The sequence below is a fragment of the Epinephelus fuscoguttatus genome, linkage group LG18, assembly GCF_011397635.1.
Source record: "Epinephelus fuscoguttatus linkage group LG18, E.fuscoguttatus.final_Chr_v1".
NCBI classification, from domain to species: Eukaryota; Metazoa; Chordata; class Actinopteri; order Perciformes; family Serranidae; genus Epinephelus; species Epinephelus fuscoguttatus.
In genome coordinates, this window is record NC_064769.1 from 34,207,190 (window position 1) to 34,272,359 (window position 65,170).

Here is a 65,170-nt window from a genome sequence, read left to right on the forward strand (position 1 = left end):
GGGGAGAAGTTTGCTGACGAGAACTTCACGTTGAAGCACAAAGGGAAGGGCACGCTGTCCATGGCTAACGCCGGGCCCAACACCAATGGGTCCCAGTTCTTCATCTGCACAGCTGACACTGACTGGTGAGTTCTTTGACCTGTGTGCTGCTGCATTCAGGTCCAATCAACAGTTTCAGCTCACTTCAGATGTTTGTCTCTCCTCTCCAGGCTGAACGGGAAGCACGTGGTGTTTGGCAAAGTTGTGGCGGGCAGTGACGTTGTTGACAAAATGGAGAAAGAAGGCACTCCAAACAGTGGCAAAACTAAACAAGATGTTGTCATTGCCGACTGTGGTCAACTATAATAGTGCAACAAAGCTCTGTTGGGTTTATACTTACTCAGCCACATTCGTTGTGTAATAATTTGTACGTTCTAAACTGTCCCTTAAGGACCACACTCAAAATCTGGATAAAATGATGTGGATGGTGTAAATAAAGCAACATGAAAGCTGACTTTGTATGTCTGCTCATTGAGTATCTGATTCTTCTGGGTAACACCTGATTTGTTGACGTGTTTTACCACTAGAGGTCACTAACTCAACTCTGGAAAAAGGGCTGTGGCTGTCATGTCTTTGTACTGTGGTGGAAAAAGCGACTACAAGTCAAAGTCCAGCATTGAAGAGTATTGATTGCACAGTAAACTGCTCCGTGCTGTCAGTGTTTCCTATTCTGATGTTTGTGGGTTAATATTACTGTTGCATTAATATGTATGTTGCATTTTCCTGCTGTAGGATGTGCTCATTTTAACTACCTTACATACTGTTGGCTAGTTTCATCTACAGCAATGCATTGTATTCTGTAAAGTGTGTTTGTAGCTTTGCTGTCATGAGAACTACATGTCTCTAAAAAGCCAACTTCTCATGGTGTCAGAAAAAAACAGCCTATTTTCAGCTTCGTGATGATGCATTTTCCAGCTGATCAAGAGTTTACTCAGCTTAAGTAGTCAAAAATATTGACTTATCAATTCTTCAGAGATGGTCTTCTGCACACCTTGGTTGGAACCAGTGGTTATTTGACTTCCTGTTGCCTTTCTACCATCTTGAACCAGTCTGGCCATTCTCCTCTGACCTCTGGCATCAACAAGGCATTTTGGCTCACTGGATATTTTCTCTTTGTCGGACCATCCTCTGTAAACCCTAGAGATGGTTGTGCTGAAAATCCCAGTAAAAACTCAGAGCAGCCCGTCTGGCACCAACAACCATGCCACGTTCAAAGTCACTTAAATCCCCTTTCTTTATTATTCTGATGCTCAGTTTGAACTTAAGCAGGTCATCTTCACCATGTCTACATGACTAAATGCATTGGGTTGCTGTCACGTGAACAGCTGATTAACTATTTGTGTTGAGCAGGTGAACAGATGTACCTAATAAAGTGGACGGTAAGTGTATATTTGGATGTATAAAACCTCTAAAAGCCCACTGGGTCGTCGGCTATACCTGCTTGAGCTAACATTAGAGTGCACAAACGAATAAATGTTTGTCAGTATGGATATGCTACACATTATTAGCTCAGTTAGATTCTCCACATTTGAATCTTCTAGTTCATTTAACTGAAACTATGTGCGCCATGCCTGAAAATTAAGATTTAATGCAAGCAGGTCTTCATCTCCAGAGATCACCATGTTGCACCGCCATGTTTCTACAGTAATCCAGAACAGACAAACCAAACACTGACCCTAGACAGGGCCACTCGTGTTTTTGTGCTGGCCACCGTGGTTAGCAGCCCCTTTGTAATGAGCGTCATTGGAGAAATACTGATTTTTAAATGTGAAACTGCTTTCAGTGTTTTTACCAGTTTAAATCACCTGGTCTGTTTGTTTTGGAGAGGAGGAGACCACCTGAACATCTTTAAGTTTCCTGAGAAAATAAGTGGGCATTCATTAGCAGGTGTTAGGTTGGCAGCCTGTGTTGGACATGCCAAACATCATCAAATTTGTAACTTGACACTACTTTATTCAGTGTTTTTACTGGTTTAAATCACCTGGTTTGTTTGTTTTGGAGAGGAGGAGACCTCTGTGGATAATTCAGCTCCTGGTGAAAAGCTCCTGAATGTCTGAAGATATTAGAAAATACATATGAGCAAACACTGGCAGGTGCCGAGTTGGTGGCTCGTTTCCAACATGCCAAACAGTGTGGGAGAAATATTGATTTGTGTGTGAAACTGCTTCACTCAGTGTTTTTGTTTTGGAGAGGAGGAGACCTCTGTGGATAATTCAGCTCCTGGCAAAAACTTCTTGAACATCTGGATCAGAAATAATCAAAGACTAAAGGTGAGAACACATTAGCAGGTGCTAGTTAGCAGCCTGTCTCTGACAAGCCAAACTGCATTGGAGAAACACTGATTTATAACGTGAACCTGCTCTATTCAGTGTTTTCACCAGTTTAAATATCCTTGTCTGTCTGTTTTTGTAGAGGAGGAGAAACTTCCTGAACATCTGAATCAGAAATGAGCTGAGCACACATTAAGTTATCAGAGAAAAAAGATGAGTGCACATAGCAGGCACTGGGCTAGCGGCGTGTCTGCAACTTGCTAAATGGTGTTGGAGAAATACTAAGTTACTGACATGAAACTGCTTTAAATCACTGCTTTTTGACTCCTGGTAAAAACTTCCTGAATGTCTGGAACTTAAGTTATTAAAGAAAAAAGGTGAGCACAAAGGTGAGCCTACTTGCCAAACGGTGTTGGAGAAACTGGAGAGGAAGAGACCTCTGTGGCTAATTCAGCTCCTGGTAAAAACCTCCTCAACAATGAAAACTGAGGGAATTCTAACCAGGAGAAGTTACAGATGGCTGCAATCTGCAATCCTCACCACTAGATGCCGCCAAATCCCCGCAAATCTAAGAGGATAATGCTGTCTGTCGGAGCTTGATCAAATGAATGTTTGGAAATTGATATGTTATTTGACAGTCTAATTTTTATACAAGTAATATTCATTTTGGTTTAAATGAACAATTTGATATTTCCTACTCTGCTGAACGGAATTAAAAGCCTGTCCAAACTTTAAAAAATCAGGGATATACGGTCAGGTCCATAATTATTTGGACAATGATACAGTTGTCATCATTTTGGCTCTGTACACCACCACAATGGGTTTTAAATGAAACAATGAATACCTGCTTAAAGTGCAGACTCTCAGCTTTCATTTAAGGCTTTTTTCAAAAATGTAGTATGAACCGTGTAGGAATTACAACCATTTCTTCACACAGTCCCCCAACTTTAAGGGCTCATAAGTATTTGGACAAACTAACATAATCATCAATTAAACAGTCAGTTTTAATACTTGGTTGCAAATCCTTTACAGTCAATGACTGCCTGAAGTGTTGGACACATAGGCATCATCAGATGCTGGGTTTCTTCCCTGGTGATGCTCTGCCAGCCCTTTACTGCAGCCGTCTGCACTTCCTGCTTGTGTTTTGGGTGTTTTGCCCTCAGTTTTGGCTTCAGCAAGAGAAACGCATGCTCAGTTGGATTCAGGTCAGATGATATGACTTGGCCATTGCAGAACATTCCACTTCTTTGCCTTAAAAATGTCTTTGGTTGCTTTTGCAGTATGTTTCAGGTCATTGTCAATCTGCACTGTGAAGCATCGTCCAATGAGTTATGAAGCATTTAGTTGAATCTGAGCAGATAATGTAGCCCCAAACACTTCAGCTTTCATCCTGCTGCTCTTGTAAGCAAGACAAGACTTCACTAGAATAAATACAGAGGGTTTATCACAAGATGCAAACCATTGGTTAGCCTTAAAAATGGAAGGCCAGATTAGAGTTTGTCAAAAACCATCTAAAAAGCCTGTACAGTTGTGGAACAGCATACTATGGACAGATAAAACAAAGATCAACTACCAGAATGATGGGAAGACAAGAGAAGGAAGAAGGGAAGGAACTGCTCATGATCCAAAGCACACCACCTCATCAGTGAAGCATGGTGGAGGTACTGTTATGTCATGGCCATGTATGGCTGCCAGTGGAACTGGTTCTCTTGTATTTATTGATGATGTGACTGCTGACAAGAGCAGCAGGATGAAAGCTGAAGTGTTTGGGGCTACATTATCTGCTCAGATTCAACTAAATGCTTCAAAACTCATTGGACGATGCTTCACAGTGCAGATGGACAATGACCTGAAGCATATGTGTGAAGAAATGGTTGTAATTCCTACACGGTTCATACTACATTTTTGAAAAAAAAAAGCCTTAAATGAAAGCTGAGCGTCTGCACTTTAAGCAGGTATTCATTGTTTCATTTAAAACCCATTGTGGTGGTGTACAGAGCCAAAATGATGACAACTGTATCATTGTCCAAATAATTATGGACCTGACTGTATCTTGAAGTTTTACAGTATTTATCTTGTAAAGAATATGTGATTTACCTCTGGGATGTAAGGGAGTAGATGTATAAATCTACTTTTATATAATACCAAATACAACACAACAGCTCTGAGAGAAGTTTTTCTTTATTTCTGATTAGTACAGAATTTATCAAAACAAAGTTATCAATCAATGCTCAGTGTAATTCACAATAAAAACATAGAAACAAAAGTCTAAAAACCACCTCGAAGTACACAGATTAAGGCATCAACATCTCCTTTGCCAGTTTCTCCGTCAGTGAACCTCAAAGAGAGTGATACAAAAATAAATCCAAAAGAATTCAAGTTTTCCTATAGAAAGGTCTCTGTAAGAAAACAAAGATATTACGAGAATATAAACAGGGAATCGAGACCAACGACCAATCACGGCACAGTAAAACCACAAAAACAAAACATACAGATCCAATACAGCAAAGGTAAAGATCGTAATGGGTTAGAGAGGCCCTGTCAAGAAAATATCCTTGGATAGTTCAATGATTTTATACGTGTTTCCTCTGTTTTAACTGAGTGGAAAGCCTCTGAGAAAAGGCAGATTCTGCTGCACCAGGACTTTGCGGTATTCAAAGGAAGTCTCTGTTTTCCTGACACAGAATGTAACATAAGAGGAGTTTTGACGCGCTGATTCTGGACTTGGGGAGTAACTTCATGCCGTCACAGCTCAATCCAAATATTATCCAAAAAGTGCCAATTTAAAACATCCAGGGTCCCATGAAAATATCTTTCATGCGACAGGGTTGTCGGGGTCAGATGTGGCCCCTCGGGTCATCTATTGGTCCCCAAGAAGCCAGCTGTGATGCAAACGGGTATCAGTTTAACACACAATGCAAACAAATTGTCCCTTAAACTGGCGATAGTGCATTCCAAGGCCGAGATACAAAACACTCTTTAAAGGAATAGTCTGACGTTTTGTTACATATTTGCATTGATGGAGAGAGTTAGACGAGAAGATCGATACCACTTGCATGTCTGTGCAGTAGATATGAAGGAGGTTAGCTTAGCTTAGCATAAATAGAAATGGGGAAGCAGTAAAGGGACATATACACAAAAAAATCGCTAACAATAATTAGAAATATATCACTTTAAAAATCATTCGTAACTCTAGTTGGTGGCAGAGTCCACACCACAACTATAACAACAACAGTGGTGAACAATGAGCAATTTGATGAACGATAGAAACACTGACAGCATGTACTCGGTGCCACTGTTGACGGAACGTTATCGTTCATCATTGTGGACGCTCACATCGGTGTCATTATAGTTATTGCTCTTGGTGTGAACGGCACTTGGTCCTCTCCAAAGTTAAAACTAGTGTTACCGCCTCTCGGTTGTATGCCTCATCTGTAGCCATGACGGTTGAGTGTGGACACTTCACACACATCTTCAGCCCGGCAGCACAGACAATCTATACAATCAGAACAGTTTCAAGATGGACACCCAAGATAAGGGTCACCAATTCAGTATCTGACCAAATGTCCCGAACGATCTGGTCCCGAATTGTGGCACTGAACAATGGCTAGCCTATCCTACTAGACATTTGTGTGAATTTTTGTCATAATTATCATATAAACTCTTGAGTTAGGGTCAAAGGTATGTTTTTTCGAGGTCACAGTTACCTTGACCCTTGACCACCAAAGTCTAAGTGTTCTTGAGATATTGCGTTCACAAGAACGAGACAGATGCATGGTCCCGGTTACTTTGACCTTTGACCGCCAAATTCTCATCAATTCATGCGTAAATCAAACTGGATGTTCGTGCCAATTTTGAGGAAATTCCCTCCAGGTATTCTTGAGGTATTGGGTTCATGACAATGGGACAAATGAGGTCACAGTGACCTTGGCTTTTCGTTTTGACCACCAAAGCCCATCCTTGACACAAAGTGGATGTTTGTGCCAAAATCCCATCGAAGCGTTCTTGAGATACTGTGTTCACAAGAATGGGACTGAAGGAAGGACTACCCAAAAACTTCCAGCTATTACCGGTGCGGAGGAATAACAAATGGTGGATCATCGACTGGCGCAGATGCTGCCTTTGTACTTGCAACTTTAGCCTCAGTCTTTTAGCCTGATATTACGCAGCCATCAGGTCCATATTTTAAACATTTTCAAAAGGTTTCTTGTATTAAACAAGTCTTAAGACAAATTTTCAGTACAGAGTTAACATTAATCATCTAGTTCAGCTAGGCCTATACGGTACCATTTGAAGCCAGTTCTGACCTGATTTTTGAGCCACACAACTCATATTAGAGTCGGACCAAATTTCAGCTTCATCAGTTGTCATTTGCTGTGTGGTGTACAGGGGGGAGTGAGGACAGATCAAGGCCTGAACAGCTGCTTTTGTCTGTCTGTCGGACATCCAGATGACTTTCTAACATGTCAGAAATTTCGGTTAGCCGTCCTAGGACTGTCGCAAAGTTAAAGCGGAGCCATGATTCGATTCCCCAAAGATCAGTGCCTTTTCTGTCACTGTGCCTGTGCCAAGTGGCAAAAAGAGCATCTTAAAGTGCCATGGTGACATGACGCGTCACGTGGATATAAAATATAAATATGGAGGCCAGGTTCATCCGGCTGTGGCAACAGCATGCACGCCTCCTCGATGTTTCCTCCTCGTATCAAAACTGATATGACTGTACACCGTACTGGTGTAACATTACAGACCTCTGCTCTGAACTCTGATCTGCCTTGGGGCTTTTGAACAAATCTTTATTGATAATTGTTGATAGTCAGAATGGTCTGCAGGGGCCGACAGGCTGTTGTATTTTCTATTTCACATATACTGTGTGAGTATTTGTCGTGGCTTGACGAGCAGACTGTGAAGTGTTTCCCCTTGCTTCCAGTCTTTATGCTAAAATAAGCTAATCCCCTCTAATCAGCTCCATACTTAGTGCACAGAGATGAGAGAGGTAACAACCTTTTCACCAAACTTTTGGCAGGACAGCAAATAAGCCAAAACATGTAACTATACCTTTAATTCTCCACAGACTGTACAAATCCACTGATCAGCTTTTTATTTACATTTTTCTGCATATGAGCCGAAAAAAGTCGCTCACCTCTTTTCCACTCCACCCGTACTTCATCATGGTGATGTTGAAACAGCACAGACGAAGACCACGAGTCACACAAAATGTGTTTGGTACTTGAGGTAATCATTATGAACACACACATGAGGGTATCTGAAAAGCTGGTTTGAATTTCAGCATTGGATCCTCTATTGTTTTTCATTAGCATGAGAACACAAGCCTCACTTAACGCCAAGACAAAAGAGCAGACTTTGCAAGACTCGGCACTGAACACTGTGCACTCTCCTGACATCCGGGCAGTTGGTAGCTTTTGCAATGGCACATTTGTGGTATTGTCTCCCACTGCATGTCTACTCTAAATGCTTCTTGTGCTGGCATATTACATCATCACTTCGAGTCTTACTCTGGACAGCTAACAGTCACTGTAAAATTGAAGTGATAAACCAGACTGGAAGTCATTTAAAAAGCCTTGTTAGAGTCTGAAGCACCATTCGGACTGGGTTTAGTTCTCTAGGGGAGGTGGGGTGAGTTTCTATTGAAATTCCACTGTCCTACAGTGAACTGATTGCTCCTCCTGTAATTTAAGTCCCAACTGGAGTAATATTTTTCTACTTAAAGTGGGTCTCGAAGTTTTTTTCACAGGAAAAGCTGCTTGTCCTTTTACTTTTCTATTATCCTTTTTTGTGAAAATGAAGTAGCTGAAATGTTTTTGCTAATTTGATAAATTGAAACAGGCTAACCTTAATACAGGCCAATATGGGGAACAATATTACAACCATATAAAGCCATCAGGAGAGCAAGACCAAGGTAGATACTGACATTTTCTTTAATGCTTATTATTGCATTTTTTAAGCCCATATTTGTTTACATCCTGGCAAATTGGCACCACTAAAGGTGAGCTGAATTAGCCATTAGCTGTTCCTATTAGCACCCATGAATGTGCAGAACACTGCCACTGAATGGCTTACTGATTAATTACTGAAGCGCTTTTTATGGACATTTCTGCTAAATGGACATCAGAGATAGTGATATCCTCGAGAGCTGTAAGGGCCATTTCATGGTCAACGCACGCAACGCGAGCAAGCGACGCGAGCAACGCACTTCCTTTCATAGTCAACACATTAAACGCAAGCGACACGGGCGACACTTGAAATGCAATACATCGCTCATGCAGTAGGGGGTAGCAGAGTCACCAGTACATTCCGGCTAGCTAGTACTGCTATTTGCAGAGCACTAGAACTGTCATATAAATGGCGGTGTGTCTGTGTGAGTTCACAAAGTTTTCCTCCTCCGCCATATTTCATACCTGCTTCTTCTGTGAATAACAAAAAGTGGTTAATTTCAAGGACGTCGCTTGCATTATCACCTCCGCTGGCAACGCATGGTATTAGACGCATCACTGTGTCGTGTATCAAAAAAATGGACAACACATTTTGAGTCATAAGCACGCATCATTTCGCGGCCAATGCGTCTTGATGCATCCCAATACGTTCACGTCTGCGTGCCTTTGCGTCAACTATGAAACGGTCCTAAGTCACACTGGATCTAATACAGAAATTTGGTTAAAAGGCCTCTGCAGCAGTGAGTCAAACTACTGGATTACTTTGAAACTGAAGAAAACTCAAAAACGTGATGATTCTCAGGCAAGTTCTGAAGCGCTTTTTTCCCTATGATTTCCAAGCAGATTTATGGACATTTATCTTGGATGGACATCAAAGATAATGATAAAGATATCCTCAGGAACTGTAAGTCACGCTGTATCTAAAAATGTGTGTTTCGTATCTGTGTGTTCAGATTTGACTGAGTTATGACTCCTAGAAAAGGTACGATTTTTGACTCAAATTCCCCTCACGCAGTATCTTTGCCTGGCTTCGTCCTGCTCAATGTCCATTTCTATTACAGACCATATCCTGTAATTTTCTGATAGTTTAAAGTGATGAGTTAAATTACAGAGGAGAACAGTAAATATTTCATTCCTCCACCTCCGCCTGTGATGTCGACCCCGTCCAAATGGGCTTAAGTCTCCTCTCTACTTGATGAATTTCAGATTATCACGCACAAGATATCCAATAAAAAAAAGAAGTCAAGAAGGACTGTGATACTTGAGATACATTGGATTGAAACAATACACTGAACTTGAAACAAAAATCATAGTATACTGTAATACTGCATGTTGCTATTCACAAACTCATCACAGATAACAATTGTGTACAGATTGTGTGACAACACTGTAATACAATAATCAACAGGCTACATAACTGTGCTGGTTTAGACCTGGGCTACAACTAGTGTGTGAGTTGTTCAGAGCACTTAATGACACTTGCTGAATGTAAAAAAGTAAGTCTAGGGAAGACCTGCAAAAGACTTAAACTACGGGGAAGAATCACTGAGCAGGAGTCTTCTTACAGAGGGCTGATATCACAGGTTTTACTCTCCATTTTGATTACAAAAGACAGTATAGCCCATGTGTGGACAGAACCAGGTGTGGTAACCTCTGGGGCCCACGCAACATCAAGTGTAGGGCTCCTTGAATCCCAGCCCTGAGCTCCAGGCTGGCTGATAGGAACACTGCAGATAATCTCTCTTAAATGAGACATCAATAGCACTCAGATGATTTTACTGGTAGCACTTGGGGCCAGTGGCGATGTTGTTCTCTCCATTTTAACCAGTTAGTTGGTCTGTTGTTAAATCCTGCACACTGCTGATCACTTGTACTCACTTTATCGATATCAGTCCTCAGACTTTTTTTAAATTAATTTACCTGACGAGCAAGAGCACAAGTTTGGTTTTAGAAATACGTTTTTTTAAACAAACATATAAATGTTTTGTTTTTTTTTCATTTATATGCATTTGTATAATTTTGCAAATAATACATTATGATTAATTGGTTATCACACTTTGCATAATGTAAGTATGTAAAAAAAAAAATCTGCACAAATCGCAACAGAAACCTGGTACTTTTTTTGATAAATATTATTTATTTTAAGGTCCAGTGTGTATGTTTTCTTTAGTGTATAATCATCCAAAAATAAGGACTGTTGTGTTTTTGTTACCTTAGAATGAGCCCTTTATATTTACACAAGGAGCAGGTTGACGTATATGGAGATCGCCATGTTGCACCTCCATGTTGCTACAGTAGCCCTGAATGGACAAACCAAACTGGCTCTAGATAGGGTAATTTACATTTTTGCGTCGGCCATCATAGTTAGCAGCCCCTCCGTGATGAGCAGCGTCAAGAAAACACTGATTTTTTTTTAACATGACACTGCTTTATTTTGTATTTTTACCAGTTTAAATCACCTGGTCCATTTGTTTTAGAGAGGAAGAGACATCTGCGGACAATTTGGCTCCCGCTACAAACCTCCTGTACATCTGGATCAGAAAAAGGTGAGCACACACTTTGCAAGCACTCTGTCTGCAACATGCCAAGCAGGGTAGGACAAACACTGATTTGTAACAAATTTGTATGAACATTGGCGTGCACTTCGCACAGAAAAGATCTATAAAAACAGACTTGATGGGAGAAACTTTGACCCATGCTTACGAACATTTTGGAGATGGTGAATTGGCGACGCAGATGGTGATTGTAAATATTGTTGAATTTCTTTTGTCGCATGCCATTTTTAGCTTTTGTTTGCTCATACATATCAAGTATGTATCCTGCGCACTAATTTTTGAATGAGACCCCTGGTCAGTTTGTTTTAGAGATGAAGGAAGAGGAAGGATGTCTGTGGATAATTCAGCTCAGTATGAACACTGAAGGAATTCAGCTAGTTGCAATCTGCAATCCTTACCGCTAGATTCCACTACACACTGGACATTTAAATCAAAATTAATATTCCCCATGTCAACTGTGAACCTTTAAACAAAGTAAATATTTTTTTTCATCTATCTTCACCATAAAGAGTTTGTTTTCACTGCATGATCTTTAACTGATAATCAGTTGAGTCTTTTTAGGAACATGATTTGTAAATAAAAACAGCTTAAGTATTTCAGGTGAGCACTTGGACATTTAGAACAGTACGAGGACACAGTTTGTGGTCTTTTAGTAAAAAACTGAAACTGTCAAAGTGAGAAGGACAAAAATAGGATTTTAAAAACTGAGACAGACATTTCCCCCCTTAGCGGAGGTGGAAATATCGCCCTTGCTTATGAGGATCGTTGAGTTTGACCTGCTGACTCAAATCATGTCAGTAAAGTGAGTTCATGCGACCAAAAGTTTGCAGGATCTTTTTTTGGTTGTTAAGACAAGTGAAAAAAGTCGACCAGTGAGATAAGATTATTTCATCTCGAATAATTCAACACATTTTAAGACCTTTGTGGAATCATTGACAGATTTCTAGAAATTTCCTGAAACGAGAGAAAATGCACCAGAGATGAGACTTCATGACTTGATAAAGGGTAACTTTGGTATTCTTCAACGTGAACCCCATGTTTTTGTGTTTATGTGACGAAAGGGAGAAACAGTTTTTGAAATGGGTCCAGTAGCCTGCACAGACTGCAGTGTAACCACTTGGAGCATTTGCACACCGCCATTTTACGTGCACTTTCAGTGTTTGTTTTTGCCACTAACAGGCTCAGATTGTTATTCTTAGTGTCTGACAACCTTATAAAAAGGATCCCTACAGAGATGGACTTGTTTGTTAAAGAATAAGATCCTTTTTAACCAGAAGCAGCACCAAAATCGTCGATCCCACCATACTCCATTTAAATAAACAGTGATTTTAGCATTGTTAAACACACTGCATTCAAAGTCGACAGAAGCAAAATAAAACTCACAAAAGCCATCTTGGTTCATCTTTCCACTGTTCCAACAGTCACCAGCTCTGGTTTAGTCGAAATGAACCCTTAATTCACGCAGTTAGATGTGAAAACATGCTGCCTCTATATGGGCTAAAATTACTGATTATTTAAATGGAGTCTGGTGTGCTTGCCGACAGCAACTTCGGGGCTGTTTCTGATTAAACAAAAAGGATCTTACTCTTTAACAAAAGGGTCTAACTCTGTAGGGATCCTTTCATAATGTTGTCAGGCACTTATGACAACAATCTGAGCCTGTCAGTGGCAAAAACAAACACTTAAAGTGGACGTACATCGACGGTGCGCAAATGCCCTGAGTGGTTACATAGCAGCCAGTTTCACTGCTGTTAGACTAATTTAAAAATGGCTGTTCCCATGAGTCACTCAGACACAAAAACATGGTAAAATAGGGTCCAGGTTGAAAAAAACTCAAAGTCGGCCTTTAAGGATTCCTGCAGTGTTTTGGTAACGATGGATACCATTAAGAGTTAAGCTTTAATTGTAAAGTGGTAATAAAATATCAAGTACAAGTCAAGTGGAATGGTCTGAAAGTTGATTAAAATTAGAAGTAGTAGACTACTCTTGAATAAGGAGAACCTTTTTGGCTTGTGATCATTTTTGCCAAATTATCGCCTCCTCGTCACCAATAATGTAACCAACAGAACTGACTAGACCTGACTTTAATGAGTTTGTCATTAATGGTGCTGAGAGTTCCTCTGGCGTTAAATAGGTGTCACGTCATAAGGAATGAGAGTTACACCATCCATGTTGTTTCAGAGGTTTAAACACAAACAACATGAAATTAATAATAAATAAATGAATGAATTGAGTCTGAAGATACTGCTATCAGTCAAATGCTGCTGCCACTCTGAGCCACAGTGTCAGAAACCCACCACTTGCTCCTAACTTGGTCCCCTTACCTCCCCCAATGTAACCAGTTCAGCTGCTACCTCAGGTTGTGTTCGTGTGTGTGTGTGTGTGTGTGTGTGTGTGTGTGTTGAGAGGACTTTCAGCTCTGCGGCGACGTCTTACGGCTCTCCCTTAGGATGCCGTCCAGGCCGTTGAGCTGGCGGAGGAAACCTCGGTTGGGGATGACGCCTCGGTGGTCCTTCACTGTTTTAATGGCCTCCACCAGCGTCAGGTTTTGTCTGATCATCAGGTAGGCCAGCACCAGAGTGGCAGAGCGACTCACTCCCACAGTGCAGTGGACCAGCACCTTACCTACACACACACCAACACACACACAATGTGAACTTGAAATTGTGTATTTCCATGTTGTCTGAGTATTATAAAGGTTGTACTTTGTGACTGTAAACGCCATCCACACACTCACACACACATTCACAGACTAACCTCCACTTGTGAGGGCTTTGTGGATGAACTCAGCAGCAGGATAGAAGTTGACACTCATGTCGAAGGTGGGCGAGTCGTGAGCCTCAATGCCGTGATAGGTGATGTTCATGCCGGCGTAATGCTCGGCTCCGCCACGCCACTTGCTCTGGGCACAGTTGAGGATGTGTGTGATGCCAAGTTTGGCCAGCTCACGCCGGTCTGATGCAATATCTCTGCAGAGAGGAGATTTTACAGCCCAGGATCAGTCCATTAAAAAGAGTTTCACATCTCTACATGTCAGTATGATTCCTGTGTTGAAGTTAAAACCACATGTACACAGGTAGCTGGGTCACGCAGCACCATGCAGATTTTTTTCTGTTTGACTGCCAGTTGTGTGTGTGTTTTTTTTGACTACACAACTCCATATTCCAACTAATTTAATGTAAATGAATATATGACAGTGGTGGAATACGATATAACAATGTAAAAATTCTCTGTTACAGGTAAAAGTCCTGCATTTAACATATTGTTCTCTTATCTTTTTTTTAAATGAAATATTGGACAATTTTTCCTCTGTGGGCTGCAGTTATTCAACCCATTCTTTGCTGACTCATGGGACACAATGTACAGTAATGTGACATTAAGGAAATATCATGGGCATAATAATGAACATTCTGTATTAACCGTGCAAACTTGCTCAGCATATTTATAAGTGATCCTACTATATATGTATACGCCTACAAGGAGACGCAAATCAACCGAAAAAGACACAAAATGACCACAGAGAGACACAAAATAATGACAACAAAGTGCAAAACATCCACAAAGAAACACAAAACAAAAGAGATGGAAGGGAACTGCAAAGAGACTCAAGACTTAAAAAAAACGGGCTAAACATCCACAGTAAGACATAACACATCTACGGCACTGTGTATCATATATATAAGCATACAATATATGTATATGCCTACAAAGTAACACAAAACAATCAAAAATGATACAAAATGACCAGAAAGAGATGCAAAGAAACTGCAAAGAGACACAAGATAACTATAAAAACAGGCGAAATATCCACAAAGAGACACAAAATGACCACAAAGAGACACAAAACAACCACAGAGAGACACAAAACGACTACTAAGAGACACAAAATGACCACAAAGAGACACAAAACAACTGCAGAGAGACACAAAACGACTACTAAGAGACACAAAACAACCACAGAGAGACACAAAATGACTACTAAGAGACACAAAATGACCACAAAGAGACACAAAACAACCACGGAGAGACACAAAACGACTACTAAGAGACACAAAATGACCACAAAGAGACACAAAACAACCACGGAGAGACACAAAACGACTACTAAGAGACACAAAATGACCACAAAGAGACACAAAACAACCACAAAGAGACACAAAATGACCACAAAGAGACACAAAATGACCACAAAGAGACACAAAACAACCACAGAGAGACACAAAACAACCGCAGAGAGACACAAAACAACCACAGAGAGACACAAAACGACTACTAAGAGACACAAAATGACCACAAAGAGACACAAAACAACCGCAGAGAGACACAAAACGACTACTAAGAGACACAAAATGACCTCAAAGAGACACAAAACAACCACAGAGAGACACAAAATGACTACTAAGAGACACAAAATGACTACTAAGAGACACAAAACAACCACAGAGACCAAAAACAGGCAAAACAACCACAAACAACACAAAACGGAAAAACAAGAAACAAACAAAAAAATGATCTCAAAGAGACACAAAGCAACCACAGGGAGACAAACAACAAACTACAAATAGACACAAAACCACAAAAAGATGCACAATGACTACAAAGGAATCCAAAACCACCACAAAGTCAGTCTGTATTGCTCCTGTGTCAGAGAGGTGGCGGGGCCTTTTGCACATCTGTGCCCCGGGGCCCCAGTGTCTCGTAACCTGCCCATGTATGTCTATTAGTTTTCAGTGTAAAGTTTGAATCTGAAAAGTCCCCACTAACTTAAACAAATAAATAAATGCAGTGCAGTAAAATGTGCAGTATTCTCCCCTGTGATGTCGTGGAGTGAAAATATCAAGTAGCCTAAAACTGAAACACTCAGACAAAGTAAAACTGAACATCTGTGCAGAGCTTGAGGAAACTGCCACTCCCTCCTGTGCTGCAGCATTTTCCCGCCATTTCCAGCACGTAGCCTTCCCCGCCCACTGAGTCACCTGCTTCCCAGTTTAGCCCAGTATAGCTGGAGGCTCACGTTCCCCACTCCTCTGTCAGACTGTTAAGTCAGCATCTGCACCAGCATTGTTCCTTCTGCCTGCCTGGACCTGCCTGCTGACAAACTGACTGAACTGTAGCTCTCTGTGTCTCTGTGTGTCGTCCTGTGCAACTCTCATGACACAGTGTTGAGGCACGTGAGCATTTGCCTTTCTGCAGCTTTGTCCTCTACATCTTAGAAGTTCATGTTGAACTTTTATGTCCAATGCATTTATTGCAAATTTTTTTCTAGTTATTGTTTTTACAGATACAGATTAAGAGTCCAGTGTTTGGGTGGGTATATTAGCATTTTACTGAATATGATGTAAGTATGTTTTCTTCAGTGTATAATCACCTGAAAATAAAAATTTTTGTGTTTTCATTACTTTAGAATGAGCCGTTCATATCTACATAGGGAGCAGGTCCTCGTCTATGGAGATCGCCATGTTGTACCACCATGTTTCTACAGTAGCCCAAAACGGACAAAACAAACAGAAGCTCTAGATAGGGCTGTTTGTGTTTTCGCATTGGCCGTCATGGTTAGCAAAACACTGAAACTGCTTTATTAAGTTTTTAATGGTCTGTTTGTTTTGAAGAGGAAGATACCTCTCTGAATAATTCAACCTCCTGAACATCTGGAACTTAAGTTCAGAAAAAAATGTGAGCAGACGTTAGCAGGTGCTAGGTTAGCGGCCCATGTCCGACATGCCAAACATCATTAAAGAAACACTAATTTGTAACTTGACCCTGCTTTATTCAGAGTTTTTACTGGTATAAATCACCTGGTCAGTTTGTTTTGTAGAGGAAGAGACCTCTGTGGATAATTCGGCTCCTGGTAAAAACCTCCTGAACATCTGGATCTTAACGCCCAATCCCATTTCTACTCCTTAAATCTTCCACTTGGTATTGAGTGCCCTCGTTTGCGAGATAACCCTTGATGAGGGAAGTGAGAAACATTAGGGTAGAGATCTTTCCCTAAGAAATGAGACACCACTTCATGCAAATCAGCGTGGCTGACATGCAGGCATATGTCACGCGTAGTAGCGACGCAAGATTCCGGTAGTCATTAAGGTTTGAAAATGACGGCTCCAGCGCTTGTGTTGTGGCGTGTGCTATGTTTATTCTTCTCCATCTGATGAATCAACAGAGAAGAAATGCTGAAAACAGGAGGCGCCTACGACATCTTCTAGTTCTGATCGATTTTGTTCGGGTAAGTCGATTTGTTTAAATATTTTGACGCTGTGTTCAACTGAGTTGCTGATGAGTTTACACTAGTCCTACCATCTGTTGTTTGTATGGCCTACATTCCAATCGTACAGCAACAAATTGTTTCCCAAATCTTGCCGACGTTGCTGACTTCGCAAGGTGTTTCATCTTCCACTTTGTTGAAAGTGTGGGTCGGGGCTCCCTTGGAATCGAGGGCGGGTTTTAAGTGTTGGAAACCACTTCCACTACGTCAATTCTGCGCACAACCAAGTGCAAGTGAGTTTTTCTCGGGGTGTGGGTATTGGGACAAGCCCTAAGTTATCAGAGAAAAAATATGAGCAAGCACTGGCAGGTGCTGAGTTGGTGGCTCATTCAGTGTTTTTACAGGTTTAAATTACCGCGTCTGTTTGTTTTGGAGAGGAAGAGACCTCTGCAGATAATTTGGCTCCTGGTAAAAACCTCCTGAACATCTGGATCTTAAATGATCAGAGAATGAAGGTAAGAACACATTAGCAGGTGGTAGTTATTAGCCTGTCTCCAACAAGGCAAACTGGAGAAACACAAATTTGTAACTTGACCCTGCTTTATTCAGTGTTTTCACCAGTTTAAATCACCTGGTCTGTTTGTTTTAGAAAGGACGACACCTCTGCGGATAATTCAGCTCCTGGTAAAAACTTCTAAATAACTGGATCTTAAGTTATCAGAGAAAATACAAGCAAACATTTGCAGGTGTCCATTAGCGGCCTGTGTCCAGTGAGCCAAACTGCATTGGAGAAACAGTCATTTGTATAGTAAAACTGCTTTATTCAGTGTTTTTACCTGTTTAAATCACCTGGTCTGTTTGTTTTGGAGAGGAGGAGACCTCTGTGGATAATTCGGCTCCCAGAAACCTCCCGAACAATGAACACTGAAGGATTTCTAACCAGGAGAAGTTTAAACTGGTTGCAATTTTGCAGTCCTCACCACTAGATGTCACTAAATCCCCCTAACTCTTACACACTGAACCTTTAACACACAATATAACTTATATTTAACAACAATTTTCTAATAAATTAAGATGTATTGTTGTAGATTAAGTTTACTAGCAGTATATAAAGTAAATAAAATAAGCTCCACCTTTACTAGCTGCAAGAGTAGGAATGCTTAATGCATACATAATCCAATAATATAAATTTATCATTCTGAAATTGGTATTCTCCGTAATTAGTGCTTTTAATTTTGGTGCTGATTTGAAATTGTCAATACTAATGTACATTTACTTTACATACACTTTAAACGCAGGACTTTTGCTTGTAACAGAGTGTTTCTGTGCAGTTTTGCTTCTTCCGCCACTGCTTATGATGAAATAAATACAGCTGACCGTGATGTAAACTCACTGATCTCCAATATAGAGTCGTGGCCACACTTCGTCTGCATGGTTGCATGCTGTTTTGCCCGTACACAGGAGCCTCTCCAGCTCGGACACGGTCAGGGTCGGGGACTGACGCTCAGAGTCCTTTCGGTTCGGAGACCTGGAGCTGCTCCGGGACCGGGAGAACCGGGACATGAACGCCATTTAATCTGAAAAACAAAAGAAAATAACAGATTTCTCTCTTTTAATGTTAAACCAAGGAACAATAAGAAAACATACAGAATAATAGAATAAAATAGAGTCGAATAAAGAGAGATATTTATTTATTTATTTATGATGTGAATATTATCATATTAGATTATACAACAAACATTAACCTGTAGCTTTGTTTTGGTGACTAATCAGCTGCATGTCTCCCTGTGGTTTACACTATAGGGACCCCTCTGATACGTGCAGTAAAGCATGCAGGCCCAGTGTCTCCCCATGAACCGTGCATGTTTATTTATTTACCTGTGTGTTGTTTTATTCGGTGTGTCGGTGGTGCTACAGGGCGAGCTGCTCCGCGGCCATGTTGACTCATTGATTTGCTGTGGGAGGATGGATGAGGGGATGAGAGCATCCACCACCAGACATCTTCAGCTCCGATTGCAGCTCCTCAGCAACATCTTCTTCTCACCAAGTCCTCACCGAGACACTTGACTCCACAAACATGGCTCCGGTGTTAAAGCCACATTTATGCTGTTTTCATGAAGATCCAAGCCGCTACAGGTGACGTGTGTGTTTCAGCTCTGCTGGAATTATCCTTATTTTTATATTTAATTGTTAATGAGGGTCCATGTGACGTAGTGCTGCAGTGTTTGGGTGGTGCTTGTCGCCATCTTCTGGTGAAATAAGGGAAGTCAGGAGGAAAAATGAAAACAATCCTACAGGTCCATTCAGCAGTGTTAAAGGAGATATTTACTCAAGTAAAAGTACTATACTACACTGAAAAAATACTCTGTTACAAGTAAGTTCTGCATTGAAAATGTTAACTATGTAGACAAAAATTATGTGACCATATTTAGGACAATAGGCTGCTTAACATTCTTAGGTTTTAATTTAATTTTGTGTCATTTTATTTAATTCCTTTCATAATATGTTTCAATCTATTTTTTTAATCTCTGTTTATTAGTGTTTTAACTAAATTGAATTGAACTCAATGAAACATTTTCAATTATTTTATTTTATTCTTATTTGATTTATTTTATTTCATTATTTTAGAATATATTTCATTTAATGTTTTTATTTCTGTTTATTTTATTTGTTTTATTTTTTGAAACTAAATTGAACTTAATTTAATGATTTTCAAAATGTAATTACATTTTTATTTTATTTTATTCATTTTGTTTTATAATGTTATATTTATTATAATGTTTCATTTAATGTTTTATTTGTATTGATTATATATTTTATTCTTTCTATATTTTTTATTTTATTTCTTAATTCAAAATGTTATTGTTTTTATTTGAATTACTTAATTTCGTTTTATTTTAATATTTTATACATTTATTTATTTATCAGCTAATAAACAAGTAAATTTGTTTATGTCATGCCATTTTAATTTGTATGCAAAAAAAAAAGAGGAAGAACAAGGAGCTTTATTTATTTGTTTTTATTTAAGGAGCTTTACTATATTTATTTATTTAATTTTTAATTTAATTTATTCAAACGTACTTTTTTATTTTATTTCATTTTTATTATTCAATTTTACTTTATTTTATCTTATTTCATTTTATTTTTAATTATTTTCAATTTAATTTTATTTTACTTTACTTTATTTCATTTTATTCTATTTTATTTTTATTCATTTTTATTTGTTTTACTTTATTTTATCTTATTTTTTATTATTTTATTTTATTTTATTTTGTTTTATTTCATTCATAGCTTTGGAGGAGGGACCTGGGGGCGTGACGTAAAAATCCTGCGACGCACGTGTGAGTGTAGTGCGGTGGAGAGATGGCTGCTGAAAGGCTTCAGTTTCATGAAATGGGCTTAGACGACCGTCTTTTAAAGGTAACAAACGTTTGACATTGTCAGTAAATGTTCAATAAACTGTTAGTGAAACGTTGAACGTCCATTTTGAGAGTAAAAACCGGAGAGAAGTGACGGAAACTCGACGTAAATAAAGGAGGAGTTCCTAACGACTGAGCTAACTTGTCTCGTGCATCGTGAACTATCACAGATGTGACGTGAATAAAAACGTTAAACCTACTGAAAATTAACAAACCGTATTTTTTATAGCTGTAGCAGAGGTCACATCATTTTCAGCGTGAGATAAACGTTTTGTTTTGTGGTTGAAACGCTTCCACTGATACATGTTTGACAGTTCAGAACAACATATTTAAAATTAACGCTTAAAAACCTATAAATGCGACTTCCGGTGTGACACCAAAGTGATGATTAGGGTTTTTTGCAGACGTTGTAATTATAGTTTATCACTTTATTTGATTTAATGTCACCAAAAAATGTTCCTCCACAGTATTTTGATTGGGGTACAGATTTTGAAAGCCGTGCACTGGCAACGTCAGATCTGAGATATACATGTACAGGGACATAAGCTGCCATCATTTGTTTACCCCTTCAATGAATCCTTGTTGTTATTATCTTGATGTAGGCGGTTGCAGATCTGGGTTGGTCCCAGCCCACTCTGATCCAGGAGAAGGCCATCCCTTTGGCTCTGGAGGGCAAAGACCTTCTGGCTCGAGCCCGCACTGGTTCTGGAAAGACTGCTGCCTATGCTGTGCCTGTCATCCAGCGCATCCTCGCCTCCAAACAGGTCAGATAAAACCAGACATGATGATTCACTGAAGTGACTTAGCTTTATTCTTATATCCAATGCAAAGACACAGGGCTGTCACTACTTCTTAAATCTTCCATAGAGATGTTTAAAGGTGTCAGCTCTGATAAATATGAATTACATACAAATAGATTTCACGGTTTCAGTTATTTGTATTAAAGACTGTGCTAGTTTCACACCTGCTCATGTGTTTGGGACAGAACGAGTCACATTTATACCTGAGGGGTGTTCCAGAAAGCGGGTTTAGTGAAAACTCAGAGTAAGTTAACCCTGAAATGAGGCAAACTCTGGGTTTTCAGTTCCAGAAAGAGAGATAAATCAAACTCTGAGTCAATCACCATGGCAACTGAGTGTGTGAACCTAACCTGCTCGCTGGCAGGTTTTCTTCAATAAACCCTGAGTTCTTCTCTGTCTCCTCCCTCTTACACGCTGTTTCATTTCCTCATTCATTCAGTCCGTGTCAAAGCTTGTATCGAAGCGCATTCAATAGCAGAGATTTACCGTCTGTCACAGTCTAAATCCTGCTGGATATTAGTTTGTTACTCAGGACTGTCTGAAGTTACTGAATTTATGCACATCAGTCATTTCTTTGGACATCGGTTTTTGTCTTTACATTCAAATATTACACAGCGAGAATTCACCCTCAGCTCAGAATCAAACCTCTGTCCTTTTATATTTATTATTTTTTATAACACTGTGCACAAGGATCAGACTGTCAGTCTGTTAGAGCAGCTCCCAAATGTTTATTGCACATAATGTGTAGGTCTAATTATTTAAATTTTAAAAATCAGTATGAAGCTTTAGACACGTAGTATCAATGACTAATGATCTCTATCACTGATGTCACTGGTCGCACTGATGGAACATAATTCCTATAGCCTAATATTGGGGATTATATGTTCATATTTCTGAGTGAGCAATGGTGCAGCATTTCAGTGTCTTTAAATTTACCACATTTGTAGCTGAAATAAAGTCACTGAATGCTGTTGAGTCAAGATACAAATAGATGTGCAACATTTTAAAATCTACTGTATTTTAACCTCAACGTCTTTTCAGGTGCAAACCACCAAACATATTATTACTGGGTCAGACTGTGAGTTTACAGTCATGTCTTTATGTCTTTGATCTATAGCCTAGCCTATATGTTTTAAGTCTATTTTTCAGTTGCTGCCTCCTGTGTTTTTCCCCATCAGATTAAATCTGAACAAATATATTATTGTATATAATTAATATAATGTAGCCTAATGTATCTACAGCCTGATACACAGTCAGATTCCACCACTTTATCTTCATTAAGGAAATATAAGTCTGATAAATGATGGATAAACGGACAACACTGAATAAAACTTTTTATTAATTTCATGGTTAACTCATTTACACTTTCCTCGCTCTGACTCAGGCTCTTCTTTTAAAGATAAACATGCACCGTCTGCTACACATGCATTAATATCTCTACATCCACTGGATTAAAATGGAGGCGCTGTCTTTTATTTACCTGTTGCCATGGTGAATCGTGGAGTGAACATACTCAGAGTTGACTGAACTAACTCAAATCAGCTGTTCTGGAACCGGATACTCAGAGTTTCCCATCTCAGGGTAAATCAACTCAGAGTTCAGGGTTAGACTCAGAGTTTGTTGAACCTCCTACCTGGAATACCCCTCAGGACAACTGGCTCAGTCTGACCCAAACCAACTTGTCTTGTGTTTTTGTTGTATGTTTGGATCATTTGCTCCAGTTGTCTTTGTAAATCTAATCTTATAATCTGTACGCCTCGTCTAAGATAAGTTGTGCAGTTTGTGCACAGCAAACGACCCCTCTGTCCTTAGACCCTTGATTCAGATCAGGAAAAACTCCCCAAAAATAAAACACAATCGACATTTGATTCAAACCTGAGATTTTCCCTGTGTGATACACACATCACCCAGCTGTTCCTCATCCTTTCCATCCTCCTCACCGCTCAGTCTGTGTTTGTTATCGTTCTCTTCAGAGCGTCCGTGAGCAGGACGTCAGAGCTCTGATCCTGGTCCCAACCAAAGAGCTGGGTCAGCAGGTTCAGACCATGATGAGACAGTTAACAGCGTACTGCTCGAGGGACGTCCGAGTGGCCGACATCACGGGGAAGGCTGACCTGTCGGCACAGAGGTCAGTCCATTTATAAACGCATTTGTGTGTTTCAGTGTATTCATTTTACTAGATCCATAATTCTGCAGTTATTAAAAACTGCACCACTCCACACTGTACTACATTTTTACCAGGAGTAGAACTGGTGCTCCTTACTGGGAATTGTAGAAGCACCAGCACATTTAGGAGCACTTCTTAAATCAAAATGCAGTGCAGCACATTCTTACATTCTCTGTCCCTTCTGTGTTACAAATAACTGCTTTGATAATAAATTAACAGTTTAGAGAAACAGCAGTGTGCGGATTTATATTAAAAGGAAAAAGTCACAGACTGGAAGCTACCGACCTCTGAAGTTAGTGGTGTTCACTGGGAACACAGGGAAACTTTCCAATGTTTACACCCCAACGATTTATACAATAATGTAGCTCTATCAAGGTGCACAAGTGTGGGACTTAAATTTTGCGATATTCAAAACTGATACAATAAAAGTGCCTGATTTTGAGTCAGACATGTTTTTAATTGAGCATTTATCACTGTCGAGGTTTTTCCAGCTGCCCAAAATTAAAAAATAAAGTAATTTTTACTTCCAATTTACTGAGATTTCTTGATTTATGTACGTATTTACCATAAAGGTCAGAATATGGGGGCAGTCAAATTTTGGCAGCAGGTGGCTGGACCAAGGATGTGTGAGTGAAGGCTGGCTTAATGCAGAAACACTGCCTCTGGACCGCTCGAGAAGTGCAGGAGGACAGGACTTGATCAAGCTTGGCTGGCAGAGAAACAGACTGCGGTCAAACTAGCCGTTACTTGCGTCTCCATGGTCAAAACAGCTGCCGTTAAAGTTGTAGACAGACACAGGCAGAGCAGAGCAAAGTCTCAGAGTAAAAACTCTCAAGATTATTCTCCTGTCTGAGGTGTAACTAGATATATAACTGTGTGGTTGATGTTGTGTGTTGTGTTCGAACAGGCCTATCTTAATGGAGAAGCCTGATGTGGTTGTGGGGACGCCGTCTCGCGTGCTCGCCCACCTTAACGCCCAGAACCTGGTCCTGCATTCGTCCCTGGAGATGCTGGTGGTCGATGAGGCCGACCTGGTCTTCTCCTTTGGCTTTGAGGCAGACCTGAAGAACTTGTTATGGTGAGAACACACAGACTGATTTTAAGTCACTTACCCAAGGCAGCTGTACATGACATTTTCCCACACGTGGGGAGTTTAAGGAGTTGTTCCTAACCTTTTCTACCTCTTAAAATGAAGAAGTTATGGTCTGAGTGTGGATATAAGAATACTTTTTCCTTCCCAGGGTGTTTCATAAGAAGGATTATTAGAAGCTTGAAGAGGAGAAAAAGCAAATAAGTGGTCAAATTATTACCTGAAATCATTTTGTGATCCCTCAATTTATCTTCAGATTCAACTGCTGATTTGATCTTTAAAGCTGTAGTTGTAAATTTTGACCACTAGAGGGCAGAATAACTTTAAAAAATAACCTGCTCTGTGTATTTTTTTTGTGTGTTTTAACAGTCATTTGCCGAAGATCTACCAGTCGTTCCTGATGTCGGCTACTTTCACTGAAGATGTTCAGACCTTAAAGGAGCTGCTGCTGCACAACCCTGTAATATCATACTCACATTCATAATTATACAAAGGTTGTGTGTCGTTGGGTCTGGTTCTGTCCTCACACCTGGATCTGTGTCCTCTCAGGTGGTCCTGAAGCTCCAGGGCTCTCAGCTCCCAGACAGCAGCCAGCTGCAGCAGTACAGCATCAAGTGTGAGGAGGAGGACAAGTTCCTGCTCATCTACACGCTGCTGAAGCTGCGGCTGGTTCAGGGGAAGACGCTGTTGTTTGTGGGAGAGGTGGACCGATGCTACAGAGTCAAACTGTTCCTGGAACAGTTTGGTATCCCCGCCTGCGTGCTCAACTCAGAGCTGCCCATCCAGTCCAGGTGAGAGACGAGGGCAGTGTTTCTTCATGTCCTTCAAAGTGCAGCTCCTGTTATCTTTACAGTAGATGATTCAGTCCCACATGATAATCCTTTGTCTTTCTGTTGATATCAATGTTTCCCTCCACCTCTCTGCAGGTGTCACATCATCACCCAGTTCAATCAGGGCTTTTACGACTACATCATCGCCACAGACGAACAGAGTTTGGACGACCCCACAGCTGCTCCACAGACAGCTGCAGGCAAAGGGAAGAAGAAGAAGGGCACAGAGAGAGGAGGAAAGTGAGTTGCCCTTTTGTTTATTTTAAATCCACAGTGGTCACTGATATTCGATAAAGTTATCAAACGGCCAGAGTTTAACGGCTTCTGTACATTTCAGTGACATATTGAAGGTAATTTCTGTGTGATGTTTTTTAAAGGTCGAAGGACAAGGAGTATGGAGTCTCCAGAGGAGTGGACTTCCAAAATGTTGCCAATGTCGTCAACTTTGATTTCCCCACAACTGTGGAATCGTACATTCATCGAGTTGGAAGGTGAGTCGTGTTTCAGTTCAGTTATAATTTTCTTCACCTCAGGATTATGAATGCTTTTATCCTGGAGCACTGCAGAAGAAATGCATCTCTGATGAGAATCAAACCCTGATATAGTCTTTTAATTTATTTATTTTTTGCAGAACGGCGAGAGCAGACAACCCAGGCACCGCGCTGTCTTTCATCGCTCAGACTGAGCTTGATTTGCTGTCAGAGGTGGAGGAGGCGCTCACAGGAGGTAACAAGGACTTCCCTTAAAGCAGTTTTACTCTTAGGGATGTGACTGAATTTGATGTTAGTGACATTTTAGTCAGGTTATTAGTCAGTCCCTCCAGGATTTTGGAGAATTATTTGGGGATTATTTTTTTTGGCCTAAAATGATTTTCCAGCAGCATTTCTAAAGTTTGCAATGAAATTGTGTGAGCTAGAAAAAAAGCATAAAAACTTACTGTGATTTTTTTTTGTACTGTTCATTAAAAAAATCAATGGCAACTTTGTCCAATACATATTTTATGCATATGTAATCTCACCTCGATTTTTCAGCATATGCAACAGATCTGGATGCTGTAACCTCTGTCATGGTGATTTGTCTCATTTGTTGTCCACGTGTTTCAGACATTTTCCGGGTGTATTTTGCAGTAAAAAAGTGTTTGTGATGATTTGTGACAATTGATGACTTTCATTTGTGCTCCTCTTCAGTGCAATTTATTCACTGAGTCAAATGATGACGTTTCGACCGCTCTTGCACTGACGAGGAGCCCTGCACTGTGCGAGCCTTTCTTTACCTGCTCAGCTTTCCACATTTTTGAGCTCAGCACCTGCACAATTTTGTTCGTGGATGTGCGTGCTTTTTGCTGCTTTATCATTTGTGCTCCACCACAACGTTGCACGCAATACAAAATCGTTTATCCCTGCCTTTCTGCAGAACATCAGGGACTTCTTTAGGTCTTTAGCAGTAATTTATGTTGATAAAAGTGAGATGTCTGTGCTGCATTCATCTGCAACTCCATCACCAAAAACAAGGAAGTGAGTTAGGTGACATTGTGCGAAGGACTGCTATGATTGGTGAAACTCACGGGAAACTACAGCGATTGGTTGGGGTGAATAGAGAAAACTGCAAGGTTGCACAATGTTCACAGCGATTGGTTGAATTTGTGTTAACTGTCACTGTCGCACATCGCGCCATCCTGGAGGGACTGAATAGTGTTGAGTCCACGAAAAACAGTGGAGGAGCTGACTGTGTATAAATATGTTTATGTATTAATATGAAACGTGTGTGTTGTTTGTTTTTTAGATAATGCTGATTCAGTGCTGAAACCTTACCAGTTTAAGATGGAGGAGATTGAAGGCTTCAGGTACAGGTGCAGGGTGAGTATCCTCATCTTGTCAGGACGGATGGTGTTTCTTCTCTGCTGTGTTTACTTCTGCTAGTGTTCATAAGGTGAAAAGGTTAAGAATTTAAAAGTACATTTGTTTATGGTACGCCTACATTTGAATTTCCTGTCCACCGTTTCTAAATACTTTGTTTGTATGCAGGATGCCATGCGCTCAGTGACGAAGCAGGCGGTAAGGGAGGCCAGACTGAAGGAGATCAAACAGGAGCTGCTCAATTCAGAGAAACTCAAGGTGAGTGATGGCTACTTCTCTACACAGAGAGAAATGATGGAGGTTGACGTGTGAGAGGACGTTTTGTGATTGGATGTTTTCTGCTGTCACTCAGACATATTTTGAGGACAACCCCAGAGACTTGCAGCTACTGAGACACGACAAAGATCTCCATCCTGCTGTCGTCAAACCTCACCTGAGGAACGTGCCCGAGTACCTCAGTAAGACACGAGCATCAAAATATATCTAAAGTAACAATAGTGAACGTACCTTCGCACAAATTTTATATTATTGTGTTATAACTATTATTATCCGTCATTTGTAACCCATCCTTTTCACTGATCTTCAGTTCCTGAGACACTAAAAGGTGTCATGAATCCACTGTCACACCGGAGGAGGAAGAGGAAGGAAAAATCAAAACCAGCCGGAGTCCTCAAGAGCAGTTTCAAGGTCAGACTCAAAAAACAAACAAACAGAATGACATAAAGGTAACTGTGGTTCTCAGTAGCCATGAGGAAACATTTGAGGGCTCTTTGATGAGCAGAGCCCAGAGTTTGCACGTCTTGTAGATATTATAAGTCAGGTTTTAGTTGTACTGTGTAACTTTAAAAACTGATGAGCTCTGGAGTTATGCATGACAGAAAACCTGCACCATCCTCAGATGTTGCTGTTATTTATGATTGTTGTACAGTCTAAGGTCAGTGGCTGATAAAATGGTTTTAAAATGGTGTTTTAATTGTGCCATGTGAGAGTGAGCCCACATTCTCAATGTCATGTTCCCTGAGCCTCAGAAAAAAATGCACATGCACAAAGCTGATTGCCCTGCTGCAGTCTGAATGGCTGTTGCCACACACTGCTGTCGTCACTGGCTTTTAGTTGTCAGACGTTTCTATCATCAACACCATCAGCAATGTGGACTGTCTTCTACAGCAGATATTATAAAGTTTGTCTTAAGAAAAACTTGATATTAAACACTTATATTATTGTCACAAACCAGACCTCTGGTAAAAGTTAGCAGATTTAACGTGGAGCAGTTTTCACGACTGACTCCTAGCTTGTCAGAGATTTTTTTCCCCCCGCTTCCTGTGGGTGTTTTTCGGATCGGTCATACCTGGTCAAGAACAGACTTTCAGGATCTCGAGCATCTTACTGAGAAGATTGCTGAACATGAACGCAGCGGGACAGCGCAGTAAAATTGTTCAAACATAGTTGCCTAAAGTGACAGCGCAAAGTGTGAAATAGTGCAATAAGTCATATTGTGTAGTTTTCAGGTTGTGCATCTGTGCAGAGTAGTAGTTGCTCCACCATTTTCTTCCACCTATATCTGGGTTTTAGACTCGTAGACACTATAAGACGTCACCATGTGCTGTGGGAACTATCTTCTGACTTAAAAAAATAACTAAGAATATAATCTGTAATGGAAATTATCAGTAGTTGCAGCCTTGTACTATCAGTGGTCAAACTGTTTTTCCTGTCAGGTTTGAAAGTAATGATACAGTAGTTGTTGGCTACAATAATTGGTCGTCTCTCTTGCAGAAGAACATTCGGGGGAAGAACCCACTGAAGAGTTTCCGATACAGCGGAGGGAGGAACAGGAAAGGCAAAGCAGGCCAGTCGTAGCTGCAGCTGCAGTACACATGAGCGTGTATCAGAGACTTTCACCAAGAGGACGCTTCGGTCTCCACCGTCCAGATACATATAAATGGAGTGGACTCTGGATCAAATGGGTTTTTGGAGCTTTGTGGCCCATGGACGAAATGGACAATAAACACGGACTTCTATGAACTTTAAGACAAGTCAGAAATGTTTGAGGTTGGATTTTGTTAAACATGATATAACGTATCTCGAGGAATACAGTATCTGTATCATCTCTTTTCTAATGCATCTCTTCTGGAAACATCAGAAATGTTAATTAAAATGATTTCTTCTCAAAAATTGAACATTCATATTGTTGTGGATCATATTTACAATGCTAACATACTGATGTTTAATGTTGGAAAGTATTTCAATCACCACAATACATGTTGTCATAATAAATCTCACAGATACTTCACATTTGTATGTTGCTATGTCGCTGATACGTTAAAACTTCACATTTTTTATAAGGATTGAACAACACTGTGGTTAACGTGGTAAGGTTGAATCGCAAAAACCCACTTGGTTATGATTAGGAAGGATCGTGTTTTGGCTTAAAGTACCTGGTTTTGGGAGCAGAATCCTCGCTGGAAAAGCAGCAATGTCTCTAAAAAGTAGCTGCTTTTCACGGCACTATCCCAGGAGGAAACACAGGGTTGGTAAAGAATGGGTTAGGTGGCTAAAAAGCAGCTGGAAACACAGCAATGACTTGTTAAAAAACAGCTGGGTTTATTGATTGTTGGTTTTGAACAGTGGGCTGCAGCTTGGCAGGCGTCTCACCGAGGTGATTTACCATCCACCATCCCCTCCACCTCCATGTGACAAACCCATCTCATACATTACGTCACTTTAGAAACGCTGATATGATGCATTTAAAACATGCAAATGTAACCTATCTGTGGTTTGCAGAAATATACAATGCCAACCCTTCTTCTTGCAACTGGGATGTTCTACCAGGTCGCAGATTTTGGCAGTTGAGGTGAGAATGTGATTCTACTTCCTGCAGCTGAGCAATGAGGAACATGTCTACTCTCTGTGCTGCGTGAGACGTGATAGGATACATGATATGTTCTGTGGTTGTCACAACAGAAAAGAAAACATACCAGGAAAAGACTGTTTCTGCCCCTAGTTCATTAATTGTGCTTCAGTATCAGAGTGTTTTCAGGCACAAGAAAATGTTTGCTGTAATTAAACTTTTACTTAAGGGTCATTTCCTGTTTGGTTCAGTTTCTAGTTTTGGATATCTTAAAAGGGTTTATTGACCTGCCATAGTTTGGAGAGAGCTGTCCTCAACTGCTCAGACAATCAAGACAAAAGGATTTAATGCTCATTTCTTTTATTTATTCATCTTCACCCTTTTACACCAGACATCTTACTAAAGCGTCAAAAATATACGTTGTGTAGATTTGTAGTTTAATAAACATTACTTGTGTAGCCAGAGTTTAGCTGTAGAACTTTTAACACAAACACCAGAAAAAGTGTTGGTATTGTGTGTTTCTGCAAACCACAGGTACGCTACCATACCCAAGTCTGTTTCAACAACGCTGTGGTTAACGCATAGTCAGGTTTAGGCACAAAAACCACCTTGAAATACCCGTTTTTTTCAGGACACACTCTGTTTTTCCTGGCGCTATCATTAGTGGAAAAACAGTGACGGGTTGGTACCCAACATCCATGTTTGGTACTCTAAAAGCGTCCAGAAACACAGCAGTGACTCGCTAAATCACAGCCAGTTTTTGTGTTTGTTGGTCTGTTGTGGCCAACACGAAGACATAAAATAATGGATGTAGCTACCATGATATCACCCATTGGTTTGTGGACTCTCGTTACGAAGTTTTGAGTTCACCATTTCGGCCATTGCTATCTTGGTTTTTTGGAGCTAGAAGTGACTATTTGGAGGAGAGGTTGGAGCTGTGGAGAAGTGACGGTGGATCTGAGTCATAGACTGTGGTGAGGCCTCGCAGACAGACTGTAACTCAAAGCGGCCATGCCCTTAAATATACATAATTTTGGGCCTTAATAAAATGTAAATGGTAAAGTTGTTATACAAAAAAAAACTTCACCCCTGTACAGTTGTCAAGAATGTTGAATTAGCTATAGAGACCAAAACAGTTTCTGTGTACGAGGCCGTAAACATGTTTATGTCTGCTGTAAAGTTGAGCATGTTAACATGGGGGTCTGTGGGGATTGACTCGCTCTTGGTGCCAGCCTCAAGTGGCCATTAGAGGAACTGCAGTTTTTGGCACTTCTGCATTGGCTTCATTTTTCAGCCTAGGAGGTTGCTGCGTAGAATGACCCCATCTGGAGCCGATGTTTAGTTTGTCCATTGTGGGCTATTGTAGAGACATGGCATTGCAACCATAGATTTTAAAGGGATAGTGCACCCAAAAATGAAAATTCACCCATTATCTACTCACCCATATGCCGAGGGAGGCTCAGGTGAAATTTTAGTCCTCACATCACTTGCAGAGATTCAAGGAGGGAGTGGGTAGCAGCACAACTCCACCTAATGGAGGCTGACGGCGCCCCAGATTCAAACGTCCAAAAAACACATAATTGAAACCACAAAATATCTCCATACTGCTCGTCCGTAGTGATCCAAGTGTCCTGAAGCCCTGACATAAAAAGTTGTTTGGAAAAACGTCATTTAAATTCTGTTTTTAGCCTCACTGTAGTCTTTAGCTCTTACTGCCTCTCTGTGCTCTGTGCTCAGGTGTGTGCGCTTGCGCGAGACTGTGAGACATGGGCACTGCCTTCATGTGTGTTCACATGTGTACACAGAGGCAGTTAGAGCTACAGGCTACTATGAGGCTAAAAACAGAATTTAAATGACGTTTTTCCAGACAACTTTTTATGTCGGGGCTTCAGGACACTTGGATCACTATGGACGAGCAGTATGGAGATATTTTGTGGTTTCAGTTATGTGTTTTTTGCACGTTTGAATCTGGGGCGCCGTCAGCCTCCATTAGGTGGAGTTTTGTTGCTACCCCCTCTCCCCTTGGATCTCCAGAAGTGATGTGAGGACTCTTAAACTTCACCTGAGCCTCCCTCGGCATATGGGTGAGTAGATAATGACTGAATTTTCATTTTTGGGTGCACTATCCCTTTAACTATAACTCGATACCAGATGCCAAGACGGCACCTATTTATTCCAATGGAGTTGCTCACCTGGCGCATAAGCCAAAAAAGTTTCCTAGCTTCTGGGTTTGCTTCCACAGAAAGCGGCCCACTGAATATGCACAGTAGTGTTTCTCATAGACTTTACATTTTGAAAGCGTCATGGATTTTTTAATCGGCTTTCTTGGCTTGAGTAAAGCTTTACAAACATAAACCTGTTGCTCAAAAAATCACAGTAAAGATTCATAATAATTCACCTTGTTTTCAGTTCAAGGTGTCCTGTCAACAGTTTTACAGACGTGTCTTTTACAATGGTGGTCTATAGGGAAAATGCTTTTGGATTTTTTCTGCTGCAGTACCGCGAGTGGCCACTGGGAAAAATTGGGGGCCCGGTTGCAACATGGTGATCTTCATGGACGAGGACTTGTTCACTATGTGGATATTAATGGCTCATTCTAAGGTTACAAAAGCAGAACAATTGTTATTTTCTGGTGATTATTCATTAAAGAAAATATACTGACTATATAATATTCCTTCTCTGACAATATGTCCCCCTAAGCCCTCCACACTGGAGCTTTAAGTCAATATGCGATCCACTGAATAATACACAGACTAAGATATTTTAGAAAATAACTTCATTTTAATCAAATGCATTCAGCAGTACATTAAATCAGTTTAACTGAGGCCAGAAATCACACTGTAAAGCCATTAAAGAAACATAAAGATATACATATATTTCTAATGGAGAGGTACCTAATCATATCCCGCTGGTGTTGCTCCATGCTGTATACTGTTTTTTGAATTAAAGTTGTGCGGTATCGTCTCTGCTCGGCAGAAGCTTTCTATTTCAGATCAATTCTCTGTGAAGAATCTTCCAAAAACACTTATCTTATGGACATTCCTTTAAAGTCACATTTATTTCTCTCACAATCTTTACCCAAAGACGTTCTGAGGTCTAAATATTTAACAACCTTTGTGTGGTGTGATTGTTAAAGCTGTGATGTTGCAGCAAACTGAAGTGGTTAGTAAGGTCTTACATAGAGGTGATGTCACAGAATGTGGTAATCAATCAATGGTGAACTCGAAGGGATAGTCCTGTGTGGGCGCCGACTCAAAGATGACGCTGTCGAACGGGTTCTCTGTCATCCAACTGTCCACTGGAAACCAGGAGTCATACCAGGAGGTGGTTTTCTCTGTTTCGGGTGTTGTTGTGGGGACTGTTGTTGTTGTGGTTGTTGTGGTTGTTGTGGTTGTTGTAGTAGGAGTGGTCCTGAGCCCGCCTCGTAATCTCTGCTGACGCAGTCGGCGTAAACGCATGATCCTGAGCCGCCTGAGTCGCTCCGCTCTCTGGGCTCTGGCGTGATTGTAGACGGTGGTCACCTCAGGGATGGTGGCTGGAGTTGTTTTCACCACTTTGGGGACCAGTCGGATGGGCCTCTTCCCATTGAGCGCCATGATTTGTTTGATGCGGTCCCAGTTGGATTTGGCTAAGGTGAAGCTGCAGGAAGTGGCTCCAGAGTCGTAGCCCACCATGCATAGTCTGGTCTGAGGGGTGTAGCCGTCAGATTTGGCTGTCACTCTGTACTCTCCGGGATTCAACAGCCGCCAGTAGTCACCACCTGAAGCTAGAATGGGAGGAGGTTAATGGTTAGGACCTGAGATTGTTTCAACATGCAAAAACTGAACAAAAAAGCCATGATTGTTTTCTGAAATATAAACATTAGAGATGTACCCAAATCTGAATATGTTAGCCACTGCTAGCTAACCTAGCACCACTGAGCTAGCTAATCTTACAGCTCAGCCGAGGAGGACATCATTAATGTTAACATCTGATGCTGTCACGAGCACGACCCTCTCGGCCATGAGTAGATGTGCGCTTCCTTCTGTGCGGTGATCAAATAATGCAATGGAGGGGCGTCGGTGGCTTAGTGGTAGAGCAGGTGCCCCATGTACGAGGCTGTTGCCGCAGCGGCCCGGGTTCGAATCCAGCCTGTGGCCCTTTGCTGCATGTCATCCCCCCCCCCCTTCACACTTACCTGTCCTGTCCATTAAAGGCAAAATGGCCCAAAAAATATCTTTAATAATAATAATAATGCAATGGAAACAGATATTTATGCTACCTAAAGTTGCTCATTATCATTCAGGAAAAAGATTTGAAATGATTGTGCATTATGTTTCTTGAAATTGATTCATATAATTTTGGATCATTTATGTTCAGTGTTGCATATTCATAGATGGATGGAGCCTTTTGTCTGTTGATTCTGTTTGTATTTGTGGACGTTTTCTGAAAGCGTACGGGTAAAGACGAAACGTAGCAGTACCGCTGGGGGTCGCTGGGGCAGTGTAGGCGTAGTTCAAGCAAGACATAACCATGAGAAACGATGGAGACATTTTAAAAACGGCGGAATGAATGTTTGGTGAAAAAAATTCTCAGTCAACATGCCTCAATATATAAGAATGGCCTCACAGAACATCCCCATCTACATTGCTGCCTCCGTTAAAAGGTACGTTATTACGACCTCCTTCACCGTCGCATCGTTTGTTGTTGTCTGAAACTTTTGACTTTGTCCTCTAGTGCCACCTATTGGCTGTATCTATGCTGTCATTAAGGAAGCATGGACGTATGAGGGCAGTGACATTTAAAATAATTGAAACAGATGAATCTATTTTCGTATGTAAAGGAAGCCTTAATGAGCCTAGTGTCCACCGACACCCTACCAAGTATTTTGTGGTTGTTTAAACATGGGGAAATAAATGTGGCATTAGCAGATGAAAGTCCCCTGAAAAAAATAAAATAAATAAAAACCCTTTTATTTATTTACTAAACTATACTGAACCATTTATATATTTGTATTTAAAGTAAAAAGTAAAATATAAGGATGCCTAAATATATTTCAGAGTTAATTACATGCTATTATTATATCAATTTAATGCTTTGAAGGCACAATAAATTTATTTGTTCATTTAATGTTTATTTAACAGGGACGATACATACAACATTGCCACAAAAAAATAGTCAAGTGTGATGCATATAAGATGTCTAGCTTCAGCTAATGCATTGTCATTGAATATTAGGATAAAAAAAACAATTTAACATGACTTCTGGTATAAACCACAGCTACTCCTGTCTTATAGCACTAAAACGATAGATACTTTTTCATCCAGAGGGAAATTTAGGCACCTAATAGCTTATTACACAATGCAAACAAAAACATAGATAAACAAAGACATCGAAAAAATATAAGCATAAGAATTAACACACACAGCAGTGAAATGACAGTCTAGTCCCAGGACTACTTCAGAGAGCTGAGATAGTATTCTACTCGAATACAGATACAGATACAGAGACGGATAATGACGTACACTTGTAATACATATCATGCAAAGTATCTTTGATATTGTAACCAACATACCAGTTCTGACATCATGCCGTATTCCCTCCACAGATATGGTGGCATTAGACAGTGGATTTCCCTCCACGTCTCTCACGACACCCTTTATCCCTCGATTTACCTGCACAGGAAACAGCACGTCAGTTCCAATGACAGTACAGTCTATATTAGCTTCAGCGGGACACAGCAGCTGTAGACAAGACTGAAGTAGAAATTTATGTGATTGTCTTTCAAATTAATTTTTGTGTGTAGAAAAATAAAACAATCCAGTGTGAATTGGTTCAGTCTATGCATTGCTTTTAGTTTATTAAACTGTATGTCTGGTTCAGATCTGCTTCTTCCACCAGATGACGCCAGTGTCATTAATGTTCAGTCCTACATGTGGCCTTCAGTGATGATCCATCTAAAAGCGCTCATACTGACAGGTGGCGTTGGTGAGGGCACGTGAGACACTGAAATGCAACCAGCAAAGCCGGTTCTAGTAACAGATCCATGAGTTTAAGAGTTCATCAAATGCCACAACGTTGCACTAAGGATTATGATACTATGAGGCTGGATAATACAACTCTGGAAAATTCTCACAGTGACAACTGTTTTATTTGTTGCCACAACAAATAGTACATAGAGCATCTCTACCTTACCAGACAAAGCACTTTACATTTGCCTCTCATTCAATGTGGAGCTGCCATGCAACCCAAGGTTCATTGTCTTGCTCAAGGAAACTCTGACATGTGGACAGAGGGATCCATGGATCAAACTGCCACCTTGTGATTGAAGGATGACCGGCTCTACCTCCCTGAATTGATGTTCAAAAGATTTTGGGTTAAGCTTATACTTATCAGTTCATTTCTCACTTGTTCCATGAAGGACAACAGAGCCTCGCGGTTGTTCTCCCACTCCAGAGGCAGCTCACTCTCATGGGGAAACTTGTCACAGCCCAGGAAGATGGACAGCTCAAAGCAGTTGGTGTGCAGGTAGCTGAAGTCATTCATACCTGTGAGAGAGGAAAGCGTCAGAGGAGGGTTTGATAAGCGAGGTAAATGGTATTTTAGTGCATCAGTACATTTGGCAAACCCAACAGCAACATGTCTAAAGCAATGCTGTGGTTTCTAAAGATGACAGGCATTTTCGGCAATCGGCTTGGCTAAAATCAAGCCTTACTTGGTCACTTATAGGCCACATTTCTGCCTTCTCTGTGGCTCAAAAACTGACATCCATAAAAAAGTTTGGTCACATTTTCAACCGGTGTATCTGCTGATTAATTCCATACCTGATATGTTATGACCCATTAACGTTAGGCAGCATACAAGATGAAAACAAATTCTTGTTTTGGTTATCTGTGCTGCCATCTTGACTGAAAGGCAGCCAGGAAGGACAATTCCAATGCGTGTATTGTCTAGAGTGGACGAGATCAGCACTGGCAGCCACGTTGCAGCTGGAACATGTGTGCCTGGCGGAGATCTGCACTCTACTAAATGCACTTTCTAATTGGGAAATTTTTATTGTTGAGGGTAGGAACTATGAGATTTTTGGTTTATTCAGAGTAGCCAGAAAACAGTTTCTGGAAAGACGTCTTGCTATTGAGTTTTGGAGACCCACACATGTCTCATGTTTCATTAATTTCCATTGGATTGAGTTGGCAACAGAAGTCTTGGCAGCTGGTTATATACACTTTGGATACCATTAAGTTTGGATTACCAACTGGGCAGAGCTGGTAGTTGCCCCAAAAAAGCTCTGTAGTTACTGTGGGTTTGTTGCTTTTTGGTGGTTTGAATATTTGCACATTTCTTTTGGGAAATTGCAGCACTTAAACACAATGTCTTGGTCCTTCATTATTATGTAGTCTTGTGGCCTTGTCTTAGTCTGGGAACCAGACAACTCTGCAAGCTCTTGTTTGATTTGCTCAGGCAGATGCATCTGGACTTCCTCCCGTTCAGACTGATTTTCACCTGTCCTCGCCTGTTTTAGGCCAATCACAACCATTTATCTCATATGGAGTGGATTCGAGAGGATGACCGTCAACTTGTGGAGCCTTTGCGCTTTACGCAAAATGCATAATGATGTCATTTTTGGCTTGTGCACCCTTGAGCTGGGGACACTATGGTGAGCACAAACCTAGCTCGGTAAGGAGGAGTGCTGTTGAGGCATTTTGGGAAACAAGATGGCTGCAGTTGATGTGGAACTTTCTGTTGAAGTACCGTTTTTAAATTCTATTGGCAAAAATGGCAACACTTGTTCAAGGACATATTGGAGCTATACCATCATAGCTCATCTCTGCATGCTGTAGTCTGTTTACATTTGTTTGTCGCTCAGTGCTATGTCACACTTCGTTGCTCTGATTGGTTGTTGGTCTATCCAGCTGTGTCCAGAGGCAATTTGGTCTACAGCTGCCAAGAACGCTGCTTGGAAATCTTAAACAAACGGAGCGGTTCCAGACTATGTGACATTTGCGATTTGGTCCGGCAATGTCAGGCTAGCTTTGTCTTGTAGAGGGGCCTAAACTCTAGTTTTAAACCCTAATTATTCTAGTTAATAGAAGGCTCGCATGGTGTACATAAATAGTAGTGTATCAAGATAAAGCCCAAATTATACTTTAGAGTGACATAAATTGCGCTGATGAACATGTGCATACACATTCATGTATGCAGACACCAACTGTCACATAAAAAGAACTGCTTGCACGTCTGTGTTCAGTTTTGGGTACATTCGATCCTTAACTGGCAAAGAAAACCAGTTCATAGATGTCCTGTGTGGGAGTACTGGTTGGCTGATCTCAGAGTAAGATATAATGAAGCTGCCATCCATAGCTTGGTTTGCTTTGTGAACTGTACTTGATGAGGACCCCAAACAAATTAATCCGTCCATGGATACCAGCAGAGGTAAAGATGATACCCTCTGTGTCAACACTTACTGCCCACTACTGGATTCCAGCTGGCTCTGTTGATGATGCCCTGTGCCGCAGTGATATCATCGCCATGGCAGGAGCCTCGGTAAGTCTCCGTCATGGTCAGATGACTGTGGGCGTAAGACATCGCCAACCATCTGAACATGGCGTCATCAGGAGTCTCCCTCAGAGATCCCTCATTCTGCCGCTGGATGCGAGCCCACGTCTCCTCGTTCATCTCAGAGTTACCTCTCCAGCGCCGGCTGTCGGTCATCTTTGACATCATCAAAGGGATACGGTGTTATTAAATGGCTGCTGAGGTGATCTTTATGTTTATTTAGTTCTTCTATGTAAAATTGACTTACAGAAATTGGTGGTCGCTGCATGTCAAAAGGATACGCGACCAGTTTTTCTCCTCCTTGCAAATTAGCTCCCAGAACAAATGGGTTGCGCTCCATCCAGGCAATGATGGCTTTTGTCTCAGTACCAAGCTGCTAAATAAGGCAAGAAGCAGAAAAACATTTGAGCTTCAGCACATCGTGTAGATTCAACGCGGCCCTTGGTGGCATTGTGAACAAACTCACAGAGCTATTGAGAAAGTTTTCCGGGAGTGGGATGTGATGATTGGGCACGATACGAGGGACCCAGCCTCTGTCCTCGGCTCCCCACAGGATGCTGTTGAGGTCTGGGAAGTTCTGGAAAATGTCGTAACCTTCTTCGGTCCAGTGGCCCAGAGCCCAGTTCCCCATCTCGGAGCCCTGGAGGACAAAAGGGAGGCCCAAATTAGGTCTCAAAGTACATATGTGCACTTAAGCAGAAGTAAATAAATACTCCTTGGATGCCCTTCCAGTGGAAGAAACGTGCCCTACGTACTAGAAAACATTCTGCCCCTGCCCCTCGGACAGCCTGAGTCCGCCACTGACTGAGGCTACCAGTGTCTCACCCCAAGGCACTGAAGTTACACTAACAGTGAATGTATGTTCCATCGTACCATCTCAAACGCCAGCTCGTAAGCATCAGGGTTGAGTGAAGGCACCAGGTGTATTCTCACTCCGTCCACCAGGCGGCGCACTCTGGGGTTCTCGTCATTGTACTCTTTGCACAGAAACTGCATCAGCAGGAGGAGAAGCTCTCGACCTAGCGCCTCGTTACCGTGGAGACCGGCCGTGTACCGAAATTCAGGCTCACCTAATGACAAAAGGAACAAAAGGAGAGCACCCGGTTTTATTAACACCAAGACAGGTGGCTTTATACCCCGGTTACTCAAGATTACCCACAGACCTTGTTGTGAGTAGTTTCATGTAGGAACTATTTTCTTTCTACCAAATTACACCCATCAACCATCTTACAGCACAGAAGGAAGTGTGCATCTACTCATGGACAAGAGGCTTGTGCTCATGACAGCATGAGATGTAAACAGCTGTAATGTTAGCTAGCTCAGTGATGCTAGGTAAGGAGTAGATGCACGCTTCCTTCGGCGTGGTAATATGGTTGATAGGTGCGGTTTGGTAGAAGGAAAGTAGTTCTTACATGATCTGATCACAACAAGGTCTGTGGATTATCTTGAGTAACTGGGTCATGATTTCTGGAAAGAGACATTGCTGCTGAGTTTTTCAAATATATTTTTATTGGCACTTTGGGCGCTACAAGTTGAGAACCATCTAGTGTCATTATACTGAAGAGGAGGCAGACATCTCTTTGGCCAGTGTCTCCAACACTCAACAGCTCATGCCAAAACAATCTAGACTGATAGATAGTGCTACAGGTAACAGAAAAAAAAATTTGTATTTTTTATTTTGGGGTGAACGCATTTGTGTCTCATACCTGTCTCGTGCTCTCCGGGGTTGTCAGAGATCTCCATGGCGTACATCTTCAGGCCCTGAGAGCTTTTACCAATGTTGTAGATCCTGGTGATGTTGGGACACTCTTCATTTATCACCTTCATCATCTGGAAGAGATTCAAATCTGTGATATCGTTTGTGCAGTTAGTAAGGCATTTTATTTTTGATTAATGGGACTTGAAAACAGACCTGTCTCATCTCCTTGTAGTTGTGGTGTCTGAAGTCCAGGTCGTCTGAGGAGCTGACCTCATTCTCACTCTGGTAGCTGCCTGAAAGAAACAACATGTAGGCTAAATTTTCTGCTGCTGAGAAGATTTTACTGCTAAAGAAAATAAAAAAGGGTGGTTTACGGGCGTTCACATGGACAGTTTATAGTTTGGAAGGTAAAATTATCCATACCGCGTTGTCGACTCTGGCAACAGTTCATCCAACCCAACCTGTTAGTTAGTTGTGCTTAATGCTAATTTGCAAAATAATTTGTGGTATCAAGTATATGTATACGTTATATTTGCCTCTAAGATGTAGTGGAGTAGAAGTATTAAGTAGCAGAAAATAAAAGTACTTAAGTAAAGTAGAAGTACCCCAACATGGTGCCTCCCTAGAAGCCAACATGACCTGGCCCAGCATCGGGCAAAACTTGGCACAACGGAAGAAATAACTTGGGCTGCATTCAGTTGCCCGACTTACGTAAGACTCGGGATGAATGATGTCCTAGAATCAGGCCAAATAAACTGACTTAATTATGGCTGCCGACATTGCTGTCACTGGGGCGTTATCAAAAATGACCTGTCCAAGCATCGGTCTAAACACAGCATGCTGAAAGAATTAAGTCGGGCTTAGTCTGGTTGCCCGACTCTAGTTGAATGAAGCCCCAGAACTGGGCCAAAAAAACTGGCCCAGCTCCAGCCGCTGACGTTTCCATCTCTGTATTAAGTACAGTAACTGAGTAAATGTTCTTAGTTTCTTTCTACCACTGGGAAATAGTGGAAACTCTTTGCAGGTTTTCTGTGACTCAGTAATGTAACACACGTTTAAACACAGAGGTTATGAAGTTTGTATTGTGAAATACTCTTTTTCTTCCAGAACAGGATGACATATTCCTGTAAGGAATGAGAAAACTCAGTGACTCATGAGGTCATGAAACCTTTGAAAAGCTTGTGAAACACTGAAAACTCAGATTCCCAGCGGCTTAAAGAGATGTTTACTCCTGAGACAGCAGACAAGTGGTGTTGTGATGTTATTGTGTGTGATACTGACTGGGTAGTTGACAGGCCAGGATCTCAGCTCTGAGACACAAGCTGCCGTTCCAGCTCTGAGGCAGGATGCGGATGTAGCGTGCCACCACGGGCGCAGCAAACTGATTCATCACCGGCGTGTCCCTGTCCACGTTCCCGTAGAACAACTGCAGGAGAGGATCACACGTGTAAGTCTTTCCGTTGAAGATCAGCTATCACTTCATTTGTATATTTTAATTTCATTTCCACTCACCCATTCAGCGTAGCCGTCATGCAGTGTAGTCCAGTCACGGCTGTCGTTACTGAAGGCCACGTAGTAGGACGACACAAAATCCTCTCTGGAAAGAAAATTAGATTTATAAGTTTGTATTTGTACTAATCTGTATGGAAGCTCATTTCTGCCAGGAGAAGAAAAATAAAAATATGGGATGTCAGAATTATAAGAAAGTATTTAATCTACTGTCTCTGTTTTCCAGCAGTAATTGGCGTCCACAGTCCAATGACACTCACATACAGAAAATGCTAAGACAATAAAACACAGTAACATCAATGCGTGCATGTTCTGAGGTGGAGTTTAGACTCACATTTGCTCCGAGTTTCTTCCCTGAGTGATGACCCCAGTGAACTCCACCTCTCGCCGGGCATCCACCTCAAACCAGTGGTTAGTCTCCTCTGGCTCTGCGCACCACGCACCGCCGTACAGATCCTCCTCATCATCAGTGCCCTGCACCCAAACACAACATTTCTTAGGCCCAGTTTGTCATCCAAACTCTTCATCAGATAATTATGGAATGCCATTTATTTCAATATTATATCAATAAATACAAAAAATACCTAAAAAAATATATAAATATATGCCTATGAAATCAATCCTGCAATACATAAATGAGGCAATAAATATATATAAAGAAATGTAAATATTAATGAGTCAATACAATTCAATTAATAAATGAATGTTTGTATGTTTTTATTTTAAAACTGAACAATTTTTTAAAAGCACTATGTTTATTTTATGTTCCACGTTTATTTCACTTTTCAATTTCTGTTTCTTATTTTCAAATGAATGGGGTGTGGTCATCTCACAGATTAACACCCAAACAACACCAGCTCATTCTTGTCTCATTTGTGGACTGACAAACAGTAAACTAAAAAAAAAAAGTAAACCAAAAAAAAAAAAAAAAGTCAGTGCAGTCTAAGACCAGACCCCCGGAATTATGAAATTAAAGTCCCCTAAAATAAATAAATTTGTAATTATGAAATAAAAGTCCCCTAAAATAAATAAATTTGTAATTATGAAATAAAAGTCCCCTAAAATAAATAAATGTATAATTGTGTAATGAAAGACAGGATATATACATACATGTGAAATTGTGACATAAAATAAAAGCCCCCTAAAATGTGAAATTGTCAAATACAAGTGCCCTAAAATAGAAAAATTTAGAATATGGAATAAAAGTCCCCTAAAATAAATAAATATGAAATAACAAAATAAAAGTCCCCTGAAATTAAAAAAACAAAAAATAGAACTATGAAATAAAAGTCTCTAGAAATAAGAAGTACATTTGGAAATCTGAAATAATATTCCCTTAAAATAAAAAAAATGTAAAATGATGAAATAAATTCCCCTAAAATAAATAAATGTATAATTGTGTAATAAAAGACAGGATAAATAAACACATGTGAAATTGTGAAATAAAAATGCCCTAAAATAGAAAAATTTAGAATACGAAATTAAATTCCCCTAAAATAAGTAAATATGAAATAATAAACTACAAGTCCTCTAAGATAAATAAATGTGAAATAATAAAATAAAAGTCCCCTAAAATATGTACATATAGAATTCTGAAATAAAAGTCCCCTGAAATTAAAAAAAAAAGTAGAATTATGAAATAAAAGTCTCTAGAAGTAAGAAGTACATTTGGAAATCTGAAATAATATTCCCTTAAAATAAAAAAATGTAAAATGATGAAATAAAGTCTCCTAAAATAAATAAATGTATAATTGTGTAATAAAAGACAGGATAAATAAATAAATAAACACATGTGAAATTGTGAAATAAAAGTGCCCTAAAATAGAAAAATTTAGAATACAAAATTAAATTCCCCTAAAATAAATAAATATGAAATAATAAAATAAAAGTCCCCTAAAATAAATAAATGTAAAACTATTAAATAAAAGTCCCCTGAAATTCATAAAAGTGGATTTATGGTATAAAGCTATGATTAATGATAATTATTTTTTGAAATATACTGACTCATTTATATATTCATAGTTATGTATTCTTGAATTTATTTCATAGGCATTTATATTATTTATGTATTTATTTATTTAATATTGACCTAAATGGCATTCCATACATAACTGCTTTGAGAGTAGACATTTTCCCAGTAAAGTAGTTCTTAGTAGTTGTGTTGAACGTCTACCTGCATGTTCAGTCGTCCCCTCTGAGCCGTGAAGCCGTGGTGAGACTGAGAGGAAGCCAGCAGCTGGTCGTCCTCCACCCGGTGAGACTCCAGGCCCAGAGGAGGACACTCTGAGTGGAAAGGCAAACACAAACAGGATTTGTTTAACGTTCCAGAAAAACACTCTGATTCAAAACACTCACTGGCTTCATTCTTGAGGCAGCAGAGCGGCCACTAACGAGTCTGACAGGAGCTTTTTTCTGTTTAATGTGTCGCAGTAGAACATGTTGTTATAGACAAAGTAGTCGTTAAACAAAAGGCTCAGTGGATTTACAGCTGCACCATGGTGAGACAGTCTTTAATTTCAGAATTTAAAAATTGAGAAACAACTTCAGCAGTTCTCTTACTTTTAGGTTCAACAGGTATTGCGATCTGCCTCAGTCTCTCCTCCTCCTCCTCCTCCCACTTCTTCCTCAGCCGCTCAGCTTCAGAGGTGTAATGAGAAAACAACATGTGTCAAAACATGTATTCACTCTCCAGCCATACACAAAATATTTCCATATGTGCTTGTACAGTGCACCTTCATTTCCACTCATACATTCCTCATGTTTCCTGTCCAAAATATGGGTCAGTCCAGTCTGTGTGAGCTAATACCTTCAGCGCTGTTCTTGGCAAACACTCTGGACTTTAAAGTGGAGTTTTGTAACTGTTTTATTTGATTTTACAGGAAATACCAAAATGGTGTGTAAGACTGAGACGCAGTTATCAAACTGATCTTTTCAGCCGCCTCCCTCCTGCCTCTTGATATCATCATAACATCAGACAGCTGGTCTCAGAGGTTTACGTAACAGTCCACAACAAAGCAGCCATTAGAAATCCGTCCTTGCCCCTCTATTTTATCCCTCTCTATTTTCCTTATCATTCCCAATAATAACAAACCACTGAAGAATTTGGAATAAAAATAACTCTGGTTTAGAATTTTCATATCGTCAGCAAACTCGTGAAAATACCAAGACCAATGAAATGTGAGTATGTCTCTCATTAGTTTGTGAATTCCTTTCTGTAGTCCTCAGCTCCAAGCCCATTGGTTCTTATGACGTAAATCTTTAAAAACACAAATATATAGTTTCATTTTTATGTCTCTGACTCGGCGATAGCCTTAGCCAGGGGCAATATGTTTTAATTTGTCCATCTATTTATTCATTCGTCGCATTCTTGTGAATGCGATATCTCAGGAATGCCTTCAGAGTTTGTTTTTTTTTTTTCAAATTTGGCACAAACATCCACCTGGAGTGATGAACGAACTGATTAGAATTAAGTGTTTAAAGGTCACTGTGATCTGGTCCGTCTCGCTATCATTAACGCCATATCTCATGAAGGCCTCGAGGGTATTCCTCAAATTTGAAACAAATGTCCACTTGGACTCAAGGATAAACTGATTAGATCTGGGGGGTCAAAGGTCAAGGTCAGTGTGACCCTGTGTCTGTCTCATTCTCGAGAACACGATATCTAATGAAGGCCTTGAGGGAATTTCCTTAAATTTGGCACAAACGTCCACTTGGATTTTGGTGGTCAAAGGTCAAGGTATCTGTGACCTGATCCATCTCATTCTTGTGAACGCGATATCTCAAGAATGTCTTGAGGGAATTTCTTCAAATTTAGCACAAATATCCACTTGGACTCGATAATGAACTAATTTGATTTTGGTGGTCCAAGGTCAAAGGTGTCTGTGACCTTTTCCAGCTTTTCACTCACAGACAGAACTTGTTTGTAGGATTATTTTTATGCCGCTGCACCGGCAATAGCTAGCAGGAGGCATCATGTTTTCTGGTTGTCTGTCCATCAGTCTGATGAACGCAATATCTCAAGGGATCTGTAGGGAATTCCTTCAAATTTGGCACAAACATCCACTTGTACTCAAAGATGAAGGGATTGGATTTTAATAGTCAAAGGTCAAAGTCACTGTGACCCAGTGTCTGTTTCATTCCCATGAATGCAATATTTCAGGAATGCCTGTGGGGCGTTTCTTCAAATTTGGCACAAACATCAACTTGGACCCAACAATGAACTGATTAGAGTTTGGTGGCCACAGGTCAAGGACAGTGTGATCCTGCATCTGTTTCATTTTTATGAATGCAATATCTCAGGAATACTTTTGGGGAATTTCTTCGGATTTGGCACAAACATCAACTTGGACTCAACGATGAACTGATTAGATTTTGGTTGTCAAAAGTCAAGATTACTGTGACCTTGGCCGTAACTCAAGAATTCATACACTAATTATGACAAAATTTCACACCTATCTATAATAGAAGAAAATGATGAGGATATGACATTTTATATCCAAAAGGTCAAAGGTCAACTTCACTCTGACATCATAATGAAAAATATATCATAATAAAAACACTTTGGGCCATTACTCAACATCAAAACAAGAACAGAAAGGGAGAAATTGGCCAGATACTGTATTGGTGACACTAATCTTGGGTGCCATCTTGAATCTTGTGTGACGCGTTCATGTTTTAGAATTTGTAGCATTTGATGAGGACTATTTTCAGCAGTGGATTAATCCACACAACTTCCCGTCAAAGTTTAAATTAAAAACCTTTTTCAGCCTTTTCTTTTCGGGCCCTCTCCTCCTCTTCTTCTTGTTTCTTAGCAGCCACTGTAAAGACAGAATCAGAGACACAGAACAACTCATCACACTGCTACGACCAAGAACTGCAGCATATTAAGTTATTGATGGGAAGTTATCGTAATAATGGACGTACAGTCGGCGTAATCATACTCTTCATACCAGGGGCCGATATATGGGGCGGTGGTTTCCTCTGAAACAGAAGCACATACATGATTATAGACTTTTCTTTAATCCATGATGACCCCTCGAAGTGTGTGGAGATATAGGTACACATAAGCAAACAAAAAGTATCTGAAATAAATAAACAATTGTGAGACTCTTTACATGAAACCAAAATTCATCATGCGTGTTTTTACAAACTTTAATCTCTTAACTCGTCATATACAAAGAATTAAAAAATACCTGGTATATACATGATGACCTCAGGAGTCGTGGCTTTCTTGTTATCAGGGTATCCACCAGGCCTGATATCACCTGCACAGCAAATACTGTATTATAATCATTTTTCAGCAATACCTCTCCCATCAAACAAACAAGAAACTCCACAGCAGCACATTTATCACCACAGAAGTCCACTGTCATTACAGGGGAAATAGAGCCGCAGGAAAAAAAGATTCTACTGTGCATTCCCTCCTTTAAAATTATAGTCTTTACCCAGTAGACTGTCTCTTTATTTGCCCGTCGAAAACATCTAAATACTAAACATGTTCCTCCATGTTCTTCTCTATATAAAATATCACAGCCCTACTAACCCACTGGAACCCTTTAAGCTTCGTCATAAAAGGCTTCATAAAACTTTTGGCTCTGAATGAATGCATGTTGATGAAAAAAACGTACGTCCGGCATCCCAGTAGTCGGCGTCGAGCTCACTGCGGGTTTTTGTTGGAGGTGTTGGCTTCTTTACTGCATAAAAAGAGACAAGGAAGTCATTAGTTTTATAGCTTTCACTGAAATCTGTGTAAGGATGACATCATACGCATATAATGCACTTTGGTAAGAGAATGTCCTGAAAGTCCTGCTTCAAAGAAATATTTAAGAAAAAGTACAAAAGTTTTAGCATCAAAATATACATACAGTACCAGAAGTGCTCATAAGGCAGAATAGCCCATTTTAAGAAATACATGTTACAGTATATCTTTGGATTGTATTCATTGACACATTAAAGGGAGTTCAGATTTTTTGAATAGGGGGTTTATGAGGTTTTTATCCATGGTCAGTGTTCTAGCTACAGTAGATGTCAGTCAGCACGCCCCCAGTTTGGAGAAGCAGGCTGGAGTATGGCGGCAGCTGCAAAACATATTTAAGCCACCTAAAAAAATCAATATCAATTTCGGTCTATGGTATATTTAAAATATTTTCACCTCTTTACCTTGGAAGTCGTAAACAGCTTTAGCTCCCAAGCTATGCTCTCTTCAAAGCCACCAGACTCCGTTGATAAGTCATTCTAGCTTGCAGAACTCGGGAGCTGCTGGTCTGTCGCTGCCTCGATCCATTAATTTGTTTGTGTTGTGTGATTTTGGTGAATCCGAACTAACCCTTTAAAACATGGGTCTTCAACAGGGCATCGGCAGTCCCAACTGGGGGTCCTCAGAGTTACTGCAGGGTGGCCGTCAAATTATTGTTTGATAATTTCTTTCTTTCTTTTTGTTTTTCAAAGATTAAAATATGTCTGAAAAATCCAACCCATTTTATTTACAGTATGATACAGGTTTACTGTTAGGTTAAATATATTAATCTGTCAGTAATTATTATTCTAATAGCTTAGTTGGTATGCACCATATAAAGGTGTATGTATTCATTGGTCTTCAGGCTGCTCTACATGTTATTGTCGGAAAAGTTAGATAGGCAACTCAATTCTATATATGTGGTAAGGGGACCCTGCTCTGTCTCTCTTCAAGCTGAGGGTTCTGCTGCTTTAAAACACCAAAGTCACACAGTAACACAAACAAACTAACTAATTGAGGCAGCAGTAGGCCAGCAGCTTCTGTGTTCTGCAATTTTAAATTATTGTTTTTCTCAGTGGAGTCTGGCTTTGAGGAGAGCATAGTTACAGCTTAAGTTTACTGTTGAAAATCTCTGTCTGACAGCAAGAAAAGCAGTGAAAAAAATCTAAATATAGCGTACACTTAAACTGATACAGATATTTTTTAGGTGGTTAAAACACATTTTGCTGCTTCCCCCGTCCACAGCAGTAAATTGCTAAGCTTTCATGTGGTCCTATGCCTGCTTCTCCAAACTGGGGGTGTGCTGACTGACATCTACTGTATGTAATACACTAGCCCTTTTTAAACAGGAGTTGTGCAAATTTGCAGGAAAGCCCAATCAGTCTTCTTTCAGCATTGGCAGCATAAAAACAAAATCGGGGAGTGCAGCAAAATATCGCCTGCCTACTCTTGTTTATACAGAATGTGCCTTTTTCGGGGCAATGGGGGGCGTGAGCAAGTAACAAAATGTGTAGCTCAGCGTGTGACGTAAACAGTGACGTGGGAGGGAAGCCGCGGCTGGTCAGTCCTTCGGTGATTCTCTCCTAAGTCGTCCCGTCCTTCACCGTCCCCGTCATCTGACGGTTAATGGCCTCTACGTTTGCGAGGGCAAGGAGGGCACGCAATTCCTTGTCTCCCCAGTTGCTCATCTGTACAGTGTCTGTCAGGTTTGTGTTTCCCTCTTGCTACTAGCTGCTTGCTAATTCCTGCTATCAGCTGTTTCCTGTTTATCCACCGCCAGTGGGCCGCACGTGCTGCGTCATCAACAGCCCCTCTCATTGCGGAAGGTTGCCTCAGTCTGTTTAAACTAAATGGGCTCTGACTACCCTACAAGGCGGAAAATTGGACACTTCGGATCAACTCGCCAATCCGGCTCTGTGTGTCTAAATGCTCGCAGCTTGCCGGCAAAACGCCCCAACATTCGCCAAAAATCTGGCAGTGTAAAAGGGGCTACTGACTATGCAACCCCACTTCAAAAAAAAAAAAAAATCCAAACTGTCCCTTTAATATGGTCATCACTTTAATTTTGCAGCTGATGAAGGTGGTGCTCATTTTAATGAATTTCTATACCGCTAGGTAGCTTGTGAATGTCCCCCTGCGGATCAATTACTTTTATTTTAATCTATAATAATACATCATAATTTCTCTATGATTATATTTTGTATTATAAATCTAAATCTGCAAATAACTTAAGCTATCAAATAAATGTAGTGTCGTAGAAGTATAAAGTAGCTTAAAATGAGAATGCTTTAGCAAATTAAAATGACCTCAACTTGTACTATAAGTCCCTTTGAATCTCAGGAATATTAGAAATATTTGTTTGTTTGATGGAAACACGTCGTTAGAGTTTTAACCGTGATAAAGTTCCTGCTCTCGTCTAACTTTTATGACTAAAGCTTTATATTTTAAGTGAGCAGTAAAACTGGTTCAGTGACCGTTGAAAAGTCTCACCCAGGCCCGGCTCGACAGGCTCCTCCCATCCCTTTGGGGTCGCAGGTCGAATCACTGCAAAGATCAAGTTACAGAGTTAAAAGGTCTGTAATCCCACCATCCCATCAGACCAAACACAGACAGAGAAGTTGCAACCATGAGTATAATGTTGTGTACATACGTGTGCCCCAGCCCAGTTCAATCAGCAGCCTCTCCTCCTCCTCGTCCAGAGAGGGATTCTTGGTATCCGGCCGCACTGTGGTCATCACCTTCGGTTTCTTGGTGGCTTTGGGCGCCTTTGGCTTCTTTGTGGGTTTTGGTGCTTTTGGTTTTTTGGTGGGTTTTGGGGCTTTGGGCTTTTTAGTGGGTTTTGGGGCTTTCTGCTTCTTTGCTTTGGCTTCTTTCTCTGCTGCTTTCTTTGCTCTGGCTTCAGAGAGATGAGTCAAAAGAGAAAAACAACCAGTTATTTGAAGCCAGTGTAAAATGCGTGTGTATGTTTCTGAAAGAGAGTATGGCACATAAAGCTGCTTTGAAGCTTTTTTAAACATTTCATTGCTGCGTGAACTTTTACTGTCTTTCTTCTTTTTATGTTCGTACAGACGCATTTGCAGCAAACGTCACACTGCACCTATAAAACAAGTTACAACTCAGACAGACGTCCCTAACACATAAACGCAGCAGATCCTGGTTCTGATGGAGAGTTTGGCCAGTTCATTGGTTTGTCTTGGTCTGACACCAAACAAGAAAGCACTCAGAGTGGAGACCACTGCCAAGGCCTAATAATCTCCACAGGTGTTCCTTTGACAGTCAGTACTGTACAGACATAACGGAGTCGTTACATAAGAGCAGACAGAGTTTGATTTGATGGCGGAGTGAGAGGAGTGTTTTTACCTCCTGGGAGAATGACAAAAATTAAATCAGTTTGATTAAAGGAATACTTCACCCACAAATGGACCATTTGTGAAGCAGTTAGTGATGTCATGTTATGTTGAATTTGTGTGTGTTTTTCTCTCTTGCCTCCATAGTTGACAGCAAACAAATTGAACCACTTTTAACAACAGCAAAAACTACATCAAATCCAAGTTTCATTTATCTAATCGTATGCTCGGCACTTCACAAACACACGCATACATTTTTATCTGTAAAAAATCCCCCTCAAAAATGTATGTTTTTGTTCTAAGCATCAAATTTCAACCAAAGACTTCAACACAGATTGTTCCTGTTTTCTGTTCATGTATGGTTAAATAAATAAGATTCTGCATGTTAATAAGTGAGCTTTGAGGGTGCAATTTGGTGCATTCTTTAACTTTGGACAGAGCCAGGCTAACTGTTTCCCCTGCTTCCAGTCACAGCTCTCTACTTAATACAGACATGAGGGTGATGTCGATCTTGCCATCTCACTCTCCATCAAAGCCCATCCATCTATTTTCAACCACTTATCCGAAGCAGGTCACAGGGACCGCAGGCTGAGCAAAGTATTCCAGACGTCCTCTTCCTAGCAACGCTTTCCAGTTCCTCCTGGGGGACCCCAAGGCGTTCCCACGTCAGATCAGATGGGTAATCCCTCCAGCGTGTTCTAGGTCTGCCCCAGGGCCTCCTACCAGTTGGACGTGCCCAAAAAACCTCTAACAGGAGGCGCCCAGGAGGCATCCTGATAAGATGCCCGAACCACCTCAACTGACCCCTTTCGACATGAAGGAGCAGCGGCTCCACTCACCCTATCTCTAAGGCTGAGCCCAGCCACCCCACGGAGGAAAATAATTTCAGCCACTTGATCCGTGACCTCATTCTTTCGGTCATTACCCAGAGCTCATGACCATAGTTGAGGGCTGGGACATAGATGGACCAGTAAAACGAAAGCTTTGCCTTCTGGCTCAGCTTGCTCTTGACCACGACGGTCTGGCACAGCGCCCACATCACTGCATAAGCAAACAAGACCCCAAGATACTTGAACTCCCTCGCTTGGGGCAACAACTCCCAACCCCAAGGTTCGACACTTCGTTGGAGTCGCCTTTCCAGCACCCTGGACCAAACTTTCCCTGGGAGGCTGAGCGGTGTGTTACCCCTGTAATTGAAGCACACCCTCCGGTCCCCCCTTTATAAATGGGAACCGCCACCCCGGTCTGCCACTCCACAGAACCGTACCCGACCTCCATGTGACGCTGAAAGGGCGTGTCAGCCAAGACAGTGAAGTGGTTAGTTCTGTTTGCAAGTTTTAACTTGCACACTTGAAATCATGAGATCAAGTCTTGTTTGAGAAAATGAAGAGCTGAGTGTTCACTTAACTCATCAAATTCATTTGTTCACAAACACTGAGAAAAAATCCAGCATGTATTGTTTGTGCAAAGTAAATATCCTTCAAACCCAGCCTTTAGTTTCCAACCTCTGAAGATCTATGAGGTTAACAGACACACTAACAGATGGATGGAGGCGATCTCAGAACCTTCAATCAGCCTCAGCGTCACATTACACCTCCTCAACTGTCTGATGAGAAACTTCTTACGGACTTAAAAGTATAGAATAGTTGGTTTCATGTTAAACTACGTAGAACATTACAGGGGGGAGATCTTCAAAGAGCGTCGGGCTTCAGGGTTTTTAATCCACCTTCGTTATGCAACCATCATCAGACTCCAACGCAGACACAGAGGGCGGCTTGTTTTCTTCTGCTAGACATGTTTCCTGATGTTCCGCTGGTCCTTAAACACAACAGTCCCTCTCTGCCAACCCATTACTCACCCCCGCTGTACTGCAGCCACCTTTCATTACTGTCAGTCACCTTTTCTTTCTGTGACTGTACACAGAAACAGCATTGTACAACATGTGTATTATATGCTGAGGTCCACAAAACTTTTTCCTGTTTTGGTTTCTCAGACACAATTATGGTTTTATGTCAAATGCTTTCTTTGCAAAATGATGTGATGGTAAAATACAAGCAACGCAGGATTACCAAATAGGCACAGCTAGCACCAAAAGTCCCAGGTTCACTGCATGTCTAGTGTTTGGTAAACCACAGCCATGTCTTGTAGTCGACTCTGTGATAAAATCTTTAACAACTAAATTCTATCAGAAAACACTCAGTATATGTTGAGATATCTCATTTTGGACCAAAGTGGTGGACAGACTAACTGACCGACAAATAAAACAGAATAAATGTATGTCAGAAGTACATGTAAGTAAATGAAAATGCTAAAGAGGATATTGATCCGGTGTGGGCTGTGCAATTTTTCTTGTACATAAAAATTTAGAATTAAAAGTCCCGAGTGAATCTGTGTTAAATGGCAGATAGACATGCACCTGTATAGAATCTTGCTAGTCTTCTGACCACTCAAAGCACTTAAACACTACTGAGTCACATTCACACATAGTCACACACTGGTGGCCGAGGCTACTGTACAAGGTGCCACCTGGTACTCAGTAGCCATTCACACACACTCTTGCACCAATGCAACAGCCATCGCAAGCAATTTGAGGTTCAGTATCTTGCTCAAGGGTACTTCGACATGTAGACTGCAGGACCTGGGGATTGAGCCGCTGATCCTCTAATTAGTCGGGAAAACTGTGGCTCAGAGGTAGAGCGGGTCATTCAGTAATTGGAAGATCGGCAGTCAATCCCCTGCTCCTCCAGTCTGCATGTCAAAGTATCCTTGGGCAAGATACTGAACCCCAAATTGCTCCCAATGGCTGTTCAATTGATGTGTGAGGGCATGTGAATGGTTACTGAGTAGCAGGTGGCACCATGTATGGTAGCCTCAGCCGCCAGTGTGTGACCATGTGTGAATGGGTAAATGTGACATGAAGAGTAAAAGCGCATTGAGTAGCTGAAAGGTTAGAAAAGCGCTCAACAAGTGCGGTCCATTTCGCATTTACCATGACCCGCTCTACCTCCTGAGCCACTATGCTGGATGTCTGTATACGAATGTAGAGCTTGTAGGTGACAGGACAAGAATTCGCTATCAGAAGTTTCTGGTTTCCATTATCCAAGTATCATGAGTCGTTATGTTTGAACGGCACGTTAACAGTCTGTGTAGGGAGGCAGAACGCATTGGCTGGAATGCAGTCTTCGAACCCAATGGCTCTGTCTGACAATGACTTAGCTTTATATTAGCTTTTTTTTTAATGTACTGTATCTGTATTCATATGCCGTTATCTGTTTATAGAGATTAACCAAAATGATGGGTGTGTGGAAGAAGAAGTCTTTGCCCTGGTGTCTGCTGGTTACACTGTCTCAGCCCGAAATAATGTCCCTCACCCCTGGAGGCTTTAAGATGGTAGCTGATGAGTTCTGAGATTGAAGAAGTACTGGTTGGTTTTTGGGGCCCTGGGCATAAAGTCTTGCCTGGGTCCAGACCTTTGAATCGGCCTAGTCCATTGTGTTGACTGATTTCTCTGGCATTGTTTCTTGAACAAGACATTTCTTGTTTGAAGAACAACTGATCCAATGAGCGCCATGGAGCTGCCAAGCTGTGCACCAGAATGACAAGCGCTATAGACAAGATAATGCTGCTATCAAGGCTGTTCTTTATTGACATGTCTTCTCAGTATTGCCTGACATTATAGTTGGTTTTATCTTGATTCCGCTCCACTCCTGAAACCCTGATGAAACCAATATGTTGGCATGGCTACGCATCACTGTGGACTTGTAGTAAAATGTTCCTAGATTCATGTTGGTTTCTAGTGATTGGTTAGAGAAAATTGAATCGCCCTTACCCTCAGCAACCAGTTAAAGTGGACACATTGTCAGACTGAAGATGAAAATGTGCCATCATGAGTTACACATGATGGTGGGTGAACGACTCACGTGACCTCAATGACTCTGTAAGGGTTCACACCCACACAGAGTTTAAAGCCTGTGACTCCGTACCAGTCCGTTAGAACTTAAGAAGCCTCTTGGATTAGAGGCGACACGTCTTCAAGAAACTCAAGTCCAGTCGCCTACCATATAGCACTTACGATTACCATGACCTGGATGACTGAGAATCTTCACCAACATGGAGTATAACAAGTTGACAGTTCTGTCTGATATCAGGCAAACATATCAGGCGTATTGGGACCAAACACTTCTGGGGACTCCCTCAGAGAAACTTCTCACTGGGGAGCTGCCGTGAGAACACATTCAAGGGTTGTTTTTCAGTTTGCATTCGCACCACAAATGGAACGCTGAAGTGATATAGGCCAGCCTATGCCTATTTCGCTTTGGCGAGTCAAACTTGTGCTGCATTTCCCCTGTAACATACATGCTCATTAAAGCCTGGAGTTCACTGTTGGTCCATTTATCCTTGTTGTCTTACTTTTTTCCCTTAAAATGGCGGTTACCGGTGCTCCATTGACTGTGTTTGAGTTCTCATCATACACTTATGTCACTAAAGGTTCCTCTTTTGCTGGCAGAGTACCTACTATGAAATAGGGGCTTAAAAAGCCCCTCAAAACGGCATTTTTAAGACCTATGATAGGTCTTAGTTTTGGCAGTGGAGACAGAATAAAAAGGGGCTTCTTCGACCTTCAAAAAAGTTCCTGCCTGCAGTCTAGATTTAATGGGAACTTTTAGGTTTGGGTCCAGGCTGTAGAGACCTAATTACACATTTTCCAGCCATGCATACAGCACATTTTCTCAGAGTAAACACAAGATAACAACATTCATTCCTTAATTCTAGGCTTGGAGATTTGTAAATTTGACCGTGAAACAGGGCTGATAAAGATATTGCATGCTCAGCAAAGTCTTCTCTGGATAAACAAAGCTTTGAGAGAAATGAAAAACTGTTTTGGGTCTCAGGTTTAGTTAATTATGGCCTTTTATGTAACTCAAATCAGCCACACATGAAAAGCTCTGGCTGCTAAGGCATGCGGTTTTGCTTCATGCAGCGGAAAGTTCAGAGCATCATTTGCATCGATGCTACTGAAAGTGGGCCGTCTCATAAATCCTGTCTGCTCACTTATGGAAAATCGTAGTGGAAATATTTCTCCAGCTACTCAGGCTTTGTATTTCTCACAGATGTGTCTTTTTCTTGAGACATAATTGAGGCACAGACGCCACTCGACGCTGTAAAAGCTCATTCTCTGATCATGTTGCTGGACAAAACAAGCCTCTAAAACTTTTATGGTTGTGTTCTCGACCTGGCACAGCAGAGCAGGTCATGTTAACAGCGGTGTGGTCAGGCTGCCAAGAAAATGTCAGACCACCAACTGCAAGGTTCTGCCCCGTCATCTCTGAATCACTTTCAGCAAAACAAAACCCCCCCAACTCCTTCTGCTGTTATGGATCATGTGGAGAACACATAAGGCTTTTACATGTGGAAGTTAGAGACAAAGGGTTCAGACAGAAAGCTGGAGCCAGAGACACAAGATAACAGAGTTCAAACCAAATGTTTCCCTGCCTCAGAGACTGATGGTAGTCTTTCCTGTCTGTGTATTCTCAGTGTCTTGGCTGCAGAGCAGAGGCCAGGAAAGGTCAAGAAAATCTGCAAATTTATTCCCTTGGATGCTTAAATTCAACCCAGTTAACATCATCTGAAGAGCAGACTTTATGTCTGTATCAGCTCCTTCTTACCTGCCTCAATTTCCTCAGGTGATTTCTTCTTCTTTGGTTTTGTCTTCTCTTCGACCACTTCAGCCGGCACATCTGACATTTCAGCGTCCCCCTCCTCCCCCTTTCTCCTGTTCTTGACCAGTCCTCGTGTTTCCCTCACCTGAATCCCACCTCTGGAGAGTTTGTTCTCCTCCACATCTTCTTGAGCGCAGACCAGAGCGCAGCACAATGTCAAACCAACCCAGACGACCAGCACCTCAGCCCTCATTCCTCCGGTAAAAACTCTGCAGACTGGGACAGACCAGAAGTACTCCAGAATCTTAAACTAGCTGTAAAAACAACTTTGCACGCACAGTAACTAACATCTGACCCGCAGATGCAGAGATTCAGCTTCTCTTGAGGTCCTCAGGAAGTCTCACAAGACATGAAAGAAATGCAGAGAACAAAAGGATGAGCTTGCAGAGGTCTAGAGAGCTTCCTCCTCTCTGGTGGCGAGTCAGCGTGGAGAGAGGAAGAAAATGTTGTGGGCTGGAAGTTTTAAAGCAGCCTCCCGGTCGTGCTGGAGCAGAGGAAATGCATCTGTCTGGAGTGGATTTTCTCCAGCAGCAGCAGCAGAGCCACACACCTCCCTCCTATACTCTCCCACATACTCCTCAGTCACATCTCTCCCTCATGGCCCTTCACCCCCTTTTCCCCTCACCCATCTCTAAGCAGAGGGGAGGAGCATCTGCCACATGTGACATTCCTAAAACGGAGAAGAGAAAGGAAGGAAACAAAATTAAAGAAGGGCATTATACTCTGGTTTTGCAGTTGTTCATGGAGGGACTAGGAGACTAGAGAGTGACTCAGAGTCCAGTAGATGTGGGTTAGACCTCAGTGAAGAAACTAAATGATGGAAAACATCTCTTTAAAGACAATTGAAACAAGCTGAGGCTCCACAGTTCTTCTGAATAGAAAAATAGACACCAGGATCTCTACTTGCCTCCTACTAGGAACTGCAAAGACATGAGAAGTAGGCTTAACATGAGGTCGTAAACCATGTGGGCACAATACAATAACAGATGTTGTTTCCCTGGGTAGTTGTACAAACTATTTGTAGTTTAAAGAAAGTGTATGTAACTTTAAGTCCACACACTCAGGGGTTTTGTTGCTGCAGTCTCACTTCCTCTGGTATGACCAGGAGTTATCCTCCAGGGCTGAAAAATGAAGCCGACACAGAAGTACCAAAACCTTTATTTCCTCTAATGGCCACTTGAGGCTGGCTCCAAAAGCAAGTCAATCCTCATAGACCCCCATGTTAAAATGTCCAACTTTACAGGTTGCAGGTCCCAAGATGGCATCTATTCAGCCAATGGATTTGCTCACACGGTGCATACGCCAAAAACAGTTTCTAGCTTGTGAGTTTACTTCCACGGTATGTGGCCCACTGAATATGCAACATAGGTCTCTGTAGAGAGGCGCTGGCCCAGACTGGGAATTCCCGCTTGGCTCATAAACTTTACATTGTAATGACATCACGGATATCTAAATAGCTTTTCTCAGCTCCAGGAAAGTGTTACAAATATAAAACCTCAATTTCTCCTGTTTTAGCTTCTCTGCACTGGCTCCCTGTAAAATCCAGAACTGAATTTAAAATCCTACTGTTAACTTATAAAGCTCTAAATGGTCAAGCTCCGTCATATCTTAGAGAGCTCATAGTGCCTTATTATCCCACCAAAACTCTGCGCTCTGAGAACGCAGGGTTACTCGTGATCCCTAAAGTCTCCAAAAGTAGATCAGGAGCCAGAGCCTTCAGCTATCAGGCTCCTCTCCTGTGGAATCATCTTCCTGTTGCGGTCCAGGAGGCAGACACCGTCTCCACATTTAAGACTAGACTTAAGACTTTCCTCTTTGATAAAGCTTATAGTTAGGGCTGGCTCAGGCTTGCCCTGTACCAGCCCCTAGTTAGGCTGACTTAGGCCTAGTCTGCCGGAGGACCCCCCTATAATACACCGGGCACCTTCTCTCCTTCTCTCTCTCTCTCTCTCTCTCTCTCTCTCGTTACTGCATGTCACTAACTCGGCTTCTTCTCCGGAGCCTTTGTGCTCCACTGTCTCTCAGATTAACTCATATCACAGCGGTGCCTGGACAGCGTGACGTGTGTGGTTGTGCTGCTGCCGTGGTCCTGCCAGATGCCTCCTGCTGGTATCATTAGTCATTAGTCATACTTCTACTGTTATTATACACATATGATTATTGTCACATATGTACACTATCAGATATTAATATATACTTTCAACATATTGTACCACAACAGCTAGAATTATAATTATAATATTATTACTTTGATTAATGTTGTTGTAAGCTACTGTCATTACCGTCTGTCCTGCATCTCTCTCTGTCTCTGTCTGTCTCATTGTGTCATACGGATTACTGTTTATTATGTCAATCTGTTCTGTACGTCATCTATTGCACGTCTGTCCGTCCTGGAAGAGGGATCCCTCCTCAGTTGCTCTTCCTGAGGTTTCTACCGGTTTTTTCCCTGTTAAAGGGAGTTTTTCCTTACCTGCTGTGAGGGTCATAAGGACAGAGGGATGTTGTATGCTGTAAAGCCCTGTGAGGCAAATTGTGATTTGTGATATTGGGCTTTTTAAATAAAATTGAATTGAACTGAAATTGAATGGAGTCATAACTGACCTTGTTTGCAGTTTGAGGTGACCTGTCAAAAGTTTTACAGACGTCTCTTTTATAATGATGGTCTATGGGGAATATTGCCTTTTGGGCTGCTGGGGATTTTTTCGCTGCAATACCATAAGCGGCGACTTGGCTGCAAGGCTGAGCAGCGTTCCTGGGGGCCTGGTAACAACCCTCGTCAAACGACATTCTTCACTGTGGAATTTCATCCATTCAGTCCAACATCTTTCCGAGAGCCTGAGCCGCACGATTTAAGTATTTTATCCACATTCATGTTAGCGGACGGCTAACTGGAAGTTAGCTGCTATGCTGGCAAAAGTCTGTAGTGCACCTGCTATATGGACCCACTGATGTGGAAGATATGGGTATTTTTTTTCCTGGGAAGTTAATTTTTTTGGCTACATGTGCCATTAAGTAACTTTCATAGCAATGAATGAGCACCCGCCGAGCTGAGGGTGACTGATTCCCAGTGCCAGCATAAGCCAAGTGTTAGCTCTTGGGCATCAGTCTTGTTTTGGGAGAGCCAGAAGTCACTATCTGATCTCATCTGGCTTCTTTGGGGAGGTGACTGATGCCAGAGGGCATGTTGCTGGCCCTCTGACGGAGGTCGGAGCCTCCTGTAGCCAGCAGGGCCCTGAGCTTGTCCAGGGAGTGGCGTGCTGCATCAGTCAACTTTTTAGAGAAACGTGGTTCTCACAGGACAGATGCACTACAAACATATGATGATCTGACAGAATATGATGCATTACTGTAGATTAAGCTACCCAACTGTATGTAAAGCAGGAAAATCCAACAAACAGATGAATGAAGCAGTAATATTAATAAAAAAAATATCATGTATAGATATACAGATTTACTGCACTACGAGTACTTTTACTTTGGTAAGGTTTTAAATGCAGGACTTTAACTTGTAGTGGAGCATTTTCACTGCGTGGTATTAGTACTTGTACTTCAGTAAAGGATCTGAAATTCTTCCACCATTGGTTAAAACTAACAAGAGTGAACAATGCCTGGAAGTTACATGGCCAGATTTGATCTCAGATGAAACAGCTGTTGTTATTCTGCTTTATGGATGTGAGTCATCACATGGTCTCGTGGTCAGCGGTGGTGTGATGATCACTTTCTGACACTGAGCATTTCTAAAGCCAAAGTCATGGTTATTGACTTTAGAACAAAAGACTAGGAGTCAAGAGTCATGCTAGCGGCTCGATGCGGCTGCACAGGAGCGCTTTAAATGCTGCTATAATGGTTACCACCATGATAGCATTTTCTGTGGCGAAGTGCAGCCTCCCACAGCCACTAGCAATGATGGAAGAAGTATTTAGATCCTTTACTTAAAGGCACAATGTGTAAGATTTAAGGGGATTTAGTGGCATCTAGCAGTGAGGACTGCAGATTGCAACCAGCTTAATCTTTTCCTGGTTATGATTCCTTCAGTGTTCATTGTTCAGGAGGTTTTTAATGGGAGCAAAATTATCCACAGAGGTCTCTTCCTCTCTAAAACAAACAGACTTGTAGTAGCAGACTTGTTGTCTTGTTCTTTTATCACTGAAACCTTTTGTAGTATGGTGTATTGAGTGCGTAAAAGCATCACTTTTAATGTCTTCATCTTAATTAACATCAGTTGATCATCTGCTGGAGTCGAGATGACGAGGCAGAACAGAATGTCCCTCTGCTGACTTTATACCATGACTCAGTCTGTTCATTCAGACATAAATACTTCACATCTGGTAACAGTTTTTCTGACTGTATGACCCGTCGCTGACAATTGAAAAAGTATTGTGTAATACAATTTCACTTTATAATATCACTCAGATGGCTAAATCCACATCCTTTTGATATTTATCGCATAAAACATTTCATGCATGGCTCCTTTTAAAGTGTAGTCCAGAAGCCCAGCAAAACATTTTCAAGAGCTTACGGCGTCTGCTCTGGTATCGCAGGTCAACACTGACAGTCAGAGCATGTTATCTTGCAGATGGAGTCAGGATTTAAATGTTTTGCCTCAAGATTCAGACCAGTCGGAGCCGCCCAAATTACTTCACGTTTGATTTTTACCACAACAATCTGCACAAATATGAAGGTGACACTGTCTGAGCTGGTTAAAAAATCTGCTGAAATCAGTCTTCAAAGCTGCACTGATCAATATTTGTACATAAACAATGGATGCAATTAAAGGGGTTGTTCGTAGTGACAAACCCACATGATAGTTATCACCAGAATCTGCAGCTCTGCAGCTGCTCTCAGAGAAAAAGCTGTAAAAAGCAACTGAACACTACCTGCTCAGCAGAAAACAGCAGACAGGCACAGTTAGAGACTAGCTGGTGAACATGGTGGAGCATTTAGCAGCTAAAGAGACAGATATTTCCCTCAGGAGGTGGTGGAGACCAAAAACAGAGCTAAAAGAGAAAGAATATTGCACTCATTCTAATATTGCAACTCGTTCTAAAATTGGTTCAGTATTGAGGGAGCTGGATGCAGCCGGGAGCTGTAAATAGCATACTAAGCGTTTCCCTTACCCTTCACTTCCTCTGGACTGTGACGTCATCTCGCGAGAGCTTTGCTTGTTGCCGGAAGAAAACAGAGGAGCCATGCTGAGCGCCGCTCAGAGTGGCGCTGGTTGTCCCGGAGTACAGCTGAGAGTTTTACTGCATCAATTGAAAATAATGGTTTGTGTTTGTGCTTATCCGAACTGCAAGAACAGGATGTCGCGCAACACCTCGTACAGCTTTCATAGGCTGCCTTTGTTGGACGGCGAGATGCTGAAGTTGTGGCTAGTTGTGCTACAAATGGATGCTAACACTCCTGTGCAGACACTGCGCCTTGCAGACCATCGGGTCTGCAGATGACTACTGCCAGCCGAAGAAGAGAAGACATCCAATCCCAAAACACCTCTTCCTCAAGAAAACGGCTGTCCCACGAGTAGAGACAGCTACAGACACAGTGGAGCAAAGCTCTCATGAGATGACGTCACACAGCCCAGAGGTAAGGGAAACGTTTACTATGCTATTTACAGAGATAGCACTGGCGATCTGAACCGGTCAGTGGCGAAAAAAAGCACTTTTAATGCGCAAACTTATACGGGACGCATTTGCCCCCGTTACCGTTTTAGCTCGTTTCGCGGCTCCCGGCTGCATCCGCCTCCCTCAATACTGAACCAATTTTAGAACGAGTTGTACCTATGAATCATATGCACACATACACATGGGGAAATAGAGCCCAGGTTGAAAAATACAGAAGTTATCCTTTAAGCTTGAGCCTAGCCGCTACAGTTAGGTTTTCAGCTTGTTCTGCTGCCTCAAGAGCCTTAAAAAAACTAATATGCAACTTTAAACACTGGCCACCATAAGCTGGAGCAGCACACTGATGATGTCAGAGGGCTGTGATTGGTTGATTGCAATGTTAATCCAGGAATGCGATGTAGGATGTTGATCCAGAAGCATGTTCTACCTCACAAGATCACATCATGCCTCATCCCTTGCAGGTCCAATGGTGTCAGCAGCTTTGTGACATTTCATTTTCCAGCTGATTCAAGAGAGTTTTTTAAGAGTTTATTCAGCTTAAGAGGAAGAGGAATGTTTTTCAACACATAGAGGAACACTTCATCTCTCAGTTTATCACAAACATTCAACACATCTGGAGATACATGGTTTTCACTGGACAGGAAGGGGATGGAAAAACTGTCATCTGATCGGTAACTAAAGCTGTCAGACAAATGTAGTCCAGATGTCCGAGCTCCTTATCCTATCTCTAAGGCTGAGCCCAGACACCCCACGGAGGAAACTCATTTTGGCCACTTGTATCTGCGATCTCATTCTTGCGGTCACTACCCAGAGCTCATGACCATAGGTGAGGGTTGGGACGTAGATGGACCAGTAAATAGAAAGCTTCGCCTTCCGGTTCAGCTTCCTCTTTTTCCAGCGCAGTGGCATCATCACTGCAGAAGTCACACCAAACCGCCGATCCATCTCACGCTCCATTCTACCCTCACTCGTGAAGAAGACTCCGAGATACTTAAACTTCTTTGCATGAGGCAGTAACTGTCCCCAACCCAGAGGGGGCAATCCACCAGTTTCAGTAGGAAGTAGGACTCTACTTGTTTAAATGTACTTAGTTACATTCTACCTTTGGTTTTATGCAGAAAAGGACAAAAAAAGGCCTTTTGCTTGATGTCACTTGTTTACTGTATCAGTCGTGTTTGATGGTGCTGACTTCATGGAAAACACTCAATTTGTTTCCATTAGATGTTGACTCATTTCTGCGGACACGCTCATAATTTTCCTTTTTCAATCCTGTGTGTGTGCATGTGTGTGTTTGTAATAATAGCCCCCTCTATCTCCCGTTTCGTCCAATCGTCTACATTGTTTTCTTTGGCCTCCATCTGTTTCCAATACCTCATTGATGATGGAAGTGATTTCAGACCTGTTTCAGTCCAACCGGCCTGCCAACAGCTGATGGTAACATGATGTTTCATCTATTCTGGAGATATGACGATGTATTTGTGAAGTGAAGAAATCTCAGAATTTGTAGCACCTGGAAAAAAGTCGACGTTAAATCAAGACTTTTTTTGTTTTTTATGTTTAAGCTTCTTTGTTTTTTGTTTTTTCCTCCTTTGTTTCTGATTGTTTAAAACTAAATACTTGTCTGATTTGTCTCTCTTAATGAATGGACGTTTAGGAGAGTTCAGAACCCCCCCGACATCTGAGGATGAGAGTCTGCGGTAAATTACAAGCAGATGTGCTCGAGAGAGAGAGTGTGTGTGTGTGTGTGTTTGTGTGTGTGTGTGTGTGTGTGTGTGTGTGTTAGAAAGACTTATTTTGTGTGTGTCTGCTTGTCTTTAAAAATACTTTTAGTACAGAATGAGTTTAACTTGGCCAAGAAAGAATCAGGATGTCCACTTCAGACCATCTGTTCACACACACACACACATTTTGATAGTGCTTAAACTGATCTGAAGCCAGGAGAATAATATGTCGGACTTACGAAGCATTTGAGTAGCAGCGAGTACACTACAGAAATGAAACAGTGATCTCAATTAGACACAATAAAATAAAATGAAAGATTGTAATTGAATTCAGTGCACTCAGGAATATAAACATGGGGGTGGGGTGTGTTAGCTGGGGAGGGCAAGGTCTGAAGAGGTGGGTTTTGAGGGCCTTTTTGAGTGCTGACAGTGTGGGGATGTTTTTAGATGTGGGTTGAAAGTGAGTTGCAAACAGAGGCTGCAGTGACTGAAAACGCTCTGTCACCCCAGGTTTGGCACTTGGTCCTGGGGATTTGGAGGAGGTTGGCATCAGCAGAGTGGAGACATCGGAATGGGGAGTGGTGTTGGAGGAGGACAGAGAGATGGGGCAGAGCCAGGTTGTTAAGGGCCTTGTAGGTGGTGAGGAGAAAGTTTCTCCTAGGTCTAGAAGAGGGTTCAATGAGCTTCATTTTTATTTTACAACATATAATTTGCTGCTAAGTGGCCGTGAACTTGTTGTGAACAGTTGAACACAACTGATCCCTGCAGGACTCCACTCAGTCTGGAATGTCTCAGGAAGGTTTGTGGGTTGATGGTGTTTGACAGGCAGGTAGGAGGCTCAGTTATTTGTGAGTGTAGCTGTGCTGGAAGTAAACAGTCTGAACTCAGATCAGTTTTCTGTGACAGAGATGAAAGTTTAGTTTGAATCACCGACTCTGGGAGAGGACACCAGTTTAAAGATTAAAAAAAAAATCAAAATATGTAGAACACATATTTACTATAATGCCATGAATGTTCCTCGACAAAAATGTTAACAATTTTTGTCGACTACAACTAGAGTAAAACTATGGAGAATAAAAATTACTAAAATATGATTAAAACTAAAAAGATTTTCCATGCCAAGATTAAGATAAAATCTAGAATAGCTGTAAAAATTAACATTGCGCCTCACTTTTCATTTAGTCAAAATTTAAATTTGTTCCAAATTTATAACCAAATACCAACAAATTCCCATCAGCCTCAGCTTTATTAAAGGTC

At 41.2% G+C, this 65,170-nt stretch overlaps 4 protein-coding genes across 5 annotated transcripts in view; 2 read left to right on the top strand and 2 right to left on the bottom strand.

The window, feature by feature from the left end:
• Window positions 1-493, top strand: part of LOC125905642 (peptidyl-prolyl cis-trans isomerase-like) — a 3,606-nt gene extending 3,113 nt beyond the window's left edge. The window contains exons 4-5 of the mRNA XM_049603762.1: window positions 1-125; window positions 210-493. The exon at window positions 1-125 is cut by the window's left edge and continues 48 nt beyond it. Coding sequence (XP_049459719.1) covers window positions 1-125; window positions 210-345 — 261 coding nt within the window. The 3' untranslated portion in view covers window positions 346-493. The remainder of the gene's footprint in view (window positions 126-209) is intronic.
• An 11,626-nt stretch (window positions 494-12,119) lies between these two features.
• LOC125905954 (dual specificity protein phosphatase 26) lies at window positions 12,120-19,166 on the bottom strand. The gene is made up of 4 exons (XM_049604290.1): window positions 18,896-19,166; window positions 18,411-18,594; window positions 13,573-13,784; window positions 12,120-13,440 (listed from the first exon to the last, which is right to left on the bottom strand). The coding sequence occupies exons 2-4, from the start codon at window positions 18,587-18,589 to the stop codon at window positions 13,229-13,231; spliced, it is 603 nt and encodes a 200-aa protein (XP_049460247.1). The 5' UTR covers window positions 18,590-18,594; window positions 18,896-19,166; the 3' UTR covers window positions 12,120-13,228.
• Window positions 19,167-20,346: 1,180 nt separating this feature from the next.
• On the top strand, window positions 20,347-29,452 carry ddx56 (DEAD (Asp-Glu-Ala-Asp) box helicase 56). Its single transcript, XM_049604761.1, has 14 exons — window positions 20,347-20,437; window positions 21,039-21,200; window positions 23,210-23,364; window positions 24,311-24,481; window positions 24,863-24,953; window positions 25,043-25,284; window positions 25,420-25,563; window positions 25,701-25,814; window positions 25,955-26,049; window positions 27,106-27,179; window positions 27,348-27,437; window positions 27,532-27,637; window positions 27,766-27,866; window positions 28,953-29,452. Exons 1-14 carry the CDS (start codon window positions 20,381-20,383, stop codon window positions 29,034-29,036), a joined length of 1,686 nt encoding a protein of 561 aa, XP_049460718.1. The 5' UTR covers window positions 20,347-20,380; the 3' UTR covers window positions 29,037-29,452.
• A 3,336-nt stretch (window positions 29,453-32,788) lies between these two features.
• On the bottom strand, window positions 32,789-57,140 carry aebp1a (AE binding protein 1a). Of its 2 annotated transcripts, none has more exons than XM_049604311.1 (21): window positions 56,518-57,140; window positions 50,155-50,400; window positions 49,995-50,048; window positions 47,398-47,463; window positions 46,963-47,034; window positions 46,694-46,750; window positions 46,528-46,587; window positions 44,330-44,407; window positions 43,944-44,053; window positions 42,105-42,244; window positions 41,774-41,858; window positions 41,543-41,687; window positions 40,475-40,554; window positions 40,269-40,392; window positions 39,436-39,632; window positions 39,029-39,202; window positions 38,810-38,935; window positions 38,472-38,718; window positions 36,415-36,554; window positions 35,582-35,681; window positions 32,789-33,793 (listed from the first exon to the last, which is right to left on the bottom strand). In XM_049604311.1, the coding sequence occupies exons 1-21, from the start codon at window positions 56,762-56,764 to the stop codon at window positions 33,234-33,236; spliced, it is 3,108 nt and encodes a 1,035-aa protein (XP_049460268.1). In that variant the 5' UTR covers window positions 56,765-57,140; the 3' UTR covers window positions 32,789-33,233. The 2 variants fall into 2 exon arrangements, with proteins under 2 accessions (XP_049460268.1, XP_049460267.1); XM_049604310.1 differs by having other exon boundaries at window positions 38,810-38,938; window positions 56,518-57,139.
• Window positions 57,141-65,170: the final 8,030 nt, after the last annotated feature.

Coding starts and splice junctions, on each gene's coding strand:
- aebp1a (XM_049604310.1), bottom strand. CDS start 56,764: ATGAGGGCTGAGGTGCTGGTCGTCTGGGTTGGTTTGACATTGTGCTGC. Junction 41,859..42,104: donor GGAAGAAACTCGGAGCAAAT/GTGAGTCTAAAC, acceptor TTTTCTTTCCAG/AGAGGATTTTGTGTCGTCCT. Junction 38,719..38,809: donor TGCAGCGACCACCAATTTCT/GTAAGTCAATTT, acceptor ATGATGTCAAAG/ATGACCGACAGCCGGCGCTG.
- ddx56 (XM_049604761.1), top strand. CDS start 20,381: ATGGCTGCTGAAAGGCTTCAGTTTCATGAAATGGGCTTAGACGACCGT. Junction 23,365..24,310: donor GCTGACCTGTCGGCACAGAG/GTCAGTCCATTT, acceptor GTGTTCGAACAG/GCCTATCTTAATGGAGAAGC. Junction 24,482..24,862: donor GACCTGAAGAACTTGTTATG/GTGAGAACACAC, acceptor GTGTTTTAACAG/TCATTTGCCGAAGATCTACC.
- LOC125905954 (XM_049604290.1), bottom strand. CDS start 18,589: ATGGCGTTCATGTCCCGGTTCTCCCGGTCCCGGAGCAGCTCCAGGTCT. Junction 13,785..18,410: donor CGACTCTATATTGGAGATCA/GTGAGTTTACAT, acceptor TCCTCTCTGCAG/AGATATTGCATCAGACCGGC. Junction 13,441..13,572: donor CAAAGCCCTCACAAGTGGAG/GTTAGTCTGTGA, acceptor GTGTGTGTGTAG/GTAAGGTGCTGGTCCACTGC.